Here is a 71,778-nt window from a genome sequence, read left to right as displayed (position 1 = left end):
GTGAGATATCACAACGCTTCATCTAAAAATACAGCAGCACTCATTTCCTAGAAAAGACACTTTCCAAAAGAACCATAATCCTAATATCACATCTAGGAAATTTAGCAATAATTACATTCTTGCTCTTGGCTAGTCAGTTGTGACTCATACCATCTTTACTGTACTAAAGTCTGGTGGTGGCAGGTGGCAGTCAGGGCTGCAAAAGATGGGCCCCTCATCCCTGGGTAATACAGAGGTGAAAGGCTGAGAACAAGAGGGGCCTTGTGGTACAGTCTGGGGTCTGAGCAGAAGTGGGTCTCCTTTGTATACTACCCTCTTCCTGTGATGTGTCCCCAGTAAGGAAGATTGCCCCTTCCACTGGGCTAAAGTTTAGAGACTAAGCTATCAGGCCAGAGGGACACTGAGAGAGTGAGGATAGGAGTCTCAGGGTGGACAAAGTGCTGTGACCTCCATCACTGGACCATCATTTGGACAAAGTGCTATGACCTCCATCATTTGGACCATACTCCAGCCAGAGGAGCAGGATTTAACCTACGCCAGGAGAGCCCCTGTCATACCCTGGTACTCTCAGTGGGGGAAAGGGCTGGGCTGATGTTTAATAGAGCCCCTGTCAGGTCTTCCTCTATGGCCATAAAATACATTTGGGGGAGTGGCCACCCCCATCTTGGGCATGATTTTTCTGTAATCCTAGGCAATGAATGAAGAAGCATCCAAAGTGTGGAGTGGTCAAGTGAAAACAAGTATTAATGACTTATAAATGTTGCTGCAGCAGGTCACAGGTGCACCTGAAAATTGAGTGCATCTTTGAAAATTTATTTAGCTGATTTGTTTTATCTTAGAATCTCTACAAATACCCCACCAAATATGTGATTCATTTTTAAAATACAGTGAGTTTGTTAGATTGTATGCCTTCTGAGTTCATAGACTAACAAAATCTACATCTACTTCTGAAACCTGAACTTACTCATAAATGTATGTTGTACTGTCAGTTATTAGATTTATTAAGTGGGATGAACAACATTGTTAATTGTGTTATAAGCCAAGGTGCAGCCAGATAACTGCAAATGTTAATACTTTTGTTAAAAATTTTTAGGATATGGGCAGCCCCGGTAGCTCAGTGGTTTAGCACCGCCTTCAGTCCAAGGCGTGATACTGGGGACCTGGAATCGAGTCCCACGTCGGGCTCTCTGCATGGAGCCTACTTCTCCCTCTGCCTGTGTCTCTGCCTCTCTCTGTGTGTGTGTCTTTCATGAATAAATTTAAAAAAAATTTTTTAGGATATTATAATAAGTAAACTGGTTCAGCCACTATGAAGAACAGCATGGAGATTCCTCCCAAATTAAAAGTAGAACTACCCGGGCGCCTGGGTGGCTCAGCGGTTTAACGTCTACCTTCAGCTCAAGGCATGATCCCAGGGTTTCAGGATCGAGTCCCACGTCGGGCTCCCTGCGTGGAGCCTCTCTCCCTCTCTCCCTCTGCCTGTGTCTCTGCCTCTCTCCCTCTCTCTCTCGCTGTCTCTTGTGGATAAATAAATAAGATCTTAAAAAATAATAAAAGTAGAACTACCATACAATCTTGTTATCTTACTTCTGGGTATATATCCAAGGGAAATGAAAATACATTATTGAAGAGTCATGTGCACTCCTATGTTTATTGCAGCACTATTCACAATAGTCCAGGTGTGGAAACAACCTAGGTGTCTGTCAAAGGATGAATGGGTAAAGGAGATGTGACATATATATGAATTTATATATATATGTAAATGAATGATGGAATACTATTCAGCCATGAGGAAAGAAATTCTGACATTTGTACTAACATGGGTGAACCTTGAAAACACAGTAGATGAGATTGGTCAGAGGAAGACAAAATACTGTGTGCTATCTCTTTTATGTGGAATCTAAAAAAAATTTTTTTTAGAAGTGAAATGTTTATGAGGGGTTGGTTGAGTAGGGGAATGGTACAGATGTTGTTTAAGGGTACATACCTGCAATGAGTAGATAAGACCTGGAGACCTAATACACAGTACAGTGATTATATACCACAAAACTGTATTATAAACAAAGTTGTTGAGAGACTGGATCTTAACTGTTCTCAGCACTAGAAGAAATGGTAATTATGTGATATGATAGAAATGTTCGGGATCCCTGGGTGGCGCAGCGGTTTGGCGCCTGCCTTTGGCTCGGGGCGCGATCCTGGAGACCCGGGATCGAATCCCACATCGGGCTCCCGGTGCATGAAGCCTGCTTCTCCCTCTGCCTGTGTCTCTGCCTCTCTCTCTCTCCCTCTCTCTCTCTGTGACTCTTGTAAATAAATAAAAAAAAAGAAAAGAAAAGAAAAGAAATGTTCACTAATGCTGCAATGGCAATCATATTGCCATATAAGTGTATCCATATTTTATATACCTTAAACTTATACAGTGTTGTATATCAAATATATTTCAATTAAAAAATTAAGATGTAGTAGAATATATTATGCCAGACACAGGGGCTTATATAACTGTGGACTGATGAGTAGAGCATTTTCCTGTTGGTTAGTGTGTATTCATGAAGGAAGCAAAGTTGAATAAGTGGATATTTGAACTGAGATTATATTTGAAGTAGTATGTAAGCAGAGCCATTGCACAAGATCCTAGGACCTTCATTTTGCCATTTTGTGGGGCCTCTCTGCACTTCTGTCTCTCCATCTGAAAACAAAGTAATAGGTGCACCCCCATAGCCCAGGATCTTTTTAGCTCATAATCCTTTATCAGCCCAAGCACTGGGGCTGCCCTGGGTGTTCACAGGCATCTCAAATATACATCTCAGATTCAGGAGCTAAAGACACTGCTGCAAAAAGTATGAGCATATGCTGATATTGTGAATTACAAAGACACAGATGGCAATTTCCTCCCTTCTTGATTATATCTTTATTCTTTTATATAGCTCCTATTTGGAAGAAGGAATTAAACCTATAGAAAAATTTTATTTTTTAAGATTTTACTCATTTATTTGAGAGAAAGAACAAGCAGTGGGCAGAGAAAGAGAGAAGCAGACTCCCCGCTGAGCAGGAAGCCCAAAGCAGGGCTTGATCCCAGGACCCCAGAGATCATGACTTGAGCAGGAGGCAGATGCTTAACTAACCCAGGTACCCCGGAAAAAAATTTTATTTCTAATATAAAAATACCGAGTGATATGCAAGAAAAATTTGTAAGGTCATGCCATTGAAGTTCTTATCATGAAGGATTTTGCAAAACAGCAGTCCTCCACATTCTCACTGGTAAGTCTGCAAATTCTCCATTATACTTTTTTACTTTAGCTTACTATTTCTTATGCAATTGAAGTATCAGTAAAATGTACTAAACAAACCAAACAAAAAAAAAACCTTTACTAAACTTTTAAAATCTTTGTGTGTTTGTGTGTGTTTTGTGGCTTTAGAAAAGGTTTTACTTTGATAATGTCAGAGAAGAGAGGTGGTGTTTTAAACTGGAAATAACAGTTGTTTTATGGTGCTGGTAGAAACAAGAGTATAGCTTTAGGGAAAAAAAATGTTAAATCAATAATTACCTTTTTTTTAGATTTTTAAAAAACTTTATTAAAGTATAATTCATGTATCATACAATTCACTCACTTAAAGTATATAATGGTTTTAAGAAATTGATAGTGTTGTATCACCATCACCACAACCTAATTTTAGAGAATTTCTCTCCCCACAAAAGGAAACCCCATACCCATTGGCAATTACTCCACATTTCCCTTTATACCACTACACCTCACCCATTTTAGGCAACCCTTAATCTGCTTTGCAGCTCTGTAGATTTCCCAATTCTGAACATTTCATTTAAATGGAATCACATAATAAGTGGTCTTTGTGACGGGCTTCTTTCACTTAGCATGTTTTCAAGATTTAACCATGTTAGGGATGCCTGGGTGGGTCAGTTGGTTGAGCGTCTGCCATTGGCTCAGGTCATGATCCTAGGATTATAGGATCAAGCCCTGCATCGGGCTCCCTGCCCAGCAAGGGGTCTGCTTCTCCCTCTGCCCCTCCCCCACCATGTTTGTGCTCTTTCTCTCAGATAGATAGATAGATAAATAAATAAATAAATAAACAAATAAATAAATAAATGTTTTGAAAAAAGATTTATCCATGTTATACTATGTATAAGTACTTCATTCCTTTCATGACATATTCCTTTAATATTCCATTGTACATATAAATCACCTTTTGTTTACTTATCAGCTAGTGGATGTTTAGGTAGTTTACATTTTGGAACAATTATATATAATGCTGCTATGAACAAGTGTATACCTAGGAGTGGAATTGCTGGATTACATGGTAACTCTATGTATTTAATATTTTGAGGAACTGCTAGTTTGTTTTTCAGAGTGACTTACACCGTTTTATATTCCCAGCAGCAAAATATGAGGATGACTATTTTTCCACATTCTCACCAACATGTGTTATTTTCTTTCCTTTTTATTATAGCCGTCTGAGTGGGTGTAGAGTATCTCATTATAATTTGGATTTGCATTTCCCTAATGACTAATGATCTTGAGCATCCTATCGTGTGCTTATTGGCTTGAACATTTATGGCAAAATTTCAGCAAAAGTGCCAAGGTAATTCAAAGGGAGAAATTATGGCTTTTCCAACAAATGTTGCAGGAACAATTGGATATCTATCATATGCCAAAAAATGAACCTCAACGTTTATCTCACACCATAAATAACATCGTTTATCTCACACCATAAATAACATCATAGAACTAAAAATAAAAAGTAATATAAAATGTAGGAAACATAGAAAAAAATCTTTGTGACCTTGAGTGACAAAGATTGCTTAGGACATAAAAAGCAAAAAAAAAAAAAAAAAAAAAAAAGAAGACATAAAAAGCATGAATCATAAAAGGAAAACATTGACAAGTTGGATCTCATCAAAGTGGTAAAGTGGTTAAGTTCTGTTCTTTAAAAGAAAGAAAGAGGGCTACCTGGGTGACTCAGTCAGTTAAGTATCTGCCTTTGGCTTGGGTCATGATCTTCAGGTCCTGGGATCCAGCCCTGCATCAGGCTCCCTGCTCAGCAGGAAGACTACTTCTCCCTCTCCTTCTTGCCCTCCCTCCCTGTTCATGCTCTCTCAAATAAATAAAATCTTTAAAAAATATATCACAATGTTATATCTAGACACATCTATTAGAATGGCAAAAATTTAAAAGACTGACAATGTTGGTGAAGATGCAGAGCAATTGGAACTCTCATATATTGTTAAGAGTGAAAAATGGAACAGCCATTTAGAAAAAAAGTTTGGCAGTTTTTACAAAGTCAAACATATACTTACTCTATGACCCAGCAATTCCACTCCTGGATATTTACCCAAAAGAAACAAAAACTTATGTCCACACAAAGATCTTTACTCAGGTTTATAGCTACAAATAGCAAGTTGAAGACAAATTAAATATCTATCAACTGGTGACTCTGAACACATTGTGGTATATGCATACAATAGAATACTACAGAGCAGTAAGAGGAACAAACTGATATATATATACAACAACATAGATGAATTTCAAAAACATGATACATGAGGGAAGCTGGACATAAAATATTGTATGCTACTATTTATGAGATATTATAGAAAAGGCAAAGGAGAAAGATCAGAGGTTACCCAGAGGTCAGAGGTAGGGTATAGGATTGATTCCAAAAAAGAGAACTTTTGGCAGTGATAGGGGTGATGTTCTGAGATCTTTATCATGATTGTGGGGTGGTCACATTACTAAATATTTGTGAAAACTCAACAAGCTATACTTCTATAATTACTGAATTTTATTGTATGTAAATCAAATCTCAAAATGGATTTTTTTTTAAAAAGGCTACATGTTATAAAAGTGCATTTTCAAGACAAGTGTCTAGGGCTCTTTCCAAATCTATTACCACCCAATGCCCTTGTGTATAGAAAGTTTAGAGCTCTCACACCGTTAATGTGTGTCTTGCTTTATCGCCTCTAATTTTTCACTTAAAATTAGAGTTTAAAAAATTAGAATTTTTTTCCTTAGGTTTCACAATTTAATGTTTTTTCCATCGTTTTTCCAATTGAAAGTTACGATGTTAGAAATTAATACCAACAAGAGTTTAAACTGGGCATGTGTGGGAATTCCTGGGTGGCTCAGTGGTTTAGCACCTGCCTTCTGCCCAGGGTGTGATCCTGGAGTCCCGGAATCAAATCCCACGTAGGGAGCATGGAGCCTGCTTCTCCTTCTGCCTGTGTCTCTGCCTTTCTCTCTCTGTCTCTCATGAATAAATAAATAACATTTTTTAAAAATTACAATTAATAAAATTAGATTGTCAACATTAATTTGTTCTGATGGTTGATGCTGTTTTGCTGAAACTAAATTACCTCTCACATGAATTTGGCACTAACTGCTTTAGTGGAGGTTCTTTAGCATTTGGCAAGTTGATACTACCTTGGGCAGAGCAATGACTCAATTATAAGACATTTCTTGGGCAGCCCGGGTGGCTTGGTGGTTTAGCACCAAGTTTGGCCCAGGGCCTGATCCTGGAGACCCGGGTTCGAGTCCCACGTCGGGCTCCCTGCAGGGAGCCTGCTTCTCCCTCTGCCCGTGTCTCTGTCTCTCTCTCTCTCTGTGTCTCTCATGAGTAAATAAATAAAATCTTCAAAAAAAAAAAAAAAAGACATTTCTCTAATTGAATTACTTGCACCACTTGGTTCATGCATTCTGTTTATAAATTTTAGATTTAGAGAATTTTGTAAAAAAAAACAAAAAAACAAAAAACTTAAATATTGATACCAGCTTTTAATTTAAAACATTTTATCTATTTGTTTATTTATAAGCAATCTCAAAAAATATATATATATATAAGCAATCTCTGTACCCCACATGGGGCTCGAACTCACAACCCTAAGGTCAAGAGTTGCATGCTCTTCTGACTGAGCTAGCCAGGTACCCCTAAAACATTTTTACATTTTATTAGTTTTTCAAGCCAAAGATTCTCTATGACATGATAAATTCTTCCTGTTAACTTCTGCTACTGCTGTTAGTGGAGAGCTGATAATGCAACATTGGAGAAGAGGTTTATTGACGCTTATGTAGTGACTCTATTGGCTCTGGTTTCTCAATAGCGAATCAAAATGTTTCTGTTGAACACATGTCCGGTTTATTTACTTATTTATTAAATATTTTATTATTACTATCTCCCTGTGAGACTAGGACAAAGTGATGCTCCTGGGAAATGCGGGGAAATAGCAAGGCTGGAACCAACAGTTTGCTGTGGAAGAGGCTATTTTGGAGAAACAGATTGTTCAGAATAAATTCTAAAATAGCCAGATAGAAAAACTAGTCACATTCATCAGTAGGAAGTATTAGAGTCAAGAATGAAGCCCCGGGGATCCCTGGGTGGCTCAGTGGTTTGGCACCTGCCTTTGGCTCAGGGCATAATCCTGGAGTCCTTGCATGGAGCCTGCTTCTCCTCTCTGTGTCTCTGCCCCCCTCTTTCTCTCTCTCTCTCTCTCTCTCTCATAAATAAATAAATAAATAAATAAATAAATAAATAAATAAATAAATAAATAAAATTTTTTTGAAGATGAAGCCCAAGTTTTTGATTTCAAGTGATGGGGTGGATCCTAGGGCCATAGATCCAGACAGGAAGCATAAGAGGCCAGGCAGGTTTGACTACTTAGACCTACCGTATGTGCCCTGACTGGTCCTCACCGTTCTGGTGTCATTACCATCAGCTCTCCAAATGGGACAGAGCTGTTATTAGTCAGGAGTCTGGCTGCACCGGAGAGACAGGGGAGATTTGGAGTCTTACTGGACTAAGCCAGACTGGGGACGAGGCAGTCATTTCTCTTTCTCTTTATTTCCCTTAAACCTCTTACTCTTAGACTTGCTCCTTTCTTAATAATATACTCTAATTTGCTAACTGATGCTATTCATGAGGCATTACTTTTTTTTGTTCTTAGAATTTTCAGTGTTTTCCTGCATTGCTCTGTAGAGGTTCAGCGCCCCCTAGAGACATAATTCACAGCTGTCCTGGTTTTCACAGATTTTTTTTTTTTTTTTTTTAAGATTTTTATGCTTTTTTTTTCATGAGACACACTCACACAGAGAGGCAGAGGCACAGGCAGAGGGAGAAGGGGGCTCCATGCAGGGAGCCCAACGTGGGACTTGATCCTGGGGCTCCAGGATCACGCCCTGGGCCCAAGGCAGATACTCAACCACTCAGCCACCCAGGCATCCCTTTCACAGATTTTGATGGCCTCAAATTAGTCAAATAATGATTAGTCCCTACCTGAAATTTTTTTCTATTTTTTTTCTTTTCTAAGTGAGTTGGACACTTATACATCTTATCAACTAATTTTCTTTTTTTCTTTATTATTAAGGAATTCTTTGTGGCTCTAAGTAACTATTATTTAGATTCCAATATTTAAAATTATTTTTTGGGCTAAGTAGACCTCTTTAATCCATTTTGGAGATGGAGAGAAATTAAAATAAATAAAATTAGTCTTTTAAGTTTTCAAAAGTTTTTTTTTTTTAAGATTTATTTATTTATGATAGACACAGAGAGAGAGAGAGAGGCAGAGACACAGGAGGAGGGAGGGAAGCAGGCTCCATGCTGGGAGCCCTAAACAGGACTCAATCCTGTGACTGCAGGATCGCACCTTGGGCCAAAGGCAGGCGCCAAACCGCTGAGCCACCCAAGGATCCCAAAAGTTTAAAAAATTATTCGCACAAAATATTATTTTCCAGGGTTACAGAATCCTTGTTTGTATTTCTGAAATGTCATTCAGCTCTACTATCCTATCACATATTTTCACTGTCTGTGACATTCCCATTATTTGACATGGCTGTTTCTTCAAAGGAGGACTTTTCCTTCAAAGTTGTTTTCTATGAGACCAAGATGTCTCCATAATCGTAGCTGCAAATCAGATTCACCAATGAAGATTTTAAAAATATCTAGATGCCTGAGTCCTATCCCTCAAAAACCCAACTCAGTACCGATTAGAAGTTCAATATGCTGCAGATAAACTTAACCCTTCAAAAATACTAAATAATGTGGGGTTGCCTGGCTGGCTTCTTCAGTCAGTGGAACATGTGACTCTTGATCTCAGGGTTGTGAATTCAAGTCCCACCTCAGGTTTAGAGATTACTTAAAATCATTTAAAAATACTAAATCAGGGCACCTGAGTAGCTCAGTTAAGTATTTGCCTTTAGCTCAGGTTCTGACCCCGGGGTCCTGGGATGGAGCCTCTGCTCAGCAGGGAACCTCCTTCTCTCCCATCCCCTCACCCCTGCTCAAGTTTTTCTCTCTCTCTCAAATAAAAATCTTAAAAAAAAATTTAGGGCAGCCCCGGTGGCACAGTGGTTTAGCGCCACCTGCAGCCCGGGGTTTGATCCTGGGGACCCTGGATCAAGTCCCACTTCAGGCTCCCTGCAGGGAGCCTGCTTCTCCCTCTGCCTGTGCCTCTGCCCCTCTCTCTCTCTGTGTCTCTATGAATAAATAAATTAAATCTTAAAAAAATTTAAATACTGAATAATATGAATGAAATATTTTTAAATTGATTTGCACACCTATCACAATAGCTAAAATAAAAAATAGTGACAACACCAAATGTTGGTAAAGAATGTGGAAGAAACTAGATCTCTCATCTGTTACTGGTGTGAATGTAAAATGGTATAGTTATTGTAGAAAACGGTTTGGCATTTTCCTACCAAAAAATATGCCAGAACCATATGACCTAGCAATTGCTCTCCTGGGCATTTAAACATGTTCCTGGGCAGCCCGGGTGGCTCAGTGGTTTAGCGCTGCCTTTAGCCCAGGATGTGATCCTGGAGACCCGGGATCGAGTCCCACATTGGACTCCCTGTGTGGAGCCTGCTTCTCCCTCTCTCTGTGTCTCTGCCTCTCTCTCTTTGTGTCTCTCATGAATAAATAAATAAAATCTTAAAAAAAAAGAAAGTTATTTAAAAAAATAAACACGTTCACATAAAAACTTGCATATGAATGTTTATAGCAACTTTATTCATGGATGGCCCCAAACTGGAACTAGCTCAGTTTCCTTAAAGAGGTGAATGGCTGAACAATCTGTGACATATCCATACTGTGGAATACCACTCAGAATATAAAGGAACAAGCTATTGATACACAGACAGCAAACTACATTTTCAAATTATTGTCATGAGTTTTTTATTTATTTTATTTATTTATGCATGAGAGACACACAGAGAGAGAGAGTGAGGCAGAGAGAGAAGCAGGCTCCATGCAGGGACCCGAACATGGGACTTGATCCCTAGTATCCAGGATCAGGCCCTGGGCTGAAGGCAGCACTAAACCGCTGAGCCACCAGGGCTGCCCGAGTTTTTTTTTTTATAATACTCTCTTCTATTAGTCTTGTCAGGAGGGATCCCTGGGTGGCGCAACGGTTTGGCAACTGCCTTTGGCCCAGGGCGCGATCCTGGAGACCTGGGATCAAACCCCACATCGGGCTCCCGGTGCATGGAGCCTGCTTCTCCCTCTGCCTATGTCTCTGCCTCTCTCTCTCTCTCTCTCTCTCTATCATAAATAAATAAAAATTAAAAAAAAAAAAAACACTTTAGTCTTGTCAAGAGGGGTTTTTTGGCTTTTTTTTTCTTTTAAGTAAAAATAAGGCAGCTTATTATAAATTTTAGAAGAAAATGCAAATGGTCTAGGGATGCCTTGGTGGTTCAGGTCTAGCGGCCAGCTCTTATTCTATTCAGGTCATGATCTCAAGGTTCTGGGATCAAGTCCTCTAACAAGCTCCCTGCTGACATCTCCCAAGGGAGCCTGCTTGAGGGTTCTCTCTCTCCCTCTCTCTGCCCCTCCTACTGCTCTCTCTCTCTCAAATAAATAAATGGATATTAAAACAAAAAAAGGAAATGTAAATGGTCTATAATATCCCAGATAAACTTGAAGAGCAAAGTGGAGGACTCATATTATGTAATAGAGTTATTATAAAGCTACAATAACTGGGACAGCGGGATCCCTGGGTGGCGCAGCGGTTTGGCGCCTGCCTTTGGCCCAGGGCGCGATCCTGGAGACCCGGGATCGAATCCCACATCAGGCTCCCGGTGCGTGGAGCCTGCTTCTCCCTCCGCCTGTGTCTCTGCCTCTCTCTCTCTCTCTGTGACTATCATAAATAAATAAATAAATAAATAAAATAACTGGGACACCTGGGTGGCTGAGCGGTTGAGCATCTGCCTTTGGCCCAGGACATGATCCTGGAGTCCCGGGATCAAGTCCCACATGGGGCCCCATGCATGGAGCCTGCTTCTCCCTCTACTTATGTTTCTGCCTCTCTCTCTGTGTCTCTCATGAATAAATAAAGTCTTTTAAAAAAAAAAAGAAAAAAAAAAGGACTGTCTCTGCAATAAATGGGATTTGGTCAGTTGTATATCCATATGGAAAAGAAATGAGTATTGATTCTTTCTTTACACTAATCCAAAAATTATTTCTAGGTGTGCTTTGGATCTATATGTGATATATAAAGTAATAAACCTTCTAAATAAATTTTTAAAAAGAATATTTCGTAACCTTGAGGTAGGAAAGATTTCAAATAGACATCAAAATGAAATTATAGGGCAGCCCCGGTGGCTCAGTGGTTTAGCGCCACCTTCAGCCCAGGGCGTGATCCTGGAGACCCTGGATCAAGTCCCACATCTGGCTCCCTGCATGGAGCCTGTTTCTCCCTCTGCCTGTGTCTCTGCCTCTCTCTTTCTGTGTCTCTCATGAATAAATAAAATCTTAAAAAAAGAATGAAACTAAAAAAAAAGTGAAACTATATGAATGAAATGAAGCTATGTAAATGAAACTGATAAATTGGACTACATTAAAATTAAGAACCTCTGTTCAGGGATCCCTGGGTGGCGCAGCGGTTTGGCGCCTGCCTTTGGCCCAGGGCGCGATCCTGGAGACCCGGGATCGAATTCCACGTCGGGCTCCCGGTGCATGGAGCCTGCTTCTCCCTCTGCCTATGTCTCTGCCTCTCTCTCTCTCTCTGTACGACTATCATAAATAAATAATAAAAAAAAAAAAGAAAAAAAAAACAAAACAAAGATTAAAAAAAAAAAAAAAAAGAACCTCTGTTCATCAAAACACACTGTTAAGAAGGTAAAAAGGCAAGCCACAGAGTGGAATAAGATAGGTGCAGTATGTATAACTGACAAAGGACTGAAATCCAGAATGAAAAAATAACTCAATTGATTAACTGATCAATTAATAAAAGGAAAAAGTCAGACAATGCAATAGAAAAATGGACAAAAATATGAATAGGCCAATAGACCTACAAAAGGGCAATAAGCATATGAAAAAGTGATCGACTGCATTAGAAACCAGAAAGTACAAGCTAAAACACACTCCCCAGAATGGCTAACATATAAAAGTTGGCAATACCAACTGTTGAGGAAGCATGGAGTCACTGGGACTCACATACTGCATGAAAACTGCTATAACTATTTTGCTAAACTAATTGGCAGTATGTGTAAACCCGACTATCTGCATAACCTATCCAGCAGTTCCATTGCTAGATATATACCCAACAGGAATTCATATACCAAAAGACATGTACAAGAATGTTTATAACAGTATTATTTATAATAGCTCTAAAATGGAAACTACTCAAATGTCAACAATAGATTGATTGTATAAATAAATTGTGATATATTCAGTTATAGAATACAATACAGAAATAAAAAGTGAGGGCAGCCCTGGTGGCTCAGCGGTTTAGCGCCTGCCTTCAGCCCAGGGTGTGATCCTGGAGACCTGGGATCGATCCCATGTTGGGCTCCCTGCATGCAGTCTGCTTCTCCCTCTGCCTGTGTCTCTGCCTCTGTGTGTGTGTCTCTCTCTCTCATTAATAAATAAAATTTTAAAAAATAAAAACTTAAAAAAAAATAAAAAGTGAGCTAAATATTTCATTCAATAAGCATGAGGGGTGCCTGGCTGGCTTAGTAAAGCATGTGATTCTTAGTCTTGGGGTTGTGAGTTCAAGACCATGTTGGGGGTAGAGAATTCTTAAAAATAAATTAATTTTAAAAATATGTTTTTGAATTAAAAAAAAAAAGCATGCATCTCACAAACATAATATGGGATAAAAAGGAACCAGTCACAGGATCCCTGGGTGGCGCAGCGGTTTGGCGCCTGCCTTTGGCCCAGGGCACGATCCTGGAGACCCAGGATCGAATCCCACGTCGGTCCCGGTGCATGGAGCCTGCTTCTCCCTCTGCCTATGTCTCTGCCTCTCTCTCTGTGACTATCATAAATAAATAAAAATTTTTTAAAAAAGGAACCAGTCAAAAAATAATACATACATCCAAAATAATAATAATACATCTAGCCATGACAGAGTAACTGGTATCAGACTAAACCTCCCGCCATACACAACTAGATAACTGTACAACAAATGTGAATAGTTATTCAGTCGTTGGACCACAGGCAGCACAGGACAGTAATTATGAGAGAAGGAAGAAAAATATAGTGAGCTCTACAATTTCCCTAGCGTTCTTCCTGGTAACATTTACCAAATATCAGCATAAGAAGGAGGATCCCAGGATATCTGTGTGGCTCAGTCAGTCAAGTGTTGGGCTCTTGGTTTCCACTCAAGTCCTGATCACAGGGTACTGGACTGAAGCCTCACATCAGGGTTGATGCCACACTCAGCATGGAGGCTGCTTGAGATTCTCTCCCTTTCCCTCTGCCTCTCCCTTTCCTTGCTTGTGTGCACTCCCCCCTCAAATCAATAGATAAATCTTAAAAAAAAAAAAAAAAGAGGATCCCAAGTAAGGCATAGCAGACTAGAGCTGAGGAAAAAGAAAAGTCAGAGCCTGTAGAAACTGAAGCAGCTAAAAGTTATAGAGCAGAACACCAGAGAGATGGGAACTACGCAGAGAATGAGATCCAGAAATCTGCATAGGAATTTCCTTGTGTCTTTGGCCAAATACAAAGCAGGGAATGCAGGATGAGACCCCATGAGGCTAAGCAAAGAAAATCTGGAAAACTGTAAGCTGAATAACCATCAGAGAAACCTTGGTGTTAAGAGTTCTTGTGGGGAAACATGTTGAGAGACTTTGTTGACCTGATTAATTCAGTAAGACTAAGTTAGATCTGCTGTAAAGTGTACTCTAGGGCCATCATCACAAAACTTAACGAGCCTGAAAAGGACCACTCTAATTCAGACTAAACAACCTACCAAAATAAAACTCAACATTTTTCCCCTGAATCAGGCGCCTTAGACCACTTAGCTATCCTACTGTTTTTAAAAGAGCTGTTATAAATGTCGTCAAGGGGGTGCCTCGGTGGCTAAGGGGTTGAGCTTCTGCCTTTAGCTCAGGTCATGATCCTGGGGTCCTGGGTCAAGTCTCACATCCAGCTCCCCATGGGGAACCTGCTTCTCCTTCTGCCTATGTCTCTGCTTCTCTCTGTCTCTCTCATAAATAAATAAATCTTTTTAAAAAATAGAAATAAATGTTGTCAAGGATTTAAGGAAAACATGAACAAGTAAGTACAGAAATGAAAACTATTTAAAAAAAACTTGTAATGAATTGAATTGTTCTCCCAACATTCATAAATTCATATGGTGAAGCCTTAACTTGCAATGTGACTGTATGTGGAAGTAGACTTTAAAGACGTAATAAAAATTGAGTGAAATCATAAGGGCGGGGCCCTAATCCAATAGGACTACTGTTCTTTTTTTTTTTTTTTTTTTTAAGATTTATTTATTTATTCATGAGAGACAGAGAGAGAGAGGCAGAGACACAGGCAAAGGGAGAAGCAGGCTCCCTGCAGGAGCCCAATGTGGGACTCAATCCTGGGACTCCAGGATCATGCCCTGGGCCGAAGGCAGATGCTCAATTGCCACCCAGGTGTCCCATGACTTCTGTTCTTATAAGAAGAGACACCAGGGAGGTGCTATACAAGAGAAAAAGCTATGGGAGGACAGAGTGAGAAGGCAGATAGACATCCGCAAGCCATAGAGAGAAAGATTTCAGGAGAAATCAAATCTGGGACACCTTGATCTTGGCCTTCCAGCCACCAAAACTATGAGAAAACGAAATACCACCCAGCCTATGTGTATTTTCTCCAGGTAGCTGATGTGGGAAACAAAGGCAGAAGGAAATGTAGATTTAATTAAATGTCCATATAATCTGCATCCTATTGACAAATACTTGAGATAGGCAAAGTGCAACATTCCTCCAGGAAACTCCCTCTTTGCTGTAGGGAAAAAATAACCTTAGCTTGACAAAGCAAGGCCTCCAGGATCCTGGGAGTCTTCGTTAGCATATGAAAGTCCTTTTGGAACTTCCTTATCTTTGCTTTTCCCAACCCCAAAGTATATAATTCAGTTACCCCTCACAATCCCTGGGGTGGCCGCAGCTCTTTCTGCCCACAGGTCCAGCCCCCATGATTTAATAAAACCCCCTTTTTGCACCCAAGATGTCTCAATAATTATTTCTTGGCTTTGCCTCCAGACCCCAACACTACTCTAAAAATTCACATCAGTAGCCACAGAAGACGAACATATCTGGCTAAACCACATTTTATTTACCTATTCATCAATTGATTGGCAACATTTGGGTTGTTCCCACGTTTTGGTTATTATGTATAATGCTGCTATGAACATTTATTACAAACTTTTATAGTATGTATTTTTGATCAACCATCTTGAGTATAATTTACATAATTAAAAATTTAAGTACATAGCTCAATGAGTTTAACAAATGTTTGCAAACATTTACCTGCGTAACTATCATAGAACTATTCTCTCATGATAGATTAGTTAAGCCTATTCTCAAGCTTCAAGAAAATAGAATCCTTAGCAAAGTATTTTTGAAATTTGTAAATTTTGTTGTATTTATCCATGGTATATTCAATTTTAATGCTGAAGTAATATTCTATTGTATGAATATACCACATTTTGTCAATCGATCCACTTATTGATGAAAACCTAGCTTGCTTCCAGATCAAGCAATTATAAATAAAGCTGCTACAAATATTCATATACAAATATACTTGTGGATATACATTTTCATTTCTCGAGGGACCAATGGCCTATTACTTTCTTAGGACTGCCATAACAAAGTCCCATAAACTGAGTGGCTTAAGGCAGAAAAGAATATGTCTTAAGGATTTTCTGGAGACTACAAGTCTGCAAATAAGGTATCATCAAGATCTGAAGCCTGTAGAGGAAGATCCTTCCTTATATCTTCCTAGTTTGCAATCCTTGGCATTCCATAGTTTACAGCTTTTAGGATTACAATTTGCCTTTGACATCATATGACAGTCTGCCCTTGTATATGTCTGAGTCTCATCTCTTCTCATAAAGACACTTTTAGTCTGAATGTATCCTCCTAAATTTAAATGCTGAAATATAACCCCAAAGGGGACGCCTGGGTGGCTCAGGGGTTGAGCATCTGCCTTTGGCTCAGGGCATGATCCCCAATCCCGATGGAGTCCCAAATCAGGCTCTCTGCATGGAGCCTGCTTCTCCCTCTGCCTCTTCTCTGCCTCTCTCTTTCTGTGTGTCTCTCATGAGTAAATAAATCTTAGAAAAAAACAAACAAACAAACAAACAAACAAAGGTATTAAGAGGTGGATCCTTTGTAATGTGCTGAGGTCAGGAGGGTGGAGACCTTGTGAACGGGATTAGTGCCTTACTAAAGATACTCTAGAGAGATCCCTAGCCTCTTCCACCCTGTGAAGAACTGTAAAAGATAGGAACACCTGGGTGGCTCAGTGGTTGAGCACCTTCCTTTGGCTCAGGTTGTGATCCTGGGGCCCTGGGATCAAGTCCCGCATCCGGCTCCAGCTCCCTGCGTGGAGCCTGCTTCTCCCTCTGCCTGTGTCTCTGCCTTTCTCTCTGTGTCTTTCATGAATAAATAAATAAAAATCTTTAAAAAGAAAAAAAAAACTATGAGAAATAAATTCCTGTGGTTATAAGCTGTCAGGTCTGTGGTATTTTTTTATAGCTGCCTCAAAGGACTAAGATAATACTAGTCATATTGGATTAAGGATCCACCCTACTCCAATCTTATCTTTCTTATTTGCAAATCTCTTTATTTCACCTTCAGTTTTGAAGGATATTTTTGCTCAATAGACATTGGCAGGTTGGTAATTTTTTCCTTTTGCTTTTGTTTTGTTTACTTGTTTTCAAATGACAATACAATTTCCTCTGGCTTGTATTGTTTCTGATAAGGAATGTTTATTTTTGTTTCCCTGTATTTAATACATCTTTTTTTTCTTTGATGCTTTTATGATGTTCTCTTCATCATTATCTTTCAACCATTTGATTTTAATATGTTTTGGTATGCTTCTCTCTTTTTCTTTTAGCTTTATTGACAAATAAAATTATAAGATATTTAAAGTGCACAATGTGATGATTTGATATACACATGCATTGTAAAAGGATTCCACCCATCAAGTTAATTATCACATCCATCACCTTACATATTTATCATATTTATCCTTTTTTTTTCCAGTGAAAACATTTAATTTCTACTCTCTTAGCAAATTTCAACTACACAATACAGCGTTACCAACTACCGCCATCTTTGCCATTGCTTTTTCTTAGGTGCATGCTGCTTGGGCTTCTTTGAACTTCTTGGAATTATATGTGTCATCAAGTTTGGAAACATTTCTTCATCAAATATTTTTTTCTACCTCCTTCTCTTTCTTTCTAGAACTCTAATATATATGTATGTATGTAAGAACTCTTGATATTGTCTCAGTTTGCTGAGGTTCTGTTAATTATTTTTCAGCCTTACTTCGCTGTGCTTCAGTTTAAAGAGTTTTTCTTGCCCTGTGTTCAGATTCATTGATCTTTTTGTTATAGAATTTCTTTTCCTTTAGTGCCTATAGGTTGTGGTCATCTGGTTCTTGACCACACTGCTTTGAAGAATGAAGATATAGACCAGATAGAGTGGCGGGCAACCAAGCAAGGTTTAGTAATCATACAAAGATCTGGAAGAGGGAAGAGACCCAAGAGGGTTGCCATCAGCGTTTCTAAGTATAGGGGCTTTTATGGGCTCATTGGCAGGCTGTTTCAATCTGCTTAGCCCTCCATAAGCCTGTCATCCAATCAGGTTTTTCTCCTCTACTTATCACATGGGAAAGTGTGGAGGGCTCCTTCCAGAGCAGTATAAAATCCTTTTAAGGGTGGTTTCCTCTTAGGGCAGGGGGCTCCTTATCCCTGCCTGCCATTCTTCCAGCGATCCTTCATTATTTTTTTCATCTCTAGCTCCTGATTTATCCAGTGCATTTTTAATTTCAGATGTTCCTTAAATTTCAGCTCTAGAATTTCCATTTGTTCTTAATAGTTTGTTAGGCCTGCCATAACAGAATACCAGAGAGTGGATGGCTTAAAAACCAAAAATACATTTGTCATGTTTCTGGAGGCTGGAAGTCCAATATCAAAGTTTATGTAGGTTTCGTTTCTCCCAAGATCTCAGTCCTTGGCTTGCTAGTGGCCGCCTTCTCATTGTGTCCTCATATGGCCTTTTCTCTTATGCATGTACATCCCTGGTACCTCCTTTTCTTATAAGGATACTAGTCATATTGGACTAGGCCCCCACTCTATGACCTCATAAAACCGTAATTACCTCATTACCTTATTTCCAAGTACAGTCACACTGGGGGTAAAAGTTTTAGCATATGGATTTGGGGGGATACAATTCAGTCCATGGCACCACATAATGGGATATTATTCAGCAATAAAAAGGAATGAAATACAGGTACATGCTCTAATATGGATGAATCTTGGACACGTTATGCTAAGTAAGAGAAGTAGTCACAAAAAACTATATGTTGTACGATTCCATTTATATGAAATGTCCAGAACAAGCAAATCTATAGCGACAAAAAGTAAATAAATGGTTGCTAGTATTGGCACAGGGGGTGGAGGGATTAGGAAGGAATTAAGAGTGACTACTGAAGGGTATAGGGTTTCTTTTTGTGGTGATGTAAATGTTCAACATGAGTTATATGAGGGTTGCACAACTCCATGAGTATGCTAAAACTCTTGAATTGCACATTTAAAATGAGCCTATTGTATGATATACGAATTATATCTCAATAAAGCTATTAAGAACATACTGATGATTCCATTTATAAAAAGGTCAAAGATAGACAAAACTAATATATAATGAGACATAATAATTATCTTTTGGGAAGAGAGGGAGCGCAATTATTGGGAGGGCCATGAGGTCCATGCCAGTTCTGGGACCTTGATTTAGGTTTAAGTTACATGAGGGTATTCACTTTGTGATAAATCATTGAAAGGAAAAACACCATTTCCTCTCTATACTCAATACTTGTGACACCATGTGTGTGGGATTTTCCACACCAAGCAATTCACCAATTCTTGGAAGACTCTGGCTAAGTGTCCTACAATTTAATACAATTCTAAAACTAATTCCTAGAGTTAGCACAGACCCTACAAACTAAGGACTTAGTCCCATAAGACTGTCCCCATTTCAGAAACCAATAAAAATTCCCAAGTTGTCGCATGTACTTCTGACTGACTATAAATCTGAGGTTACTATTAATTACCTCTTCCTCAAACTTGATAATTTGTTAGAATGGTTCATAGAACCCAAGAAACAGTTTAGTTATTATCATTGATTTATTACAAAAGACATTAAAGAATATAAATGAATAGCCAGATGAGAAATACATAGGTGAGGTCCAGAAGGGTCCTGAGCATAGGAGCTTCTGTCCCTGTGGAGTTTGGGGTACACCACTTTCTTGACTTATGAATGTCTTCTTATTAACCAACCCAGAAGCTCTCCAAATCCTTTTGGTCAGGATTTCTTTGGAGGTTTCATTATAGTAGGTTAACTGATTAAATTGTTGGCCATTAGTGATTAACTTAAACTCCAGCCCTCTTCCCTCTCCAGGAGTTAAGGTTCCAACTCTCTTAATCACGTAGTGGTTCCCCTTGCAAGCAGCCCTTATCTTTAGGGGCTTTCTAAAAATTACCTCATTACTAAACTTAGACGTGGTTGAAAGGGGCTTGTTATCAATAAGGCACTCCTTTCACTTTTATCACTCTGGAGCTATTTCAGTAACTAGAGATAAAACCCAAATATTTTAATGAATCTACTTCTTTCGCCTGTTTTAGGAGCTGGGGACAAAAAATAAAATCGTAATAGATGCTCTTATGGTTCTTATCACTTAGGAAGTGACATGAGTTTTTATTAGCTCTGTGAGCAGAACTGGGACAAAGATCAAATATAAATCTCTTATTATATCACATCATAGTCATTAAGCTTATGATATGTGATATGCAGCTTTCTGTGTATATGTTATACTTCAATTTTTAAAGTGTCTTATTAATTGAGTGCTTGGGTGGCTCAGTAGCAACCGTCTCTTGATTTCAGCTCTGGTCATGATCTCAGGGTCATGGTATAGAGTCCACAGACTCCACGCTCAGTGGGGAGTCGGCTTCAGGATTTTCTCTCTGTGTCTGCACCTCCCTTCTCTCTTTCTAGAATAAATAAATAAATCTTTAAAAAATAAGAACAAAATGTCCTATTAATTTTTAAAAATTCAGTGGATTTGAAGTAGGTAAGCCATTTGTATGTTTTTGTTTTTGTTTTTAACATTTCCTTAATGGAAGCTTCCATAAGAACTCCCACTACCTATGACTCTACCTATATGTGTAAAATAAAATTGAAACTAACACAAATTTTGGGATTAATAGCTGACCTATCCGGTAGGGTCTGCTAAGGTTCTCTGAGATTAATACTTGAACAAGAAATGTGACACAGACAGTAAGGGTGTAGTCTTAATTTAGCTTACCCTAGAGCAGGACCTAAGATGAGAATTGCACAAATTTCCAAAATTGTGCAAATGAGAATTGAAGTCATTCCAGGAAGTACATATAGTACAGAAATAGAAAAATGAGACAGAGAAAGGAAGGAACCTGCCAGAGTACCATTAAGCAGTAAGTTCCCTCTGTGTATAACGTAATCTCTGGCACAAACTCCTGGATCTTTTCTCTGAGTTAGAAGCCTCTGGAAATAATATGACTCTATTAGTACCTGTATTTTGAATTCAGCACTCAAAGTATGGTGCTCAAAGTATTCCATTGTTAGTACTTGATTCAGCTCTGTAATAAATGCAAATATCTGCTGCTTTAGATGTTTGTTCCAGCAGAGCAGAGTACCATTTATTTCTTGGCACCGCTGTTCCGCTTTTGAGCACAGCATTCTTTTAAAGATCAATACCCTGCAACAGAAAGCAGGCAGGAATCCAGGCTGCAGCTTTGTTATGAAAGGTTTATGGGAGAAAATATTTGAAAAATCAGTAACAGGGGTGCCTGGATGGCTCAGTCAGTTCAGTGTCTGCCTTCAGCTCAAGTCATGATCCCAGGGTCTTGGAATAGAGCCCCATGTTGGGCTTTCTGCTCAGCGGGGAGTCTGTATCTTCCTCTCCCTCTGCCTGCCACTTTGGCCTACTTGTGTTCTCTCTCTCTCTCACTTATTCTCTGTCAAATAAATAAATAAAATCTTTTTTAAAAACCTGAAAAAGCGGGCAGCCCAGGTGGCTCAGCAGTTTAGCACCTGCCTTCAGCCCAGGGCCTGATCCTGCAGTCCGGGTGGAGTCCTGCAATAGGCTCCCTGTAGGGAGCCTGCTTCTCCCTCTGCCTGTGTCTCTGCCTCTCTCTCTCTCTCTCTCTCTCTCTCTCTCTCTCTGTCTGTCTCTCATTAATAAATAAATAAAATCTTTAAAAAAAAAACCCTGAAAAAGCGACAATAGATAAATATGTAGAGAACCCTTGAAACTCAACAATAAAAAACAAGCTGATTTTAAAAAGGGCAAAACAACAAGAATAAATAAATAAAATAAAAAGGGCAAAACAGCTGGACGGATACTTCACCAAAGAAGATATACAATGGCAAGTAAGCCATGAATTTGTCATTGGGGAAATGCAAATTAAAACAATAAGATAGGGATCCCTGGGTGGCGCAGCGGTTTGGTGCCTGCCTTTGGCCCAGGGCGCGATCCTGGAGGCCCGGGATCGAATCCCACATCGGGCTCCCGGTGCATGGAGCCTGCTTCTCCCTCTGCTTGTGTCTCTGCCTCTCTCTCTCTCTCTCTGTAACTATCATAAATAAATAAATAAATAAAAACCTTAAAAAAAAAAATAAAACAATAAGATAGCGGGATCCCTGGGTGGCGCAGTGGTTTGGCGCCTGCCTTTGGCCCAGGGTGCGATCCTGGAGACCTGGGATCAAGTTCCACATCAGGCTCCCTGCGTGGAGCCTGCTTCTCCCTCTGCCTGTGTCTCTGAGTCTCTCTCTTTCATGAATAAATAAATAAAATATTTTTTAAAAAATAAAACAGTAAGATACAATATACACCTATTTGAATGGCCAAAATCCAAAACAGTGACAACACCAACATGCTGGCAAGGATGCAGAGCAAGAAAAACTATCATTACCTGCTGGTGGAAATGCGAAGTGTTCCAGCCACTTTGGAAGACAGTTGGACAGTTTCTTACAAACATACTCTTACCATGCAATCCAGCAATCATGCTTCTTGTTATTTGCTCAAATAGACCAAAAATTTATGCCCCCACAAAAATGTGCACTCGAATGTTTATAGCAGGTTCATTAATAACTGCCAAAACTTGGAAATATTCAAGATTCCTTCAGTAGGTGAGTGAGTAAAGAAACTGGTACATCTAAACAATGAAATATTATTCAGCCTTAAAAAGAACTGAGCTATCAAACCATGAAAAGACATGGAGGAAGCTGAAATGCATAGTATGAGTGAAAGAAGGCAATCAGAGAAACCTACATACTGTATGGTTCCAGCTATATGACATTCTGGAGAAGGCAAGACTATGGAGGCCGTGAAATGATCAGTGGTTACCAGAGGTTGGGGGTGGGGGGAGGCAGACAGGGGAGATGAATCCACAGAGCATAGAGGATTTTTAGGACAGTGAAACTCTTCTGTGTGATACTACAATGGTGGATACACGTTATTATACATTTGTCAAAGCCCGTAGCATGGACAAAGCCAAGAGTGAACCCTAACGTAAACTGTGCACTTTGGGTGATAATGACAAGACAGTGTAGTTTATCAGAAATATCTAATGTAACCACTATGGTGCAGAATGTCTGTAGCTGGGGAGGTGGGGCCTCTATGAGGGCAGGGATATACCTTCTGTACTTTTACCTAAAACTGCTCTAATAAATAAAGTTCACTATTTAAAAAAAAAAGTTTGGAAGGCAGTATGACAGGGGAGGGTCTGAAAGATGAGCCTGGCAGATGAGATCAGGAAATTACGAGTTTGGACAGAGAAAAGGAAATCAGGCAATCAAAGATGGAGTGATCAACAGGTATTGTTTAGGTCTGCATAGACAAGTGCAAGCGGGGAGAAGGGAACAAAACTGGATCTCCACAGGCAGGCAGCACCTAGAGGAAACAACACTGGCGGGTGGAATTGGTAGGCTCTTTTTTTTTTTTAAGATTTTATTTTTATTTATTTATTCATGAGACACACACACACACAGAGGCAGAGACATAGGAAGAAGGAGAAGCGGGCTCCTTGTCCATGCAAGGAGCCCCATGTGGGACTCCAACCCAGGAACCCGGGATCACGCCCTGAGCCAAAGGTGGACAGACGTTCAACCACTGAGCCACCCGGGGGTCCCAGTTGGTAGGCTCTTACCCCAAGCAGAACTTTTTACGCTTTTCCCTGCTCGCAACATTTTCCTGGGGGCAGGGTCCCCAATGCCTTATTCTGAGATACCAGGTTAAATGAGTGTTCAGCATTCTCTCCTTCCTTCTCTGTTTTGTTTTCTTGTCAAGGTTCTGGCCACTGATCTACCCATAAGAAAACTAATGAAGGGTTTCAGGAGAAATCTCAGCAACGAGGAACCTGATATATAACGTATCCTTCACTGAACTGTTAACTCCTTAAGAGAAGCCCAACTTGGGCAGCCCGGTGGCCCAGCAGTTTAGCACTGCCTTCGGCCCGAGGTGTGATCCTGGAGACCTGGGATCGAGTCCTGCGTCGGGCTCCCTGCGTGGAGCCTGCTTCTCCCTCTGCCTGTGTCTCTGCTTCTCTCTCTCTTTGTCGGTCATGAATAAAAATAAAATCTTAAAAAAAAAAAAAAAAAAAAAGAGAGAGATTGAAGTCCAACTGCAAAAGGCTTAATCAATAAGGCAAAGTTACTCCTTACAATAAGTACACCAGCAATGGAATGATTCTAGGGGAGGTTACTTTGGTGACAAGTTTTTGTTTTGTTTTGAATTTTTTTTTCCTTACCCTTTTGCCAGACTCTCCCTATTTCCCCCACTCACAACCCCTGGCAACCACTTTTCTACTTTTCTGTTTCTGGGTTTGACTTTTTATTTAGATTCCACATACAATAAGTGATACGCTGCAGTATTTGTTTTTCTCTGTTGGGTTCATTTCATTTAGCATAACGCCCTCAAAGTCCATCCATATTGATACAACAGCAGAATTTCCTTCTCTCTGGACAGGCCATTTCCATATCTTGCCTATGGTGAGTAATGCTGTAAGGAGTGCAGATACCACTTCCACATCCTCTTTCCATATTTTTATTTGTTTTTAAAGGTTTTATTTATTTATTCATGAGAGACACACAGAGAGACAGAGACACAGGCAGAGGGAGAAGCCGGCTCCCTGCAGGGAGCCCCATATGGGACTTGATCCGGGGTCTCCAGGATCACACCCTGGGCTGAAGGCGGTGCTAAACCACTGAGCCACCTGGGCTGGCCCAGGAGACTTGTTTTATGTCTGTTTTTATTTTCTTATTTATTTATGTATGTATTTATTTTTAGAGAGAGAGACAGAATCTTTTTTTTTTTTTAATTTTTATTTATGATAGTCAGAGAGAGAGAGAGAGAGAGAGAGGCAAAGACACAGGCAGAGGGAGAAGCAGGCTCCATGCACTGGGAGCCCGACGTGGGATTTGATCCCGGGTCTCCAGGATCGCGCCCTGGGCCAAAGGCAGGTGCCAAACCGCTGCGCCACCCAGGGAATCCGAGAGACAGAATCTTAAGGAGGCCCCACACCCAGCTCTAGGCTCTATCTCACAACTGATCATGACCTGAGCCAAAATCAAGAGTAGGATACCTAATAGCCTGAGCCACCCAGGTGCCCCCCATCTATTACTTTCAATACTTAATCTAATAGCAGAAGCTCTCAATAAATATTTACTAGTTTCTAAGGATGACTAGGTTGAGTAATTTTTTCATCAAATTTAATCCTAGTATATGTATATATTTGTATATCCATATATACATTTATCAGAATACACATAGAGCCATGATTATATCTGATTGTTTTGCTATGTTGATGTACTTACAGTTCACTTTACAAAAGCAAATATTATAGTGCGTTCTAGGACACCTGTGTTCGCATGATCAGTTCTTTGAAACTATATTTGGATGTACAAGCTATTAAAAGCTTCTTGCACTGAGTGACCTTTCAGGCAGAATTTAGATCAAATACTCATACTACTGCTGCCTGTTGCTGAGTGGAAGACAGCAGAAAACCCTGGATTCAAACCTCCCTTAGGTTTTTGTTTTCCTTGTTTTGTTTTCTTTCATTTTGCTTTAAGAAGATGAACAATGAAACCACAACCCTGATATCCTTGAAGAAGGCAATGAAAAGGTTCCTAAGGGCTACAGGGCGGGAACAAGCATAGGTCTGCTTTTTTGGGAAGATGGGTAAGAGAAAAATAAAGAATAAAACTAGGCAAAGAACCACAGCATGCTTATCAGAATTCTGTCTCTATTTAAAGTGGTTTAAGTCTTCCAGGTTAAAAATATATATAAAGTAATAATCTAAAAAAATTACTCCCAGGTGAATTCCATTCAATTAATGCATGTGCTATATTCTAGGTATACAAAATAAGTAAAATATGGTTTCTGTCCTCGAGGAGCTCAAAGCCTTTAGGGATAACAGAAGTATTCAAAAATAGTTAGAATTTAATGTGATTGACATGATGGTGATATTCCTAAAGGGCCATGAGAACATGAAGAGAGGATCAATTAAATTTGCCTGTACACTAGGAAAAGGAACCCTTCCCAGAGAGACAATTAAGCTGGATCTTAAAGTGTGAATAACAGGTTATGAGAAAGAGAAATATGGGAAGGAATTCTAGGCTGAGGAACTGTACATACTATATGGAAGCCACAGAAGCCTGGAATCGTATGCTGTGTTCAGTGCGCTGCTAGATGTCTCTTGTGATTTGTGATTAGGATACGAGATGAAAAAAAAAAAGATACGAGATGAGGGATCCCTGGGTGGCTCAGCGGTTTGGCGTCTGCCTTTGGCCCAGGATGTGATCCTGGAGTTCTAGGATCAAGACCCACATTGGGCTCCCTGCATGGAGCCTGCTTCTCCCTCTGCCTGTGTCTCAGCTTCTCTCTCTCTCTCTTTCATGAATAAATAAATAAAATTTTAAAAAAAGGATACGAGATGAGTGGCAAAAGATGGGAGCAAAGGGCTCAGGGCTTTATGTTTATCTTCCTGAGGATATCTAGTTTGGCTCTAACCATCAGTGGATAACATAGATAATCAGTTGAGTTACATGATCAGAATTGTGTTTTATTTTATTTTTTAAAAATATTTTATTAAAAAAATAAAAAATAGAAAAATAAAAAGATTTTATTTATCCATGAGAGACACACAGAGAGAGGCAGAGACACAGGCAGAGGGAGAAGAAGGCTCCCTGCAAGGAGCCTGATGTGGGACTCGATCCCAGATCCTGGGATCATGCCTTGAGCTGAAGGCAGACGCTCAACCGCTGAGCCACCCGGGCGTCCCAGAATTGTGTTTTAGAAGCATATTTCTAGAGGATGAATTAGAGGTAGGAGAAATTGAAAGCAAGGATTTGTAATCCTAGGTCAAAATGAAAGATAGTTATTACCTGGTTTAGTGGTGATGGAGAGGAAGGGATAGTTTAGAAGCATTAATGAAGACGAAGAAAACAAAGGTCAAAATTATTCTGAGATCTCTAGTTTAAAGCAATTGATGGTGATGTCCACTAACAAACCTGGGGAATTATAGTAGAAAACAGACTTGGATTTGCAGACATGTTGTTTAGGATTTATTTGGAATGGTGTGGGAATGTCTTTTGGTCAGAACCTTCCAAAGAACTGTTAACAATTGTGAACTCATATACTGACTGAGAAACTAGAGCTCCTCTCTAGAGTTCAAGCTAGAGATGACCTATAAGACCTATAATATAGTCTTAAAGATGTCAAAGTTAACACAAGCAGTATGCCAGATGACATTGTTTTGACATGTAAACAGAGATTGCTGGCATGTTAGGTCATGCAGGCTTACACTCCTATGAAACACCACACATTTCATAGTGGGCCTTATCTATAAGTAAACAAAATACCCAAAACAGTGAGTAAATACCACCAGAGTAATTTCTGAAGATGAGAGAGGGGGAGAGATAGTAGGTTCAGTTTAAGACAGGAGAGTTTGACACCTTCATCCAGGTGGAGGTGCACAAAACATAAAGATACAGGTCTAGTGCTTAGGAGAGAGCTGGTACCTGAAGCTAAATTAGCCTTGAGAAAAAGTGAGGAGCAAGAAGAGAAGATGGCCAGAGACAGAACCTGGGCAGCCACAACAGCATTCAGGTCCCTGAGGACATAGAAGCTCAAGGAAGTGGTATGTGTATTTGTATACCACTTTCACGAAAAACAATTCAGGCAAGTGAGTTGTGTTGTTTCAGTTCTTTGTGATTCAGTTTGACATAATTCTGCCGTCACAGTACCATCTGATGATTAACTCTGTTCAGAGCTATCCAAATGCCCATGTTGGGTTACACAGCTTGGCATCTCATTCACATCATAGATGTTGATCATATGAGACATATTTTATTACTTCTAAGACCTTTGCTAGGTATTGGGAGACAGGTATAAGGATGGCCAAGAAATAGTCTCTGATTCCCTCCAACAGTTCACAATTCATTCATGAAACGGTAACCCTAAAAATAAAGCAGAGGGGGCCTGAGTGGCTCACTGGTTAAGCATCTGCCTTTGGCTCAGGTTATAATCCCAGGTTCCTGGGATCGAGCTCCATGTAGGGCTCTCTCAGCAGGAAAGCCTGCTTCTCCCTCTCCCCATTGCTTGCTGCTCCCTCTGCTTTTGCTTTCTCTCTGTCAAGCAAATAAATAAAATCTCTAAAATAATTAAATAAAAATAAAGCAGGAGGTAGGGAGTGACAGGTAGTGGAGGAGGTCCCTCTGAAACTTAAGTAGGCAGGGTGATCTCCAGGCATAAAGTCTAGTAGATTCAAGAGAATAGTGGAAAATGAGCTTATCCTTGAAGGTGGGAGAGGATTCCAGAAGTCAGACCAGAGAAGTGCACCTTATTAAATACTGGTCCCAGCACCTAGCTAGCATGACATTAGGTCTCAATCTTCTGGAGACTCAATTTTTTTTATCTATGAAGTCTATTTTTAAAAATAATCTCAAAAAAAAATAAAAAATAAAAATAAAAATAATCTCGGGGGCAGCCCAGGTGGCTCAGTGGTTTAGCACCATCTTCAGCCCAGGGCATGATCCTGAGTCCTGGGATCGAGCCCCACATTGGGCTCCCTGCATGGAGCCTGCTTCTCCCTCTGCCTGTGCCTCTCTCTCTCTCTCTCTCTCTCCCCCCTCTCTGTGTCTCTCATGAATAAATAAATTTAATAAAAAATTTTTAAAAAATAATCTCTACACCCAATGTAGGGCTTGAACTATTACCTCGAGATCAAAAATCCCATGCTCTTCCGACTGAGCCAACCAGGTGCCCCTCAATTCCTTTACCTGCAACATGATAAAAATGACTGGTTCACTTCTTCTGGTTGTTGTGAGAATCAAAGTAATGCTTGTATTTAAAGTACTTTTTTTTTTTTTTTTAATGTAGGCTCCAAGCCCAATGTGGGGCTTGAACTCAAGACCCTGAGATTGAGAGTTGCATGTTCCACTGACTCAGCCAGCCAGGTGCCCCTAAAATACTATGTAAAGTATAAAGTACAACACAAAATCAAGTCGTGGCAGATAATTCAAGTAATTAGACAATTCAATATAAGGGAATTGGCAATATAAGGAACATAAGAACTAGGATGATGGCTGCAGAGAATGGCAAATAGGAACATCTGCTCATAATCTTAAATTTAAATAGCTACCCAATTTTTTTTTAAGATTTTATTTATTTATCCATGAGAGACACACAGAGAGAGGCAGAGACACAGGCAGAGGGAGAAGCAGGCTCCCTGCAGGGAGCCCGACGTGGGACTTGATTCCCGGACTCCGGGATCACGAGTTGAGCCCAAGGCAGTCGCTCAACCGCTGAGCCACCCAGGGGCCCTCACTACCCAAATTAATAGTGGTTATAAACAATGTATTAGAGTCTTATCTTAGGCAAAACCTTAGCTTTGTCCCTTGTCCTAAAGTACCCCTTGATTCTTTTATCTATAGAGTAGACCACAAACTCCAAGCTTTAGAAGCACAGTTTAAAGAACTGGACTTCATCAAGGATAGTTTGACACAGAAATTTGAACATCATAGCAAGGCTTTGGCAAGCCAGGCAGCCCAAGATGAGCTGTGGACAGCAGTTCTGGCACCCAAGTGAGTATCCAATGAGAAATCAGTGGAATTTTGTGGCTTCATGAGAGCTTGCAGTGGTCATGCTAAACTTGAATTTCAATGGATTGTGAAGAAATCCTATTTCCTTATGTTAATCCATTCAAAAAAGATTAATTTGAGCACCTGTAGCTACCCCAGCACTGCCATATGCATTTCGTCAGTGTCTCCTGTTTGCCAATAGCTTACTAACACAGAGATGGTTGACGTAACTCCTCTGCCGCTGAGAAATGTGTAGTGTGAGTGGCCTGAGAACTAAGCTATCCAGCGTAGTGTAGGCCCTTTCTAAAGTAAGTATTTCCTAAAATACAACAACTGGTTCTTGTAGAGGGTTTGTATCCTGATGGAATTCACTGTATGTTTGTACATAAAGAGTCCTACTGATTGAGCAGCTCTCCACATTTTTTGTAGATTCACTTCAATGGAACTGAATATTTTACACAGCTACGTTATCGATGTACTCGTCTGCTTGCACACCCACGTGGTTGAGAAGCTGCCAGACCTGGTGAGAGGTCTTCCCACCTTGGCCTCTGTCCTAAGACGAAAAGTCAAGAACGGGCGCATTAGAGCTGTGTGGGAGTCTGTCCTGGAGGAGTGCGGGCTGCAGGAAGGAGATATCAGGGCGCTTTGCACCTTCTTTATTGCACATGGTAACAAGACGGAATACTATGTTGCTAAGGTGAGGCACATGTATATCAGAGATGTCAGCGTCCTGATCACTAACATGGTAAAGAACCAGTCTCTGCAGGCCGGTTTGCTGAGGGCTGTTCAGGTCGTTGAGAAGGGGAAAGCAGTGAGTGCTCCCGAAGAGCCGAAGTCCTCCCTGAAAGAGTTGATACCATCTGTCAAAAACTAACTTTGATGACCAAGAGATTCTTTTTCTAGTAGTTTATCTTGTTAACAGGGGAAGACGATGTATGTACAATGTATTACAGGTTCATTTTTATAGCAAAAGTGAGGGGAGCCCAAACAAAATATGATAAATTGATATAGTGGATACTTTCTGTGTAGCAATATAAGAGAATGAAGAGAATGATGTGGAGCTATCACCAAGATGCGTTATTTTAAAATATTTCCGATTTATTGTTAAGTGGAAAAAAAGGGCAAAAATAATTACATACACACACACACACACACACACACACAGCTAATATATCCATAAATTTCATAAGCTGCTTCTGGAGAGATATGTTACAAAGTAAGAACATTGGTTGTCTCAGGGAGAAAAATGAAGAGGCTAGAGGTCAAAGGTAGGAGAAATTCTCACTCTCAATCCCTTTCGTACATTTTGAATTTTGAACAATGTAAATGTACTATAAATTAAAAGGCAAAAAAAAAAAAACCCAATAAAGACACCTAATATATATTGTATGTTGTGCATTTTCACTCTGGTACACTACCACAGTTATTTTACACTGGAAAGGGAACTCTTAGACACTGACTATATATGAAAATATTTATTGGGGCCCCTGGCTGGCTCAGTTGATAGAGCATGTGATTCTTGATCTCAGGGCTGTAGGTTTGAGCCCCACGTTGGGTACAGAGATTACTTAAAAATAAAATCTTAAAAAATTAAGAAGATATATTTATTGAACACCAATGCCAGGTGCTAGGTGCTGAGAATAACAGAAACATTTAAAAATGTGGACCGTCTTCTAGGTAAAGGTTAAGTGCGTGAGTGTTTTATTTGGGAGGTACCAATTCAGATCAACCAAAATGAGGTAACATGAGATACAGCAGCTTGTTTGGCAGATAAGTGTACCCAGTGTTGGAGCACCTGGCTGGCTCACTTGGTAGAGTATTTGACCCTTAACTTGTAGGTTGTAGGTTCGACCCCCATGTTGGGTGTAGAGATTACTTAAAAATAAAATCTGGGATCCCTGGGTGGCGAAGCGGTTTAGCGCCTGCCTTTGGCCCAGGGCACGATCCTGGAGACCCGGGATCGAATCCCACGTCGGGCTCCCAGTGCATGGAGCCTGCTTCTCCCTCTGCCTATGTCTCTGCCTCTCTCTCTCTCTCTCTGTGACTATCATAAATTAAAAAAAATTAAAAAATAAATAAAATAAAATAAAATCTTAAAAAAAAAATGCACTCACTGTCTTGTCGTCTCCAGGCATACTGTTTAGAGAAAACATGCCTTGAAAGGTAGATGGAAAGGGAATTTCTCTGTCATGCTTGCTTCATCTACGGTTTCCAGTGGGCCAAAGTTTGTTCTATGGGGAGTGACCCTCCCACCATACTTCCAAGATGCATCATCTAAGCCCTCCCAGTCAGTGGAAATCCAGTGCCTGCATTGCTCAGCGCAGTGTTTCACTGGAGTCCAGAAGTGATAGGAAGAGCCAGAGATTCTAGAAATGCAATAGGTCAGCCCCAGGCAGAACAGGGACTGTGGGTTCAGAAAGTAAACAACGCCAAGGAAACCTGAGGAAACACATAATATGGATCTACTACACAGACATAAAAACACATAAATACCTGAACACAGAAATCAAAATGCAAGTCTTAGAAGATAAGACTATAATAAAAACCACTATCACTAGGCAATATATGATTGGGTGAGTTCAGAGGAGGGCTATCACTGTGTGGTTAAGAAATATTTCCTGGAGGAAGTACATTGAGTTGATCCTTCAAGTAGGCAAAACAACAAAGTAATTCATTAAAATGAATTAAGATTTCAGACAATGGTCTGAAAGCACAAGATTTGGATGCCAGCAACTAGATCATAGTTCAGTCTTTAAAAGAATAATGGGAGAGGGGCACCTGGGTGGCTCAGTTGGTTGGGTGTCCATCTCTTGGTTTTGGCTCAGGTCATGATCTCAGGGTCATGGGATCCAGCTTTGAAACGGGTTCCACACTGAGCACAGTTGGCTGGAGTTTATCGCACTCTCTGTGCCCCTCCCCCACCGTGCACACAGGCACATGCACCTCTCTCTCTCCCGCCTCTCTCGAATAAATAAATAAATTAAAAAAAAAAAAAATCTTAAAAAAAAAAGGATAATGGGAGATTCCACAGGGAAAAGCAGGTTGGGACCATATTAAGGAGCCTGCAATTTTAGGCTGAGGTGTTGATATCATGGACAAGTGGATGACAACCAAAGATTTCTGAATTCACATTAAAACAAAACAAAAGTTCCCAAAGCTCTCTATCAAGGGCCCACGCCTCCTTGCTTTGGCTTCCTCTGGAAACCATGCAGCCAACCTGAATGGCTTAGCAAACCCAAAACACCTCAAAGATTGTATTCATGCACAGTGATATTTTTCTCTACCTCCACATCTATGCAACATTTCCTCAAGAACTCAAGCCTGACTTTTATTGTTTTTCATTTAGTTTTTGTTGTTTTTCAAAAATTTTTCTTATTGCGGTAAAATATGCATAAAATTTACCATCTTAATCATTTTAAGTGGACAGTTCAGCATATTAGATACATTCATAACACTGTGCAACCATCACTACAGTCAGTCTGAAAATGAACTCTGTAACCATTAAACAGTAACTCTGTCTCTGGGCTTTAATTCCCAAGTGCTAGGGATGAGTCTATTTAATCCCTGTATTTTCTCTAGCCCAAACCTACTTTTTTTAAAATAAAAAAAAATTTTTTTTAAGTAATTTCTACATCCAATGTGGGGCTCAAGCTCAAATGGGATTAAGAGTTGCATGCTTTACCAACTAAGCCAGCCAGGCATCCCCAAAACCTACGTTTTTCATAGAATTCAAAACAGTAGGATCAGTTGTCAGCGCAAGAATTTAGTATCAAAGTGGAAAACTCATTTCAGAGTGCGCAAAATACTAAAATATTTTTTTACTTCTTTCGTAGTTTTGGTTGCTCTAGATTGGAATAGTACAGGAGTACATTACAAATCATGCATATGACAGCTAAGCCCCAGAATCGAGGCAATCCTGTAGTTTGTCTTCCCAAGTCCTATGAAACCGCCATAGAAATGGATGGAACTGAAGACGGACACAGTAATGGTTCATCAAATCTTGACTTTGAACTGAACAAATTTTTCTCTTCCTCATTCTTGAGGCCTCTCCCTCCCTTTCCCTTTTCCAAGAATCTCTTTTCCAAAAATTGGGTACGGACATTGATACTCAGTAACAAGACTTGGATGCAGAAAAAAAAAAAAAAAAAAAAAAAGTCCTGGATGGCCGGTGGCAGCGCTGGTCCTGAGGCTGGAGGCTGGAGACCCAGGGCCTTGCAGGGCAGCTCACACCGGATTCCCGGGGAAACCGCCCTGATCCTGTAATTCCCTATGAAGACCCCCACCCCCCTGCAGGGAGCTGGATGCAGAACTCGATCCCAGGACCCGGGATCACGACCTGAGCCAAGGCAGATGCTCAACTGCTGAGCCACCCAGGGGCCCCGGGAAGCATTTTTAAAAATGACTGTTGAGTCTTTTTTTTTTTTTTCTTTTAAGATTTTATTTATTTATTCATGAGAGACAGAGAGAGAGAGAGAGAGAGAGAGAGAGAGAGAGAGAGGCAGAGACACGGGCAGAGGGAGAAGCAGGCTCCGTGCAGGGAGCTCAAGGTGGGAGTGGATCCTGCGACCCGGGGTCATGCCCTGGGCTGCAGGCGGCGCTAAACCGCTGAGCCACCTGGGCTGCCTCCTGTTGGGTCTTTATTTTTATTTTATTTTTTAAAAGATTTTACTTATTTATTCATGAGAGACACAGAGAGAGAGAGAGAGGCCGAGGGAGAAGCAGGCTCCACGCAGGGAGCCCAAGGTGGGGCTCGATCCCGCGACCCGGGGTCACGCCCTGGGCTGCAGGCGGCGCTAAACGGCCGAGCCACCCGGGCTGCCCCCTGTTGGGTCTCTAACTTGTGTCGAAGTTTCCCTTTCCGTGCCGCAGCCCACGCTCGCGACCCTCCCGGGCTTCCGCAGGACCCGCGAGCAGCAGCCCGAGCCGAGCGACAGCGGCGGCGCCGCAGGACCGAGCCCCGGCGGGCGAAGCTCCGGAAGCCCCCAGGACCCGGAAGTCCCGCCCCGCCGCCGCGCTGCCCGGGGGCGGGCCTGCGGCTGTGACGTCACAGCTCCTGCCGCGTCGCTGCGGCAGCACCGCGGCGACGAGCGTTTGCGGCTGACGAGAGAAAGGGGAGCGCGGTCTGGGAGCCGCTGGAGGCGCGCGGAAGCCCGAACGGGGGTCCGCGGGGCGCGCCTGCGACCACGGTAAGACGGAAGTGCTGCCGCCGCGCTTCCCGCCTGCGCGGCCTGGGGCGCGGCCGCCGCGAGCCAACGGGGCGCCCGGCGGGTGAGGGGGAGGCGGGGCCGTCGGCGCGTCCCGCCCGCCTCGCCGCCGCTGCTGTGGTGACCCCGCAGCCTGGCTCCCCCGGCGGCTCCGTGCGGCTGCGCGCGCGCGGTCGGCCTCGGGCGCGGGTGTGAATCCCGCGGCGCCGGCTGCAGGGCGGCGTCCGGCGCGGTGGGGCCCGCCACGAGCGCCTTTGTCTTGCAGGGGTCGATGGCGGGGGTGGCCCGCTAGCTTCCGGAAATGGCGGCCGCGCGCCGCGCCGTCCCCTCCCTGTCGGAGTGCCAGTGCCGCATCTGCGTGGACATCCTGGTGGAGCCCATCACGCTGCCGTGCGGCCACACGCTGTGCAGTCCGTGCTTCCAGGCGACTGTGGAGAAGGCGAGTCTGTGCTGCCCGTTCTGCCGCCGCCGGCTCTCTTCGTGGACCCGGTACCACACCCGGAGGAATTCCCTGGTCAACGCCGAGCTGTGGGCCGTCATCCAGAAACACTACGCCCGGGAGTGCAAGCGCAGGGCCTCGGGGCAGGAGGCGGAGGACGTCGGTGAGTCTGCGGGGAAGAAAGAAAAAAAAAAAATCCTTTAAAAAGTGAATCCCGGGGGACCCCCCCCCCCCCGGGTGGTGCAGCGGTTAGCGCCGCCTGTGACCCCGGACGGTCTCCGGATCGAGTACCGCGTCGGGCTCCCTGCGTGGAGCCTGCTTCCCCCTCTGCCTGTGTCTGGGCCTCTCTCTCTCTCTGTGTGTCTGTCATGAATGAATAACTTACAGAAATATTCAAAACAAAACAAAAACTGAACAACCGCCAATCCATTTGTGTTCCACACACTAGAAACCGGTTGATACGTGTCTAGATTTTTTTTTCCTCGAGGATTTGGGTTTTATGGATCCCAAAATGTCGAGGTCGACGGTTAAGATTTTGTCCGTTGTTATAATGCCCAGGCTACGTTCAGTTGGGTTAAAAATGAAAAGTTAAGAAACAACCAACGCCCCAAGAATGGCCCACTTAGAGCCTTCCGTCATGTGAAGGTGACATAAATATTCACAGATGAGCAGTAGTCCGCGGAGCAGCAGCAGCACCGGAAATACAGAAACTTACCTGGCTGTACATCTCCATTCATTTAATTCTTAAGCATGCAGTGAACCTAAAAACAGCTTTCAGTGACTGGTTCCATCTAGTTCAGTGATTTTTTTTTTTTTTTTTTGCAGATTTTCTTTAGTTATTCATTAGAGACACCGGGGTGTGTGTGTGTGTGTGTGTGTGTGTGTGTGTGTGTGTGTGTGTGGAGAAACACAGGCAGAGGGAGAAGCAGGCTCCATGCAGGGAGCCGGATGCTGGACTCATCCCAGCACCCCAAGATCCTGACCTGAACTGAACGCAGATGCTCCACCATTGAGCCACCCAAGGGCCCCTAGTTCAGTCATTTTTTTTTAAAGATTTTATTTATTTATTCATGAGAGATAGAGGGAGAAGCAAGGCTCCCTCTGAGGACCCCAATGCAGGACCAGATCCCAGGACCCTGAGCCAAAGGCAGCTGTTCAACCACTGAGCCACCCAGGCGTCCCACGAATGGATACATGTGAAGTTCACAGTTCAGTGGCTTTGGTATTTTACATCATGAGTTTTTTTTTTTTTTTTTTTCAAAATCATGGTGAAATATATAAAGCATAACATTTGCCATTTTAACCATTTTAAGTGTGTTAAAGCATATTCATGGCATTTTTTAGAAAAATATTTATTCATGAGAAAGAGAGGCAGAGAGAGAAGCAGGCTCCATGCAGGGAGCTGGACGTGGGACTGGATCCTAGGTCTTCAGGATCACACCCCGGGCTGAAGGCTGTGCTAAACTGAGCCACCCCGGCTGCCTAATGGCATTAATTATATTCACAGTGTACAACTTTCAGCACTATGTTTCCAAACTTTTTCCTCACCCCAAATTCTTTAGCTATTAGGCAATGGTTCTCCATTCTTCTGTTTTCCCACTCTTTCCTCCTATGTTTCTTTCTTTTCTTTCTTTCTTTTTTTTTTTTTTTAAGATTTTTATATATTTATTCGAGAGAGAGGCAAAGATGCAGGCAGAGAGAAGCAGGCTCCTCACAGGGAGCCCGATGTGGGACTCCATCCCAGGACCCCAGGATCACACCCTGAGCAGAAGGCGTTCTCCCCATGTTTCTGTCTACTTTGTCTCCATGTATTTGCTTGTTCTAGGTATTTCATACAAGTGTATTCCTACAATATGTGATCTGTTGTGTCTGGCTTTCACTTATGTTTCAAGATTATACACAGTTATGTATCAGTACTTCCTTCCTTTGTAGAACTAAATAGTATTTTATGGATTGTATTATTATATTTTATCTTTTCATTTATGGATGAACATTTGAATTGTTTCCATCTTTTGCCTATTTGAGTAGTGCTGATATGAATATTCATATATAAGTATTAGAATGTTTCCAGTTCTTTTGTATATGTACCTGGGACTGGAAGTGCTGGATCATACGGTAGTTCTCTGTTTAGCTTTTTAAGGAACTGCCAAATTTTTCCACAGGGCTTTGCCATTCTGCATTCCCACCTACAACGTGTAATGGTTCCAGTTTCTCCACATCCTCACCATCACTTGTTATTTTCTGTTTTTTTTTGGTGTGTTTGCATTTTTTTTTAAAGATTTTATTTATTTATTCATGGGAGACACAGAGAGCCAGAGGGAGAAGCAGGCTCCATGCAGGGAGCCTGATGTGGGAGGCTCTGAGGTCGATCCCAGGACCCCAGAATCACGCCCTGGGTTGAAGGTGGCCGCTCAACCGCTTAGCTACCCATGCTGCCCGGTGTGTGTGCATATTAAATAGTCATCCTAGTAGATGTGAAGTGGTATCTTAGTATCTGTGTCTTTTTAATTGTGGTCAAGCATGCATAAAAATGTATCATTTCCACCATTTTTGACTATACAGTTCGGTGGCCTTAAGGATAGTCACACTGGTGTGCAACCATCACCACCATCCTCCTGAACTCTTTTATCTTCCAAACTGAAACGCCATACCCATTAAACAATAACTCCCCAGTTCCCTCTCCCTCCAGCCCTTTTAACCATCATGCTACTTCGGGCTTCTATGAATTTGACCACTTTAGGTATCTATATAAGTAGAATCAAAATATTTGTCTTTTTGTATCTGGCATATTTATTTCACTTAGTGTATTCAAGGATCTTCCGTATTGTAGCATATGTTAGAATTTCATTCCTTTCCTGAGTTAAATGTTCGGCTCTGGATCTCAGCTCAGGTCTTGATCTCAGGGTCAGGAGTTCAAGCCCCTCACTGGGCTCCATGGCCAGCATGGAGCCTACTTAAAGAAAAAAAAAGAATTTTATTCCTTTCTATGGCTGAATAATACTCCATTGGAGGTATTTACCACATTTTGTTTGTCAATGGACACTTGAGTCACTTCTGCCTTTTGGCTGTTGTGAATAATGCTGCTATGAACAGTGACAGGCAAATGTGTTTTTGAGTTCCAGCTTTCAACTCCTTTGAGTATGTACCCAGAAAGAAATTGCTGGGTCATACGTTAATTCTGTGGGTGTTTTTTGTTGGTTTGGTTTGGTTTTTTGTTTTTGAGGGATTGCCATACTCTTCCGTAGCAGTTGCACTCTTTTACGTTTCAACTAGCAATGTGCAAGGACTCCCATTTTTCCATATTGTTGTCAGCACTTGTTACTTTCTTACTTTGGGGTATTGGTGTTTTTTTAATAAAGCCATCCTGGGCAGTCCAGGTGGCTCAGCGGTTTAGCGCTGCCTTCATTCCAGGGCATGATGCTGGAGACCTGGGATTGAGTCCCAGGTCGGGCTCCCTGCATGGAGCCTGCTTCTCTCCCTGCCTGTGTCTCTGCTCTCTCTGTTTCTCATGAATAAATAAAGTATTTAAAAATAAATAAAGCCATCTTAATGAGTATGAGATGCTGTCTCATTGTGGTTTTGGTTTGCATTTCCCTAATGACTAATAATTTTGAACATCTTTTCATGTATTTTTTTTTGGCCGTTTGTGTATCTTTGGAGAATTGTTCAAGTCTTTTGCTCGTTCTATTTTTTATTTATTTTTTATTTTTTTATTTTTTAATTTTTATTTATTTATATGATAGTCACACACACACACAGAGTCAGAGACATAGGCAGAGGGAGAAGCAGGCTCCATGCACCAGGAGCCTGAGGTGGGATTCGATCCAGGTCTCCAGGATTGCGCCCTGGGCCAAAGGGAGGCACCAAATCGCTGCCCCACCCAGGGAGGGATCCCCTTTTGCTTGTTTTAAAATCAGATTTTTTTGTTGTTGAGTTGTTGGTGTTTATATATTCTAGATGTTAACTCCTTATCAGATAAGATTTGCAAATATTTTCTCCCATTCCGTTGGTTGCTATTTCATTCTACTGATTATGTCCTTTGATGCACAAAAGTTATTAAGTTTGATATAGTCCTGTTTTATCTATTTTTGCTTTTTGTACTTGTGGTTTTGGTGTCATATCCAAGAAATTATTGCTAAACTTCAATGTCATGAAGCTTTTTCCTGTTTTCTTCTAGGAATTCTATAGTTTTAGGTCTTATTCTTGAGTCTTTCATCCATTTTGACCTAATTTGTTTAGTATGGTGTGGGGTAAGGGTCCAATTTCTTTTCTTTCTTTTTTTTTTTTTTTACATGTGAATATCCAGTTTTGTCAGTGCCCTTTGTTGATGATAAGATGGCTGTTTTAAAGTTTTTAGTAGTAAGTCTGATGTCTGGACTTCCTCAAAAATAGTTTGTTAATTTATTATATTCCTTTGAATTGTCCATGCTTCCTTGTTTCTTTGTATGCCTTGTGACTTTTTTTTTTTTTTTTTGGAAAATTGGGCATTTGAATGTTACAGTGTGGTGACACTGGAAGTCAGATTTCTTCCTTTCCCCAGAGTTTACCATTTTCTTCGATTGTTGAATAATAGTCCGTTTGTTTACTAACTTTACCAAACTATTTTTGCAAAGACTGTATGCCTTGTTGTGTGTGGTCACCTGAGTCTCTGTGCCTTTGCTTGTGTTCAGTTAGCATTTTGACAGATGTCCTTTAATGTCAGGAGCTAAAGAAACAAAACAAGAAAGCACCTTTTTGTCTTAAAACATTGGCTCAGTGTGGAGGCAGTTCTTCAGCACTTAGTCAGGCTGGCTTGCACTGAGCCTAGGGATCAGTGAAAGTTTGGGGTCTTGTGTGTTTTTGGAGCATGTGTCTTGCCCTGGGTATGTTCTACCCCCTCCAGAACCAGGAACCAGTGTTCCATTCTGAGAATGTGGATATCCTTGTTCAAGACTACCACTACACGGAGGAGGACGTGAGGCAAGAGCAAAAGTGCCACAAAACTTTCCTACTGTTTTTAAGTTGCTTTTTTTCCTGATTCACCATTTTCTTGGTTGTTGTAAACCTTTGATCATTTTCTAGAGTTCTAACGTCCCACTACCCAGCTAAATAATAAGGAGCCTCCATTTCAAGTGAGGTGGCCAAGCCAGGACTCCCTGTCCAGCTCCTGGTAAAGGACTGTAGCATCCCTCTGGGAAGAACAAACTGCCAGCATGTCTTATCCCTGCCAGCTCACTGTTGCAGAGGCTGAATTCCAGATGAGTGGACCTGAGAGACTATGGGCTCCCTTCCTCCATCCATTTCATACTCAGAGAAAGGAAGCATTCGTTACCTCAGGCAAAGCAGGTAGAGAATATTAGGGTCCCCTTGCCTTCATCACAGCTCAATCATAGGGCAAAGGTCCTAGGGAAGGAAAGCCAAGAAGACTGTGGAGGCTACTATGCCTGCCTAATGCCCTGTTCATAAGGAAAGAAGTAAGCCATAGTCTTTGCCTTCCAGCTCTAGAGCAGTAACTCAGATTTTGCCCAGGGAAAGAGGCAGACCATAAGAACTGAGAGCTCCAAAGATCTCCTGCAAAGAAAATGGCTTTATTTACAATAGACCGTAGAGAAGTCCAAGCATAAGGGCATTCTTGAAAATAATGCTAATTTTAGTGGTAAGTACTTAAAAGAAGGCTGATAGAGTGCTGTCAGAAAAATGGCAGGCAGCTCCAAGCTGTCAACCCTCCATAGAAACATCAAAAAACAAGTACAAACTATCATAGCCAACATCATTAGTTGGCCACCCCACTTGAAATAGAACCAACTTCTTATTTAGCTTGGGGGGGGGGGGGAGAAGGTTGTGGTTCAAGTGCTACAGATGCTCATTTTTCTTACTGAGATTTAGTAAATTTTTTTGGGAAATATTTCTTCATTTGCTGTATGTTCCTAGGACAATTTACAGGGATATTTGTTTATTTGTTTGTTTGTTTGTTTGTTTGTTTATTTATTGAAGATTTTATTTATTTATTCATGAGAGACACAGAGAGAGAGGGAGAGAGGCAGAGACACACACAGGCAGAGGGAGAAGCAAGCTCCACGCAGGGAGCACGACGTGGGACTCGATCCCAGGTCTCCAGGATCAGGCCCTGGGCCGAAGGCAGGCGCTAAACCGCTGAGCCATCTGGGCTGCCCAAGGGATTTTTATATGACCAGTTATTTATACCTTTCTTCAGTTGTGGTGGTTTTGTTGAAGAACTGGTCTACAGATCTCCTCACTTTCTGTTCTGGAAGTTGATTCACCTTGCTTTGTTTTCCATGTAAATTCTATTGAAATATAACATACATGCAAAAGTGTACAAATCAGTGGCTCTTGGGTGGCTCGGTCAGTTAAGCATCTGACTTGTGATTTCATTCGACTCAGCACAACCTCAGGGTCGTGAGATGCAGCGTGGGGTGTAGAGCCTGCTTTGGATCCTCTCTCCCGCTCCTCTCTCCCGCCTTCTCCTGCCCAAGTGTTCATGCATGCACTCGCTTGCGCTTAAAAAGTGTACAAATCATAAATCTGCAGGTCAGTGAATTTTTGAAGTGAAAATGTCCGTATAACCAGGATTCAGGTCAAGATCCAGAACTTCACCAGAACTCCTGATTTCTTGTGGCCCAGTCTGTAGTCACTTGCCATCCCTGTTACTACATACAGTTCTGACATGTAACACCATAGATTGCTATTACCTGTTCTGAACCTTTTTTTTTTTTTTTTTAAGATTTTATTTACTTATGAGAGACACAGGCAGAGACACAGGCAGAGGGAAAAGCAGGCTCCATGCAGGGAGCTCAATGTGGGACTGGATCCTGGGACCCCAGGATCATGCCCTGGGGCATGAAGGCAGGCTCTCAACCGCTAAGCCACCCACGTGTCCCTGTTCTGACCCATTTAAATGGAATCTTGTATCTTGTATCTGGCTTCTTTAGCTCACCATTATATTGAGATATTGATCCGTGATATGCACGATTGCAGTTTATCTTCATTACTGTATAGTACTGTATTATGTGAATATTAAATAGTGAAAGCAATGAAAAATTTTATGTCCATTGATATTGGGCATTTTGGGCTATTATAAATAGTGCTGTAATATTTTTATACTTGTATTTTGGTAAACATATCTGCATTTCTGTTGGATATATTCATATATCTAAGAGTGGAATTTGGGAGTCACAGTGTGGATAAAAAAGTTAAATCCTTTCCTGTGCTAGATGAGAATCATTTAATCATTTGATTAAATCTCTAGTTTTATTTCCCCCAAAACCTGAGGGTAAGAATGTTAATGATGTAACGAGGCAACGTTGCTTATGGGAAAAGTGATCCTCAACTGGACAAATTGCCACTCTGTTGGAAGGAATTATATATACTGATTGGGATATTGTGCTCTCTGCTCCTCTGAGCATAGTGACCATTGTAACTGAGCATATTCCTTGTGGGAAGCTGTGCCTATGATGTTGATGTAAGAAATGTTGGTTTCTGTGGAGCAAGGATTATCTGGCTTCCTTGCTCTCATGCTGTTAAATTGATGCCAAATGTGGTCCTGTGGTCATTTTCTGAGTTTAAATATTCAGTATACCCTAAGACCACCCCATGGTGGGTGTTACAGGTTGGGTAGGTCTTAGGAGATATTACCAGTTTTCCAAAGTGGTTTTACCAATTTATACTCATGCCAGTAGCGTATAAGAGTTGTAGGTTGAACCACATTCTTGCCAACACTTGTTTTTTTTCCTTTTTTTTAAAAGAATTTTTGGTATACTTATTTATTTTTAAAGATTTTATTTATTTATTCATGAGAGACACAGAGAGAGGCAGAGACATAGGCAGAGGGAGAAGCAGGCTCCATGCAGGGAGCCTGATGCAGGACTTGATCCGAGGACCCCAGGATCACCACCTGAGCTGAAGACAGATGCTCAACTGCTAAGCCACCCAGGCGTCTTTGAAAAATGTTAAACATAGAGAAAAGTTGAAAGAACTTTATAGAGAACTCTTATATACCCATAATCGGATGTAACGTATTTTATACTGGCTGTGTCATAGATCTTTCATCTATCCGTCTGTCAGTCTTATTTATTTCACTTTCCCTTAAATATGTAAGTGTACATATTTATGAGGGATCAATGTTAGCTTATAACTCTTCTTTTAATGTAAATTTACATATAGTGAAATGCACAAATCTAAATTATATCTTCATTGAGTGTTCACATACATACAGCCCTTTGTAACATGAACCCTTATAAAGATACAGAATATTACCATCACCCTTGCTTTCCAGTTAATCTCTACCCATACCCTCCATGAGTCAACCAGTGTTTTTATTTTTTCCCACCATAGATGAATTTTGCCTTTTCCAGAACTTCATATACATGAAATTCTTTTTTTTTCTTTTTTTTTCTTTTTTTTTCTTTTTAAGATTTTATTTCTTTATTCACCAGCAACGCACAGGGAGAGGCAGAGACACAGGCAGGAGAAGTAGGCTCCTTGAAGGGAGCCTGATGTGGGACTCTATCCTCGATCCCGGGATCACGACCTGAGCCTAAGGCAGATGCTTATCCACCGAGTCACCCAGGCGCCCCATATACATGAAATTCTACAAGTTTACTAGGGTTGACATAACAGAGTACCACAAACTAGGTGGCTTAACAGAAATTTATTTTCCCACAATTCTGGATTCTGGAAGCTCCAGATAATGCTGTCAGCAGGGATGTGTTCTCTTAAAAGTTCCAGAGGAGAATCTGTTCCATGCCTTTTTTTTTTTTTTTTTTTTTTATGATAGTCACAGAGAGAGAGAGAGAGGCAGAGACACAGGCAGAGGAAGAAGCAGGCTCCATGCACCGGGAGCCTGATGTGGGATTCGATCCCGGGTCTCCAGGATCGCGCCCTGGGCCAAAGGCAGGCCAAAGGCAGGCGCCAAACCGCTGCGCCACCCAGGGATCCCTCTTTTTCTTTTTCTTTTTCTTTTTCTTTTTCTTTTTCTTTTTTTCTTTTTCTTTTTCTTTTTCTTTTTCTTTTTCTTTTTCTTTTTCTTTTTTCTTTTTTCTTTTTTCTTCTTCTTTCTTCTTTCTTCTTTCTTCTTTCTTCTTTCTTCTTTCTTCTTCTTCTTTCTTCTTCTTTTCTCATGCCTTTCTTAGCTTCTGGGTGTTGCTAATACCCCATGGTATTCCTTGACTTGCAGCCACATAGCTCCAGTTTGCTTCCATAATCACATGGCATTCTCCCTCTGTGTCTATCTTTACATAACTGTTTCCATCCACTCTTTGTCTCCTGTTTTATGAGGACAGCAGTGATACTGTATTAAGTGCCCACCCTACTCCAGTTTGAACTCAATCATGTCCACAACAGTCATTTCCCAGTAAGGTCTCATTCTTAGTACAGGTATTAGGACTTCAACATACCTTTTTGGGAGACACAATTCAAAATACAATAGTAATCGTGCAGTGTATATTCTTTAGCATAAGATTCTTAGTATAATGTTGGAGATGTATGTTTTGGATATTAGTAGTTTCTTTTTATTTTTCTGTATCATCTTACTGTTTGACTATGTTATATTTTGATGGCAGTTCTCCAGTTCATGGTGTCAGCTGTTCCAGGTTTGGGCGATTAGGAATAAAGTTACTGTAAAGATTCTTGTAATAGGGTTCTTTGTTTTGTTTTGTTTTGTTTTAATTTTTATTTATTTATGATAGTCACAGAGAGAGAGAGAGAGAGAGAGAGAGAGAGAGGCAGAGACATAGGCAGAGGGAGAAGTAGGCTCCATGCACCGGGAGCCTGATGTGGAATTCGATCCTGGGTCTCCAGGATCGTGCCCTGGGCTAAAGGCAGGCACCAAACCGCTGCGCCACCCAGGGATCCCCGTTTATTTTGTTTTGTAGTCATATGTATTCATTTTTTCTTGCATAAATGCTTAGGAGTGGAACTGTTCAGAGTAGGTATGCTTGGTTGTATAAAAAACTGTGTACTATCATTTTCCAAAATGGTTGTATTTTCTAATCCCAGCGACAAATGTTTGCAGATTGTGGTTTCTGCACATTTGTCTTAGTTTGGGCTGCTGTAACAAAATATATAGACTTGGTGACTTATACATAAAAATTTATTTTTTTATATAGTTCTGGAGGCTGGGAAGTCTAAGATCAAGGTGCTATCTGACTTAATTCTTTGTGGGAGCCCTCTTCCTGGAAAAGTCTTTACCTGGTTGAAAGCTAATCCCAAACAGGAGTCAGGAGTGCCCTACCCTTCTGACCTAATTACCTCCCAAAAGCTCCACCTCCAAATACTCTTGGGTTGGGTTTGGGTTTCAGTATAGAATTGAGAGTGGGGAAGGCACGTTCAATTCACTTAAAACATGTTCACTAATATTGGGTGTTATTTGGTGTTACCTATCTATTTAATTTTAACTATTCTGATAGATTGGTAGTCATATCTCATTGTAGTTTTAATTTACATTTTCCTGGTGACTTATGGTGTTGAATCTCTTATCATTTATTGACCATTTATGTACTTTACGTTGTGAGTCTGAATCTTTTGCTTCTTGAGTTGTTTTTCTTTGTATTATTTTTTAAAAATATTTGATTGATTGGGATCCCTGGGTGGCGCAGCGGTTTGGCGCCTGCCTTTGGCCCAGGGCACGATCCTAGAGACCCGGTATTGAGTCCCACATCGGGCTCCCAGTGCACGGAGCCTGCTTCTCCCCTCTGCCTATGTCTCTGCCTCTCTCTTTCTCTCTCTCTCTCTCTCTCTCTCCCTCCTCCCCCCCCCCCCCCCCCCCCCCCCCCGTGACTATCATAAAAAAAAAAAGATTTGATTGATTGATTGATTTAGAGCACATGCAAGCAGAGAGAAGGGTAGGAGGAGAGGGAGAAAGAACTCAAGCAGACTCCATATGGAGCATGGAGCCCAATGGAGTCTCAGTCTCACCACCCTAAGATCATGACCCTAGCTAAAATCAAGAGTTGGTCACTTAATTGACTAAGCCACTCAGGCACCCCATCTTTGTATTATTGAGTTGTAGGAGTTATTTATTTATTTTTAAAGATTTCATTTATTTATTCATAAAGACAGAGAGAGAGAGAGAGAGAGAGAGAGAGGGACAGAGATACAGGCAGAGGGAGAAGCAGGCTCCATGCAGGGAGCCCGACATGGGACTGGATCCTGGGTCTCCAGGATACACCCTGGGCTGCAGGCGGCGCTAAACCACTGCCCCACAGGGCTGCCCGAGTTGTAGGAGTTCTTGGATGCCCTTACTTTGCAAGATATGTTTTATGATTATTTTTTACAGTCCGTGGCTTGCATATTCATTTTCTTAATGGTATCTTGACTAGCTGCAAAAGTTTTTCAAGATTTTATTTTAACTAATCTCTGCACCAGCCTGGGACTTGAATTCATAGCCTCAAGATCAAGAGTCACATTCTCCACTGCCTATGCCAACCAGGCAATCTGTTGAGCTGAAGTGTTTAATTTTCATAAAGTCTAACTAATAAACTTTTCCTTTTATGGTTATTACCTTGTGTGTCCTGAAAAACTCTTTATCCTCTGTAGTAATATAAAAATATTTATGGGGCACCTGCTCAGTCAGTTAAGTACCAAACTCTTGGTTTTGGCTCGGGTCATGATCTCATGGGTTGTGGGATTGGGCCCCACATTGGGCTCTGTGCTCAATGGAGAGTCTGTTTGGGATTCTTTCTCTCCTTCCATCCCTCTCCGTGTGCCAGCACACACTTTCTCAAATAAATAAATCTTTGAAAAAAGTATTTCTTTGTTTTTTCTAAAAGCTTTATGGTTTAAGCTTTTATGTTTAAGTCTGGTCCATTTCAAATTTTGTGAATATTGTGTGAGATAAGGGTTAAGGTTAATTTTTTCCTGTATGGATATCACTCATTCCTCTACCTTTGTTGAAAAGACTTTTCTTAAATGTTGGAGGTCTATTCCATTGATTTGTTTATTTTATTTTATTTTTTAATATTTTATTTATTTATTCATGAGAATACACAGAGAGGAAGAGAGAGAGAGGCAGAGACACAGGCAGAGGGAGAAGCAGGCTCCATGCAGGGAGCCTGATGCAGGACTCGATCCCCGGTCTCCAGGATCACGTCCTGGGCTGAGGGCGGCGCCAAACCGCTGAGCCACCCGGGCTGCCTGATTTGTTGATTTTATTTTATTTTTTTTTAAGATTTTATTTATTTATTCATGAGAATACACAAAGAGGAGAGAGAGAGAGAGGCAGAGACACAGGCAGAGGGAGAAGCAGGCTCCATGCAGGGAGCCTAATTGCGGGACTCGATCCCAGGTCTCCAGGATCACGCCCTGAGCTGTAGGCGGCGCTAAACCGCTGAGCCACCGGGGCTGCCCGATTTGTTGATTTTAATGTTAAAATCATACTGTTGATTCCTGTGGCTTTACAGAAAACCTTGAAGTCACATAGTAATAGATCTCCAATTTTATTATTATTCATGTTTGCTCTGGGTATTCTAGGTCCTTTCTATTTTCATGTAGATTTTTTTTTTTTTTTTTTTTAGATTTTATTTATTCATGAGAGACACATACACACAGGCAGAGACACAGGCAGAGGGAGAAGCAGGCTCCATGCAGGGAGCCCGATGTGGGACTCGATCCTGGTCTCCAGGAACATGCCCTGGGCCGGAGGCAGTGCTATACCGCTGAGCCACCAAGGCTTTCCCTTATGTAGATTATTTTATTTTATTTTATTTTATTTTATTTTATTTTATTTTATTTTATTTTATTATTTTATTTTATTTATTTTATTTTATTTTATTTTATTTTATTTTATTTTTTATTTTATTTTATTTTATTTTATTTTATTTATTATTTTATTTTATTCATGAGAGACACACAGAGAGAGATAGAGACACAGGCAGAGGGAGAAGCAGGCTCCATGCAGGAAACCTGATGTGGGACTGGATCCCGAGAACCTGGGATCATGCCCTGAGCCAAAGGCAGACGCTCAACCGCTGAGCCACCCAAGCGTCCCCCTCATGTAGATTTTTAAATCAACCTGTCACTTTCTACCAAAATTGTAGTAGGAGTTGATTTGGGTTGTGTTGGATCTTTGGATCAATTTGGGGAGAATTGATATGTTAACACCATAGAGCCCTTGTACCTGTGAAAACAGTCTTTCTCTCCATTGATTTAAATCTTCAATTTCCCTCAGTAATGTTTTATAGTTTTTCAGTGAAGACCAATTACACGTTGTTATATGTTGAATTGTGTCTCCTTCGAAAAGAAATGTTTAACTCCTAACCTCTAATACTTCATACTTTATTTGGAAATAAGATATTTTTTTTGGAAATAAGATCTTTACAGAGGTAGTCAAGTTTAGGTCGTTAGTGTTGTGTGTCCTTATCCATTATGACTGGTGTCCTCATAAATGGAAAATTTGAACAGAGACAGACATGCAGAAGGAGAATGATATGAAAACCCGTAGTGGGAACACTATGTGAAGACAAGAGGGTTAGAGTAATGCACCTACAAACCAGTGAACACCAAAGATTGCTGGTAAACCACCAGAAACTGGAAGAATCAAGGAACCTTTTTCAGGCTTCAGAGGAAGGTTGGATGAACAAATTTTTTTTTTTTTCATTATTGGATGAGCAGATTTAATGGGAAGAAGAAAACTATTTCTGGCATGCTACAAGCAGAATCAAATTGAGTGATGAAAGTAATGTAATTTTATGAATGACTTAATTGCTCAAGTTAGGTTTATTGTGATCTTTTATTTTGGTCCAGTATTGGACATTCAATTCTTTGATTAACTTGGAAGGAAAAGGAGAAGCTGACTCCTTGATGAGCAGGGACCCCCCCATGTAGACCTCGATCATGGGACCCTGAGATCATGACCTGAGCCAAAGGCAGATGGCACTTAACCAACTGAGCCACCCAGATGCCCCTAAAGGTAGTTTAGATATTAAATCTTGGTTTACTAATGGGGAGCCTTAAGTGTCTCCATTTTAGCCCTGTGGTTTTCTTTTTTCTTTTCTTTTAATGTTTATTCCAAAGCCATTTTATTTTTTTTATTTAAAGATTTTATTTATTCATGAGAGAGAGAGAGAGAGAGAGAGAGAGGCAGAGACACAGACACAGGCAGAGGGAGAAGCAGGCTCAGTGCCAGGAGACCGACGTGGGACTCAATCCCGGGACTTCAGGATTGCGCCCTGGGCCAAAGGCAGGCGCCAAACCGCTGAGCCACCCAGGGATCCCTCCAAAGCCATTTTAAATTGTCAAATGAAAATCCAGTGTTGCCACCCAAGGCATTAACCATGGGTGATGATCCACGGTGGCTTTTTTTCTACAAAATGACCACAAAGAGGGCAGCCCGGGTGGCGCAGCGGTGGTGCAGCGGTTTGGCGCCGCCTGCAGCCTGGGGTGTGATCCTGGGGATCCAGGATCGAGTCCCACATCGGGCTCCCTGCATGGAGCCTGCTTCTCTCTTTGCCTCTGTCTCTGCCTCTTTCTCTCTGTGTCTGTGAATAAATAAGTAAAATCTTAAAAAAAAAAAAAAAAAGACCACAAAGAGTATGCTACTCTCTAAGGGGAAGGAAACAAGCCATCCTCCTGTAGTTTTCTTTTTAACAGAAGTTTTGATTTTTGTTGTTTTTTATGGTGGCAAAGTACATTTAACAGAAAATTTGCCATTCTAATATTTTTTAAGATTTTGTTTATTTATTTTAGAGAGAATGACTTGGAATAGGAGCCAGAGGGAGAGAGAAAGAGAGAGATCTCAAGCCGATTGTCCTCTGAGTGTGGAGCTTCAAGCAGGGCTCCATCTTGCAACACTGAGATCATGACCTGAGCTGAAATCGGAGTTGGACGCTTAACCAACTGAGCCACCCAGCTGTCCCCATTTTAATTGTTTCTAAGTATACAGTTCAGTGGCATGGAGTGCAGTCACATTGATGTGCAGCCATCACCACCATCCATCTCCAGAACTTTTCATTCTCCACAATTAAAACTATAGCCATTACACAATAACTCCCCAATTCCTCCTTCCCGTAACCCCTAGCAACCACCATTCTACTTTCTATCAAATTTGACTGCTATAGGTACCTTCATATAAGTAGAATCATAATAGGTATTAGTTCTTTTGTGTCTGACTTTTTTCCCTTAGCATAATATCTTCAAGGGTCATTCTTGTTATATAGTATGTCAGAATTTCATGGGGTACCTAGTTGGCTCAGTTGGTTAAGCGTCTGCCTTTGACTCAGGTCATGATCCTGGGGTCCTGAGATTGAGCCCTTCATTGGGGTGCTTTGCCCTCTACCCTTCCCAACATGTTTTCACTCTCTCAAATAAATTAATTTTTAAAAATCTTTTAGAAAAAAAACAAGAATTTCATTCAATTTTATTTATCTATTTATTTTCATCCCGTTTTATAACTGAATAATATTCCGCTGTATTTACCACATTTTATTCATTTATCTGCTGATAAACACTTGGATTATTTCCACCTTTTGGCTGTTGTGAATAATGCTCCCTATAAACATTGGTGTATAAGTATCTGTTTGAGTCCCTGCTTTCAACTCTTTTGAATATGTACCCAGAAGGGAATTGCTGGTTCATATGGTAATTTTAATTATTTGTCCAACCACTGTATTGTTTTCCATAGCTGCTGCACCATTTTACACTTTTATCAACAGTGCATAAGGATTTCAGTTTCTCCATCTCCTTGTCAACACTTAAGTTTTGTTTTATAATAACCATCTTAATGGTTATGAAGTGGTATCTCTTTGTTGTTTTGATTTGCATTTCCCTAATGACTAGTGATATTAGCATCTTTTTATGTGCTTGTTGGCCACTTATGTCTCTTTTTGAAAAGTATGTTTGAATCCTTTACCCATTTTTTATTTTTTATTATTATTATTTTTTTGCCTTTTTTTTTTTTAAGATTTTTAAAATTTATTTATTCATGAAAGACACAGAAAGAGAGAGAGAGAGGCAGAGACACAGGCAGAGGGAGAAGCAGGCTCTATGCCGGGAGCCTGATGTGGGACTCGATCCCTGGACTCCAGGGTCACACCCCGGGCCAAAGGCAGGCACCAAACCACTGAGCCACCCAGGGATCCCCAATTTTTATTTTTATTTTTTTAAGATTTTATTTATTTACTCATGAGGGACAGAAAGAGAAGCAGGCTCCATGCATGGAGCCCGACGTGGGACTTGATCCCAGGTCTCCAGGATCAGGCCCTGGGCTGAAAGCGGGCACTAAACTGCTGAGCCACCCAGGCTGCCCCTTTACCCATTTTTTTTAATTGGGTTTGTTTTTTGTTCTTGAGTTGTTGGAGTTCTTTATATGTTCTTGATATTAATGCCTTATCAGATAAATTATTTGCAAGTATTTATTAAGATTTTATTTGTTTATTCATGAGAGACGCAGGAAGAGAGGCAGAGACACAGGCTGAGGGATAAGCAGGCTCCCTGCGGGGAGCTTGATGTGGCACTTGATCCCAAGACCCCAGGGTCACACCCTGGGCCAAAGGCAGATACTCAACTGCTGAGTCACTCAGGTCTCCCCAAATTTGTTTCTTGTTTACCGATTGACCCTTCCCCTAATCTCTTTGCTGTTGTAAGATGACTGTTTAAAATTTCCTTTACTGTTATTTTAATAGATTGTAGAACATGAGTTAAGTATATGTATTCATGTACCATTTTGAACCAGAAAACCTCTGGACTTTCTATTTTTCTTTCATTCTTTTTTTAAGTTTTTTTATTAAACTTAACCCAACATGGGGCTCAAACTCATGACCCCAACATCCAAGAGTCACATGCTTTACTGACCGAGCAAGGCAAGCACCCCTGAACTTTCTTTTAAAATGGAATTCCAGGGGATTCCTGGGTGGCACAGCAGTTTGGCGCCTGCCTGGAGACCCGGGATCGAATCCCACGTCGGGCTCCCGGTGCATGGAGCCTGCTTCTCCCTCTGCCTGTGTCTCTGCCTCTCTCTCTCTCTCTCTCTGTGACTATCATAAATAAATAAAAATTTAAAAAAAAAATAAAAAAAATAAAATGGAATTCCAGGATACCTGGGGCCTCATTTGATTAAGCAGCTGCCTTTGGCTCAGGTCATGATCCGTGGCCTGGGATCAAGCCCCACATTGGGCTCCCTGCTCAGTGGGAGGCCTGCTTCTCCCTTTCTCCCTAGTTTGTGCTCTCTCTCTTTCTCAAATAAAATCTAAATAAATAAATGAATGGAATTCCAGGGCACCTGGGTGGCTCAGTCATTGCTTGGGTTCAGGTCATGATCTTGGCCTGGGGTTCTGGGATTGAGCCCTGAGTTGAGTGGAGTCTAGTCTTCTCCCACTGCCTCTGCCCCTCCCCCTGCTCATGCTTTCTCTCTCAAGTTAAAAATAAATCTTTAAAAAATAAAATGGAATTCCATAGGCAGGCGCATGGCTGGCCATAGTAGAAAGTGTGACTGTTGATTTTTGGGTTGAAAGTTCAAGCCCTATGTTGAATGTAGAGATTACTTATTTTTTTTTTAAAGATTTTATTTATTCATGAGAGACACAGAAAGAGAGAAAGGCAGAGACAGGGGCAGAGGGAGAAGCAGGCTCCATGCAGGGAGCCCAATGTGGGACTCGATCCTGTCAATCTGGGTCAGGCCAATGTAGGCTTATTTATTTATTTTTTTATACCTTATTTTTTTAAAAGACTTTATTTATTTATTCATAGAGATACAGAGAGAGGGAGGCAGAGACACAGGCAGAGGGAGAAGCAGGCACCATGCAGAGAGCCTCACGTGGGACTTGATCCAGGGTCTCCAGGATCACGTCCTGGGCTGCAGGCTACACTAAACCGCTGCGCCACTGGGGCTGCCCCAATATATAGGTTTAATGAAAGACCAAAGCCAGCCATAAAATTCTGTATTATCTGTAATATTTTCTTTCTTGATCTGAAACAGTTGATGACTATCAGCCAGTTCGCTTATTAAGTAAACCTGGGGAATTGAGAAGAGAATATGAAGAGGAGATAAGCAAGGTAGGTATTAAATAGTTATTCTTTTTTGGGAACATTCTTCTGTTTTCAATTTCAGATTTTGCTTACAGTTTTGTGGGGTTTTTAAAAATATTTATTTATTTTTAGAGATAGTATGCATGTGCCAGGGGGGTGGGATGAGATGCAGAGGGAGAGAGACTCTTAAGCAGGCTCCATACTCAGCATTCAGCATGGTGCTTCACGAGGGGCTTGATCCCACAACCCCAAAACTAAGGGGTTGTGGGATCTGAGCCAAGATTAAGAGGTCGGAGGTTTATCTGCCTGAGCCACCAAGATGCCATATTTATGCTTGTATAAATAATATATATTGAAATATAAATTAAAAGTGTACTTTACAAAGGCTCTATTTTTTTTATGTGTTCACAATAGTTACAAACTAGCTTTAATTTATTTATATATAATTGGTGCCCTTATGTAATAGTGATTTGTTTTTTGATTTTCCCATCCCATCTTTATGGATTTCTTTGTATATTTTTGAATGTGTAGGATTTTAATATGCATCCAAAAGTAAAAATTATATAAAAAGTTATTATCAGAGAGGATACTCCCTCCGGTATCTTACCTACCCTGTGCCCACCACATTGTAGATAACCAGTTTTATCTCTGTGTAGTTTATCCTTCCTTTTGTGTTTTTTTGTAAAGATAAACAGATACATAACTATTCTTGTATATTAAATATTACATATTATATACTCTTTTGAACCTTCCTTTTTTTCCTTGGTAGTATTTCCTGGAAATCACTCCATATCTCTCAAGAGAAAGAAAAATAGTTTCCACTGTTTTCTAACTACAAATAATACTGTGCATATATATTTTAATATTATTAGAAGTATACCTTCTGAGTAAATTGTTAGACGTGATATTGCCAGGTTGAAGTGTAAATGATATTGTAGATTTGTTAGAACTGCCAAATTCTCCTTCGTAGGGATACCATTTTGCATTTCTGTTGAGAATGCCTATTTCAAAACACCCTTGCCAACAGAGTACTCGCAGACTTTTGCATTATTGCTAATCTGATGGTTGAAAAATGGTATTGGCATAGTTTTTCTTTAAAAGAGAAAGCTTTGTTGAGGTGGAATTTATCTATGGTAAGGTTCAATATAGGAAAATTCACTGATCTTAGCTATAAATTTTGATAACTTTGCTTAACCCAAAAGTCACAAAAAGTCTAGAATTTGTTTTAGTTATGTTTAGATTGATAATCCATTCAGTTAGTTTTTGACTATGACATGAGGTAGGGGTTGAGGTTGATTTTTTTTTTTTTTAATTTCATACAAATATTCCCTTATTTTATCCCCATGTATTGTAATGAGCGCCTTTTCCCCAGTAAATTGTCTGTAAACCTTTTATTCATTCATTCATTCATTCATTCATTCATTCATTCATTTATTAAAGATTTTATTTATTCATGAGAGAGGCAGAGACACACAGGCAGAGGGAGACTCAAGCTCTCCACAGGGAGCCCGATATGGTATTGGATCCCAGGGCCCCAGGATCACTTCCTGAGCTGAAGGCAGAGGATCAACCGCTGAGCCACCCAGGCATCCCTGCCTGCGAACCTTAGAATATCAAGGGACCGGAAGTGTGTGTTAGCTTCCACAGGTGTTAGGTTATGTTAGCTCCAGGCTTAAAGCCAGGAGGAGCAGTTGGTCTGATAATGTTCACTCTAACTCCTTTGGTAGTTGCTTATTGTATAATGTCCAGGTTTTAAACTTGTTTTCTGTTGGAAGATGTCTTCCACCAGTGTTTTACTCTATCATTATTAGTGGCTGGAAGTCCTATCTCTGTGTAGTTTTACTTGGCATTTCTCTTATTATGAGAAAGATTGTATTTCATATAACTAAGGGACATTTTTATAATTTGGGGGGTGATGAACTTTCTGTGTCTTCTGCCAATTTTTCTATCATTTTTGTCTTCTCATCTGTTAAAACTTCTAACTGGTTATTATTTCTGTATATGGATGCAATTGAGTTTTGCATATTAATTTTATATCTTGCGAGCTTGTGAATTGTTCGTTGAATTAGTTTTTGTGATAGCAATTATTAAGCATTTTATTGTGAAAGGTTTCTTTTTTCATTTCCCTGAAGCTTTGAGTTTAAAGCATGGACAAAGGGTCGTAGATTATGGGTATCTTCTTCCATTGGGGCTGCCATAACAAAAATACTGTAAACTGGGTGGGTAAACAAAAAGCATTTATTTCTCATAATTCTGGGTCTGGGAAGTCAAAGACTGAGACACAGGCAGATCTGTTGGATGAGGACTTGGTATCCTGGCTTGACAACTGCCTATTCCTTGTGTCCTCGCATGGCAGAGGAAGAGATTATTTCCCTCATATTTCTTCTTTTTTTAAAAAAAGATTTTAGTTATTCATGAGAAACAGAGGCAGAGACACAGGCAGAGGGAGAAGCAGGCTCCCTGCAGGGAGCCGGAGGCAGGACTCGATCCCAGGACTCCCGGATCACATCCTGAACACCCTGAGCCGAAGGCAGATGCTCAACCACGGAGCCACCCAGGTGCCCCAGGAAGTACAGTTTAAATTACCACAAACATGGCCTCGAGTCTTAGAATTTGGGGTGGAGTCTCTACTCTGCCATGAGCTTAGAAAGTTATTTGCAGGCAGCCCTGGTGGCCCAGCGGTTTAGCCTTCAGCCCAGGGTGTAATCCTGGAGATCAGGGATCGAGTCCCACATTGGGCTCCCTGCATGGAGCCTGCTTCTTCTGCCTGTGTCTCTGCCTCTCTCTGTGTCTGTCATGAATAAATAAAAATCTTTTTTAAAAGAACCTTTAAAAAAAAAAGTTACTTGCTTTTCTGTCTGCTCATCTGTAAATCACATAATCACCCTTGTGGTTGCTTCTTCAGCAACCTCTCCAGTCCCACCCACTGTGCCTGGGGGCTTCCTCCTAACTTCAGGATAACAGTGTAGTTGAAGGTGTGGTAGGTGAAGAGGAGTGGGGGTTTGATGAAGATTTCTTTGTGCTGACTGGGGAAGGCTTCCTGTTTTGTAGGAATTTGCTTTCATATTTGTACATCATTTGAAACATTGTAATTCCTGCCAATTTTTTCCTTTTTTATTACTTTTGCTGTTCTTCTCAAGAAATGTTGCAAGTATAGGAGCGCCTGAGTGGCTTATTTGGTTAAGCATCCGACTCTTGATCTCTGCTCAGGTCTTGATCTCAGGGTCATGAGTTCAAGCCCTGTGTTGGGCTCCATACTGGATGTGGAGCCTACTTTAAAAAAAAGTTAAATATATTAAATATTTAAAAGTTCAGAGAATTGTTCTTTATTGATCATTTTTAAGGTGGAGGCAGAGCGACGAGCAAGTGAAGAAGAAGAAAACAAAGCCAGTGAAGAATACATACAGAGATTATTAGCAGAGGAGGAAGAGGAGGAAAAACGACAGGCAGAAAAAAGGCGAAGAGAGATGGAAGAGCAACTGAAAAGTGATGAGGAACTAGCAAGAAAGCTAAGCGTTAATATCGTAAGTTTTAGGAGAGAACTGTGAAGTATTGATGTTCCTATTGCTTTGACTGCATGGTTTTTTGCTTTTTTTCTTTCTTTCTTTCTGTTTTTTTTTTTTTTTTTTAAGGATTTACTTATTTATTTTAGATAGAAAGAGAGCACAAGCAGGAGGGGCAGAGGGAGAGAGACTCCAGCAGACTCCACACTGAGGGTGGAGCCCAACCTGGGGCTCGATCTCACAACTGTGAAACTACGTGGGTTTCAAAGATCTGAGGAAGTTCACCATGAGTAGAAGTGATTTTTAAAGATTTATTTATTTATTTATTTATTTATGATAGACGGAGAGAGAGAGAGAAGAGGCAGAGACACAGGAGGAGGGAGAAGCAGGATTCACGCCGGGAGCCCGACATGGGACTCGATCCTGGGACCCCAGGATTACGCCCTGGGCCAAAGGCAGGCGCCAAACCACTGAGCCACCCAGGAATCCCCTACTAGAAGTGATTTTTGACATATATGTTCTAATTAAAACAATTTTTTTTGCGTATTACATTTTTTGCATGTTATGTATTTGTTATGTACATGTGAATGTACATATTCACATGTTATGTACATGTGAAAAAATACTTCTAAATATTTTAGTAAATTCAGAGTCTGTAGGAAAGTTATTCACAGTGAAAGCTTCCTCTGTCCCCTCCCACCTCCATATTCTTATTCCTTTTCCATTACCTCAGTCTCCCCACAGTTTAGCACTAAACAGTTCCTTAATTTTTCTTATTCACCTAAAAAGAATGTATCAGTCACACTCCGTTTTTTTCTTGCTTGTTTTCACTTGGTATATCTTAGAGATTGTTCCTGTAGCTACACAGTCTTATCTAAATCTTAAGCGTGGCAAAAACATTAAATTATATGGATGCAAATCACTTTTTGAAAGTGAAGCACATTAAATAAAATCTTAAAAAGAAATGGAAGTAAAGCACATTAAATTTTTAAGGAATATGCTAGACCTGGATTTTATTATTTTGCTGTGTGGTTAAATTACTGCCTTGGGAAAGATGAATAGAAGGATGATAAAACCATACTTTTGAGTCCTGAGAGTACAGTGGGATCCTGACAGAATCACCAAAGGTTCTTTTTTTTTTTTTTTTTTTTTCCCTAAAGGTTCTTTTAAAATACAAATTCCCATACTTTTTCTATTTTTTTAAAATTTAATTTTATTTATGTAATCCCAAGAGACAGAGGCTGAGACGCAGGCAGAGGGAGAAGCAGGCTCCCTGCAGGGAGCTGATGTGGGACTGGATCCCGGGGTCACACCCTGAGCACCTGACCACCTAGGTGCCCCCCATACCTGTTCTAAGTCTATTGTATCAGATTCTCTGGGGGTGGGATTCTCGGAATACCTTTCCCAGAGGCATCTAGGGAAGCCTGGTGTGCATTCAAGTTTGAGAGCATCTAAAAACAATTCCTGTTTATAAACAATAAATATCTTAAAATATACTTAACAAAACAAAATATATCCAGAATTGGGATTTTTTTTTTTTTTTTTTTGGAGAGGCCTACTATTCATAATGTACCCAAATTTTAGATTATATTTCCCTCCCTTTTTTTTTCAAGAAGGGAAAGTGGGTCAGAGAGGGGAGAGAGAATCTTAAGCTTCACACCCAGCACACAACTCAGAGATCATGACCTTTGTGAAGTAAAGAGTCAGAAACTTAACCAAGTGATCCATCCAGGCACCCCTGCCCTTTTTTAAAAAAAAATATTTTTTTTGTTTATTTATTTGAGAGAGCACAAGTCAGAGGGAGAGGCAGAAGGAGAAGCAGACTCCCCTCTGAGCAGGGAGCCCAACATGGGGCTCAATCCTAGGACCCCTCAGCCAAGGGCAGATGTTTAACCAGTTGTGCCCCACCCCTGCCCTTTTTAATATATTTCTTTTTTTTTTTTTTTTTTATTTATTTATGATAGGCACACAGTGAGAGAGAGAGGCAGAGACACAGGCAGAGGGAGAAGCAGGCTCCATGCACCGGGAGCCCGACGTGGGATTCGATCCCGGGTCTCCAGGATCGCGCCCTGGGCCAAAGGCAGGCGCCAAACTGCTGCGCCACCCAGGGATCCCTAATATATTTCTTCTTTTTAAAATTTTAGGGGAATAGTTTTGAAAAGGTACACAGTCAGGAAATTTAAGACATTGATCAATAGAATAACAAATGGCATAGGTAAAAAAATACACCAGAGAGGAGAATCTGGGGTCATCTCTACCTGTAAAGAGTCTTGTTCTAATCCTTTTTGTTTTTAATAGGGATTAAAAGAGTAGATCTGTTGATATTTTAGAATACTTGGTTTACTTGAGAAAGTTAGGCAGTCCAAGGCCAAATGTCTGCTACCACCAAGTATATTAATTCTTCTGGTAGTATAGTGAGAAACTTATGAGACTGGTACAGCAAGTAAATATTTATGATACTGGTATTCTCTTTAATCTGTAGGTTAAATTATTTCTACCCAAAATACCCTTTTTTTTTTCCAAAATTACCTTTTATTCCAGATATATCCACAACTCTTTTGAATTTTTCCTTGTAGATTAAGGTAGTTAAAATTACATGAAGCCATTCATTAACAAAATGATTGTTAGTATCATTGTGCCCTTTGATTTATAACATAGACTAAAAATGTCATTAATGTAGACCAACTTGGGGATCCCTGGGTGGCGCAGCGGTTTGGCGCCTGCCTTTGGCCCAGGGCGCGATCCTGGAGACCCGGGATCGAATCCCACATCGGGCTCCCGGTGCATGGAGCCTGCTTCTCCCTCTGCCTGTGTCTCTGCCTCTTTCTCTCTCTCTATGTGACTATTATAAATAAATAAAAATTAAAAAAAAATAATAATGTAGACCAACTTGGATGGACTTAATCCTACTTATAATAATTTTTGCAGAGTCAGTATTATTCAAAGGATGTATAGAATTTATATGTGAGTATAAGACCTGAAAAATTCTGTTGTGGATTCTGAATTAGTCAAAATAATAGCTTATTTTATTATAATTGTTTTTAATAATGTCTGTTATGCTTTTTCTGTTATTGAAGAACAATTCCTGTGATGGAAATGTCTTGGCTTCTCCCTTGAATTCCAGAAAATCTGATACAGTCACAACCAAGTCACAAAAGAAAAGTAAGAACAAACAAACAAACACTGGAGATATTCATAAGTAAGTGGACATGTTTATTGATTGATTGGTTGATTGATTGAGAGGAAGAGACAGAATGTGTGTACACAGACCAGGTTGGGATAGCGGTGGCTTTGGGGAGGGCCAGAGAGGAAGAGAAAGAGAGAGAATCTTAAGCAGGCTCCATGCCCAGAACAGAGCCTGATGGAAGGCTCAGTCTCACAACCCTGAGATCATGACCTGATCCAAAATCAAGAGTCAGATGCTTAACCAACTGAACCACCCAGGCGCCTCTATCAATTATTTATTGATTACTTACTGGATGCTGGTGTTTTTGCTCATATGGTCCACTGATTGTCAAAATTTGGTCCAAGGACTTTGCATGAAAAGTCTCCAGATGGTCTGAGATGGTCTGAGCTGGGTGTAAAGTGAAAATAAGGATGCTACTCACATGGCTTAGATGTCTGGTTATCATGAAGAGAGATTCCAAAGTCTTGTTTAGTTTTAAGAGAGATGGAGAGAGAAAGTGGGGAAGGGGTGGGCAGAGGGAAAGGGGAGAAGAGAATCCCAAGCAGGCTCCATGCTAAGTAGGGTACAGGGCTCAATCTCATAACCTTGAGGTTGTAACCTAAGCCAAAATCAAGAGTCAGATGCTTAACCAATTGAGTCACCTAGGTGTCCCTGAAGTCTTTTTATCTTGATGCCTCAGGATTTTCATGTTCCCGTTTTCTCAGAATTAGCCAATTGGATTCCCTTTTTCTTGGTTTAGATTCAAATGAGAAAAGCTAGTCCCATTGAGAGTCATCCTATAAAGGAGCTTATAACTTGGCATCTAGGTCATTCCCTCACCTTTTTTTTCTCAGTTTATATTTCTTCTCTGCTATACAAAAAGCACATGTCAGGGGATCCCTGGGTGGCGCAGCGGTTCGGCGCGTGCCTTTGGCCCAGGGCGCGATCCTGGAGACCCGGGATCGAATCCCACGTCGGGCTCCCAGTGCATGGAGCCTGCTTCTCCCTCTACCTGTGTCTCTGCCTCTCTCTCTCTTTCTCTCTGTGTTACTATCATAAATAAATAAAACTTAAAAAATATATATAAAAGTGGACAGATGAATTTAAAAATAGAAATTGAGAAACTAGTAGATTAAAGTGAAAGGAAAGTTAAAAACAGTGAACGTCTAATCTCTGGAATATATGAAGAATTCTTATATAACTTAAAAGGTGAACAATCCAATTTCAAAATGAGCAAAGGACATGAACAGACATTTCTCCACTGATGTACATATGAAAAGATGCCCAATTTCATTAGTCATTAAGGAAATGAAAATCAAAACCACAAGGAGATACCATTTTACATCTAGGATGTCTTTAATCCAAAAAAAGGAAAATAACGAGTGTTGGCAAATATTGGAGAAACTGGAATCTTGCATTGATTACTAGTGGGAATATAAAATAGTGCAATTTGGTAGTTCCTCAGAATGTTAAACAGAATTCCATGTGACCCAGCAATTCCACTCCTACCCATCTACTCAAAATTTGAAAACGGGAATTCAGAAAAAATACTTGTACACAGATGTTTGTGTCAGCACTTCAGACAGCCAAAGGATGGATAAGCACAAATGTTCGTTGAAGGATGAATGGATAAACAAAATGTGGTGTGATCCATACAACAGAATATTAGCCCTAAAAAGGAGTGACATACTGATAAATGCTGTAACGTAAATGAACCTCAGAAACATGCCAACTGAAAGAAGCCAGACAAAAAGAGTTGTCAAGTATACGATTTATTTGTGAATTAAATTTATTATGAAATAGCTAAAGTAGTTAAATCTATAAAGACAGGAAGCAGATTAGTAGTTGCTCCTGGCTGGGGAAAGGTGGGAATGGGGGAGTTACTCCTTAACATATGCCTGGTTTCCTTCAGGGATGATGAAAATGTTTTGGAACTAAATAGAGGTGATGATTGTACAACTTTTTTTTTTTTTTTTTGATTGTACAACTTTAAGAACATACTAAAGTGCCACTGAATTGTCCATTTTAGAATGATTAATTTTATGTATATGGTTTTCATCTCAAATTTAAAATGATTAACAAAAAGACTACTCAAGTGCTTGAAAATTAAGAAAAACTCTTAAGTAACATTGGTTAAGGAATAAATCTTGATGGAAATAATAGAACTAAAAGTATTACACATTAAAACTTTGGGAGGTGGCTAAAGTGCCATATCAGAAAATGCCAAATCTGGGCAACCCTGGTGGCTCAGTGGTTTAGCGCCACCTTCAGCCCAGGGAGTGATCCTGGAGACCCGGGATTGAGTCCCACGTCGGGCTTCCTGCATGGAGCCTGCTTCTCCCCCTGCTATGTCTCCCCACCCCCATCCCCACCCCAGGGCCTCTCATGAATAAATAAATAAAATCTTTAAAAAAAAGAAAGAAAATGCCAAATCAGAAAAAAGGGAGAAAGTCTGAAAATTAATGAATTAATTAATGGTTTACATGTCTTTTTTAAAAAAGGTTTTATTACTTATTTTAGAGAGAGGGAGAGGGACAGTAAAGAATCCCAAGCAGATTCCTCACTCAGCACAAAGCCCCATGCCTGGCCCTATCTCAGGGCACTGAGATCATGACTTGAGCCAAAAGCAAGAGTCTGGCACTTAACCGATTGAGCCACGTAGGTGCCCTACGAATATTATTTAAAATGACAATTCCCGGAATAGATTGCTAGCTTACTATTAGAAGATGATTTAATGTTAAACCTATTAACTTTAAAAAATTTTTTTTTTTTTTAAGATTTTACTTATTTATTCATTCATGATAGACATAGAGACAAAGGCAGAGACACAGGCAGAGGGAGAAACAGGCTCCATGCAGGGAGCCCAGTGCCGGGACTCGATCCCGGGTCTCCAGAATCAGGCCCTGGGCTGACGGCAGCATTAAACCACTGAGCCACCCCTGCTGCCCCTCACCTCAGCTCAGGTTTTGATCTCATGACTGAGTTCAGGCCCAAGCTGGGTTCTATGCTGGGTGTGGACCCTACTTAAAAAAAGAAGCTGATAGTATAACTTGTTTAACTGAAGAAAGGTAATGTAATATTAAAGAAATACCCACTGCTGAGTACGAAAATGACTAGTAGAAAAATAGGTAAAAAATTTTGACTCTATATAAAATGAAACCTGAAAGTTAATATATATATATTTTTTTTTTTTTTTGAAAGTTAATATATTTTTGAAAGGATATTGAACCTTATTAGTGGTTAAGGAAACACCAAATCACAGTGAGGTAGACTTTCATACTCATCCTGTTGGAAAAATTAAGCTATCTAGAAGTATTCAATGTTGTAGATGATAAAGGAGCATTTACGTGTTCGGCGGGAATGTAAAAGGTTGATATTCTAGGACTCTACACCTACTTTAGCTGTAGATGGCAGAGAAACCCCAGAAGATATGTACAGGCATGTTCCCAACAGTGCTATTCATAATAGTAAAGAGTGGAAGCGACCAGCTGTCCAAAAGTAGAACCAAATTACTATCCCAGCCGTCCAAATGAATCTAGCTGAGGACAGCATGCATGAATCATGAAAATGGGTGAAGAAAAAGTGTTGTAGAATACATGTAGTATGGGATCCCTGGGTGGCGCAGCGGTTTGGCGCCTGCCTTTGGCCCAGGGCGCGATCCTGGAGACCCGGGATCGAATCCCACATCAGGCTCCCGGTGCATGGAGCCTGCTTCTCCCTCCGCCTGTGTCTCTGCCTCTCTCTCTCTCTCTCTCTGTGACTATCATAAATAAATAAAAAATTAAAAAAAAAAAAAAGGAATACATGTAGTATGATTCTGTATATGTAAAAGTCAAAATCATGCAGTTGAAGCAACACATGTTTAGGTATACAAACGTATGGTAAAACTTTTTAAAGTAAGAAATAGAAAACTCAGGATAGTGATTGTCTGAGCTGGGTGACAAAGAGGAAGCCCCCCCCCCCCCCAAAAAAAAAAGAGGAAGCCCCATAAGGGATTTTAAAATCAATGATCCTTCCCCCACCTTTAAACCAGGTGGTAAGTATACGTGGGTGGTAGTTTTTTATTTTTATATTTTTGAAGATTTTTTTTATTTATACTTGAGAGACACAGAGAGAAAGGCAGAGGGAGAGCAGACTCCATGCACGGGGCCCGATGTGGGACTCGATCCTAGGTCTCCAGGATCACGCCCTGGGCCAAAGGCAGGTGCCCAGCTGCTGAGCCACCCAGGCATCCCTGAGCATCCAAGTCTTAATTTGACTCAGATCATGATCTCAGGGTTGTGGGATCGAGCCACATGTCCTACACTTTGGGCTCTGTGCTGGGCATGGAACTTGCTTGCGTTCTGTCTCTCCCTCTGCCCTTCTCACCTACACGGATGTGTGCATAGGTTCTCTCTATGTGTATTTGGATTTTTTACAGTTTGTTAAATATATTCTCTCATTACCAGTCCTTTCATTCCATTTATTTATTTATTTATTTATTTATTTATTTATTTATTTATTTATTTATTTATATTTCACACAGAGAAGCAGAGACACACAGGCAGAGGGGGAAGCAGGCTCTCCACAGGGAGCCTGATGTGGGACCCCGGGGTCACGACCTGAGCCTAAAGCAGCTGCTCAACTACTGAGCTACCCAGGCATCCCTCCCATTTTCTTATAGCATTTTTCACCATATTACAAGTTTCGTGTTTTCAGTGGCATATAGCTTATTAATGGTGCTTAGAAGTTTAGAGATAGGCTCTTATGCTGATGTCTTGATATATCTCTATTTCTCCAGGCAGACAGTTGGTACAAAATGTGTATCTAACAAAATCTCTATACCATAGTGGTAAAGAATCTAATCGTGAACTCTTTCCCAATGGTAGATATTAAAAATATAGTAAACAGCCAGATCTGACATTAAAAAGAAACTAACAACAACAACAAATTAAAATAAACTAACATCTTCTCTTGATTTAAAATGTCATTTCCATGACTTTTGGAAAGACTTTATAATCTTGTTTTGATGCTTATCTACCTTTTGAATTTTTTTTTTTAGAATTAAGAAACTTTTTTTTTTTTTTAGAATTAAATGTTTAGATTTGACTTTTCCTTTTCTTTTGTTTTCCATAAAATTTCAAAATTCAACCTTTTAAGTTTTGCTCTGGAATTAGGCCAAATTTCCTGAGACCGAGAGTTGAAATACACTCTTTCTGATCAATCATCGAAGCAGCAGACCAGGCAACCTTCATGTAAATAGCTAATCTGGTTTAATATATTGGTTACATGCTACTTGTCTGTCAAAGCATTCAAACTTTGGTAAACTTTTTTTTTTTTTTTGTAAGGTATTTGTCACCTAAACCTCAGTTTGGGTCAGCATCACAGTCTGAAGTTGTACAAGAAAGCAGGGAAAACTCCGTGTCTAAGGTATGTGGGTGCTAAATATGTTCTTAGTTTTTACTAATTTTTACTAGATTTACTAATGCTAGAGATTGAATACTTGTCATTTCGTAACTTTTGGGGTTTTTTTTGTTTTTGTTTTTGTTTTTTTTAGTAATATATGGAATACCCTTTCTGAGTCATATTTGGCTCACCTAGACTAGGAATCAACAAACTTCTTCTCTTTGTGGCCATATGGTCTCTGTCACAACCGTTACGCTGTTTTCCTGTGAAAGGATTCGTAGACAAATGGGCTTCTCTTTGATCAAGTAAAACTATGAAAGGAAGCAGGCTGAATTTGGTTCATGGGTCATGGTTTTGTGGATCCCTGCCCTAGGCGTTCAAACTCGCAAAATCAAATAGGCTACCCCTGGTACCAGCTTCACTTTATGTGAAAATTACAGGATGAGAAACAAAGCATGCTAGTAGGGTAGCATCAGGCATATCAGTGCAGCAAGAGTCTTCACAGTAGAGCTCCTGAGTCAGTCACCGCCTAGAAATGAAACAATGTGGAGTGTGGTAACCATTCTGGCTTAGAGGCCCTATGCCGCATAAGAGTTATTGTAACAAGCCATGGGTGTACCTTCCAGGGGTCCTGGTAAGGAACACATCAAGTCAAAAGAGTTATAAGTCACAGAAGTCCCTAGATTTGGTTTCCCATTGGGTGCTTATAGATCACTCATTCATGGTTCTGCTAGTATAGATGTAATTCACCAATAAGGTCATTTTTACCATAAGCTATGTGGCCTAGTAACACAGGTGACATTTCATCTTTATCAAGTTTCCAGGAAAATAGAACTAGGAAATGTGAGCTGACACCAAGGTTGATTTCTTACAGAGAAGTTTTATTAACCCTTTACTAAGAGGTTCCTAGATTTTTAAAAACTCTGCTAGGTAGTTTAAAACCTATCATTTAATTGACATTTACCATATGCCAGATAATGTATGTATTATTTCCTTCAATCTCACAAGCACCAATTCTAAGGCACATGCAGATAAGAGACTTGCACACAGTCCCTTAAAAAGAGATGATGGAAGATTCAAATCCAGATGGTCTGGCTCATACTAGAACTGAGAATGAACAAGGCATTGTAGGGTGGGGTATTTGTCCTACTGTGGTGTTCATATTCACAGCAAAGCTAGGTGGGCAAACTGGAATTTATCCAGTCCAAACTGGACTGACTCACAAGAAATGCTATAAGGAAAGAAAAAAAAAAAAAAGAAAGAAATGCTATAAGGAAGGAATGATAAATGCAAGGAAATGGGAATAACATATTTAAGGTCTCTAACAACAAGGAGTAATTTTTGTTCTGAGGCAAATTTTCACCAAAGCCTTTCTTAACTTTCTTAAGGCTTTTCTAGGATGAAAACTAATAATAGGTCTTTACTTAACCTAAGACCTATTAAGTGAAAAGAAAAATACACAGGCCAGAGCCAGGGTTTTTTTTTTTTCTTAGCTTTTTTTTTTTTTTTTTTTAATTTTTTTAAAGCAAGGATTCTTAACCTAAGGTCTAGATCTGTGGTTAGAATCCAGAGAGTACATATGAACTTAAATGGAGGAAGAGGTTTATTTTTACTTTCACCTAACCTCTCCTTTAATTATGAATGTATGTATCATTCTTGTACAGGGGCCATGCTTATCTTCTCTGTATCGCTCTAGTTTTAGTGTATGTGCTGCCAAAGCAAGCACGAATGTAGGTATCAAATCATAATACTGTTAAATAAAGCTGTGCCTTTGATCATCAGTGGAAAGCAGTTGTTTTGTTTTGTTTTGTTTTGTTTTGTTTTGTTTTTAAGATTTTTTATTTATTAATGAGAGGCACACAGAGAGAGGCCGAGACACAGGGAGAGGGAGAAGCAGACTCCCTGTGGGAAGCCTGGTACAGGACTTGATCCTAGGACTCCGGGATCACAACCTGAGCCAAAGGCAGACACTTAACCGCTGAGCCACCCAGGCATTGGGAATCACAGATTTTTATCACATTAGTTTGTGGCAGGTCTCTTCAAATATCGTTGGTACTCCTCCCTACTTCAGTATTAAAAGTTATTAGACTTGTCCCACTATATCTTATTATTCAATGTATTAATAGATGCATATTACAACATAAATAACATTTTATTTTTTAAAGATTTTATTTATTTATTTATTCATGAGAGACTCAGGTAGAGGGAGAAGCAGGCTCCATGCAGGAAGCCCAGTGTGCGACCCGATCCTGGGACTCCAGGATCACACCCTGGGCCGAAGGCAGGCGCTAAACCACTGAGCCACCCAGGCATCCCCAGAAATAACATATTAATAAATTATTCCCGGGGATCCCTGAGTGGCTCAGTGGTTTAGCACCTGCCTTCAGGGCCAGGGCATGACCTGGAGTCCCAGGATGGAATCCCACATCAGGCTCCCTGCGTGGAGCCTGATTGTGTGCGTGTATGCGCACGCGCTTGCGTGTGTGTATCTGTCTCATGAATAAAATCTTTAAAAAAAATAAAAAATTATTCCCTTTGTAATCCTACATATTTATTTTTATATCTTAAAATATTCAGAAGAGGTCTGTAAGTTTCACCAAAATGCTGAAAAGTGGAGAGTGCATGGCACAAAAAGGAGTTTAAAAACCTCTGGGCTGGGAAATCCCTGGGTGGCTCAGAGGTGTAGTGCCTGCCTTTAGCCCAGGGTGTAATCCCCGCATCCCGGGATCGAGTCCCACATGGGGCTCCCTGTGTGGAGCCTGCTTCTCCCTCTGCCCGTGTCTCTGTGCCTCTCTCTCTCTCTCTCTCTCTCTCTCTCTCTCTCTCTCTCTGTGTGTGTGTGTCTCATGAATAAATAATAAAATCTTTAAAAAAAAAAAAAAACTCTGGGCTAGGGGAAGTTTATAAGGTGAAAGAGAGAGGTCAGGTCCTGGTGCCAGCTTCGTTGCCATACATAGAATCCAGTTTGTGGGCTTTAACCTATAGGTTTCCGTGGGAGTGAAAAGGAAGGAATTCCTTAATCTAAGTTGGCGCACAGAATAAAAATACTATTAAGAATTAATATTAGTTATTAGTAGTGATGCTGACTATAGTGAAAAGTCAGCTAGAGTATCACTGTAATTTGACTTCTGTATTATGACTTGCTGTTTTTCCCATGGTTCATGCAGTTTCTTTGTTTTCTATAGGAAACTGATAGTAGTGTTGTAAAGAGCCCTACACAGCAAGATACAGAAATTGAGGAAGATATGCCAACACTTTCTCCACAAATACGCGTTGAAATGCAAGAACAGGGTGAAAAGTCTTTAGAGTCACCTATGCCTCAGTTACGTGCCAATGGTAGAGAATGGTGCCTTGAAGGAAAAGTCCAAATGAGTACAACCAATCATGATAAAGAGTTACATGTCCTAAATCATGAGGGACCTGAAGCCAGAGTTCCTTGCTCTGGAGAAGCTGCAGTTAAGCCTTATGGCAAAACAGAGAGTGGGTGCACTATATCAGGTATGAAACAAATAATTGGAAGTAATACAGTTGAGACAGAAAATGAAGAGTCTTGCCTACCGATCAGTAAAGATATTTCCAAAAGAAAAAAACAGGAATCTTTATCTGAAGCAGCCAGGGATCCATGCGTTTCTGCAAAAAGAAGAAAAAAGTTCCCCAAAGCTTCTTCAGACCAAGAGGAAACAGAAATCAACTTTACCCAAAAACTGATCGATTTGGAACGCTTACTTTTTGAGAGACATAAACAAGAAGAACAGGACAGGTTATTAGCGTTACAGCTTCAGAAAGAAGTAGATAAAGAACAAATGAAGCCAAACCGGCAAAAAGGATCCCCAGATGAGTATCAGTTACGTCCTACATCTTCACCTCCAGCCAAATTGCTAAATGGACAGAGGAAGAATTCCAAAACTAGGAACTTCAAAAGACAGACTGATATAGAGCATTCAAAATCTCAGAGAGGCTCCAAAAATGAAAATTGGCAGGCATCTTTCAAGATCCAGTTGAAACATTCAGTTAATGGAAGAAAGATGCCAAATTCTTCTAGAGATAATTGTAATGTATCTAAAAGTGCTCATTCCCTACAGCCTAGTAAGTCACAGAAGAGTATTTTTCAGATGTTCCAGAGGTATACAAAGTAATTCATGGGGAAGAGGGAGTATTTTATAATCTAGTAAAGCTGGATTATGAAGCTCTCTTCTTTATCATAGAATCTTTATAATTGTTAAACTCATTGTCTATAAAGGACTGTGTGATTACAAGGGAGGAATATAAATATATTTCTGCCAAACTCAGTAGTAAGCAGGAGTCCCAATCCTTTCCTTTTTTAATAACTGTGATGTACTAAGTTTGACAATCCTTACGGATATAAAAATGCCTTGGTGAACTCCCAAGAAATCTTCAAGTGCCATTCTGTTTCCAAAAAATGCATGTTTTATGACCTTTGCTTCCCTTTTGTCCTAACTAGTAGTAATCAAAGCAAGATCATAGTGTACCGAGTAGTTAAGAATCCAGGCAGGGTAATTTTTCTTGCTACTTTCTCATATATTTGCAGAGCACTTGAAATGCATCCTGCATGACACTAAAATAATCTAGTTTTCATCTCTACTTTAATTATTATAGTTGTTATAGCATTTTCTTTTATATAAAGTGGTTTATGATCAGTGTGAAATCAGAAAATTCAGAGTTTCCTGGAAAATTAGGAATTAGTTGACAGGAAACTAGGCTCTTGATGCGAAAGGAGTTAGGAGTTGAGGTGCACCAAATTGACAATTTGGAAGCATTGGAACTGACTGCATGATAAGAAACTGGGTCCAGGACAGGGGAGCAGGTAAAGTTTGGTAGAGGGTTCTCCATCCTCCTTTCTTTGCTAAATGACATGGAAAACGTTTGGGTTTTAAAGCTTTTCACACCATAGTAACTGGTGTCAAAATCAAAATCAATTGCTAAATTGCATGAAATTTGGGGATTTGACATTTCTGTTAATCTGCTATTCCAGGAAAAAAAAAATGTGACTTTACTGTAGGAGAGTTAAATACATCTTTTGTTGTAGGACCTGAAATATAACCATGTGTTTATTTCCTTATATTATCATTTGTATAGATACTTTTATATGTGTTTATGTACAGAAAAACAAAGTCTGATGCTTGGGTTTTGCCGTCTTACCCCTGAAAGTTAAATCAGAAGGCAGTGATTTCATTTAGTGAAATGTAACTTAGAGACTATTAATCTTTTTTTCATTAATATGAACAACTTTAGGCAAATAGCGGTTTTAACAGCATTTCTGCTGATCTCTAGTTATCCATCCTTTTAAGGTAAAAATAAAATGTCCTAGAGCTAATTCTAGCTTAAATTTGTCAATATTTCTGTACATTATTAAGATTTTTTTCCCTCCAAATTTTGTAACTGAAATTCTGTTAGTGTTTGCGTACTTAATGGCATCTATTTCGATATTGATTTGGTAATTATGGGTAGAATTCTAATGCTAATTTAAAGTTTAATTTGCCCTTTCTCAAAAAAAAGGTGTTTGCCCTTTGAATAATGATTGAAATCTAGTCAGAAACTAACCAAATTTGTCCAAAATACAATAAAATCTGTCGTCTCATCAAACCAGTATTATTCTCAGAGCGATTTCACTTTACATTTTAGAGTAGACGCTGTTGGAACTCCTCAACAATTGTATAATTACAATTTCCTGGAATAGTCCTTGACCAAAAAGGAGGAAAAAGATAGTGTGACTTATAGAATTTCCACATTTAACCACTTAACTTGTCTGTGAAGAAATTTTCCTGACCTTAAGATAAATTTTAATTTCCCTATTAGTTTTTCTGATAGTCTTAGCTTATATGCTTTATTGTTAGAAACTAATAAATGCTTTGTGTCAATCGTTAGTGTATTGCTACTTTTTCCTCTCATTTTTGTGGAGAGAGATGAGAATGTTTAACTTCTCAGGGAGCACTGGAACTGAGCAGAGGTTGAGAATCTGAAAATTAAAATAATAAAAATTAAAATGGCCTACTACATGTATTTTACCACAATTAAAAAATAAAAATTAACTACATGAAAATAAAAAGTTCTGTATAACAAGAACTACTACCATAATGGAAAATTGGGAGACATGACACATGGCAAATGAAGAGTGGGGCGTGGAGATGTAGATGCAATTAATCACAAAGAGCTTGTTTCCTTTAAAGTATCTGCTGATACATTATGAAAATGACTAATAATTCAAAAGGAAAATTAGAAATGTTCTCAAGAAACATAGTTCCCAGGAAAGGAAAAATATGTGAAAAGATGCATAATTATGCGTCAGTTTTACTAATGTTTATAAATTTTTCTCTCCTTCAAATTAAAGTAAGCCCCTTTTTTGTTTTGTTTTTGTCTATGTAGGTATGTTTTAATCCTGGCAAGAGTGTGGGGAAACATGGACTGTTGCTTGGTATCAATAGAAAATTTAAAATCCCAATTCCCAATTTGGCAGTTCTATCTCTAGGAATTTCCTAAAACTGTCTTTACATGT

General features: G+C 40.3%; 2 protein-coding genes and 1 non-coding gene across 4 annotated transcripts; 2 read left to right on the top strand and 1 right to left on the bottom strand.

The window, feature by feature from the left end:
• Nucleotides 1-25,486: 25,486 nt before the first annotated feature.
• SMCO1 (single-pass membrane protein with coiled-coil domains 1) lies at nt 25,487-30,994 on the top strand. The gene is made up of 3 exons (XM_025990273.2): nt 25,487-25,654; nt 29,466-29,615; nt 30,042-30,994. The coding sequence occupies exons 1-3, from the start codon at nt 25,605-25,607 to the stop codon at nt 30,484-30,486; spliced, it is 645 nt and encodes a 214-aa protein (XP_025846058.2). The 5' UTR covers nt 25,487-25,604; the 3' UTR covers nt 30,487-30,994.
• A 3,629-nt stretch (nt 30,995-34,623) lies between these two features.
• On the top strand, nt 34,624-71,310 carry RNF168 (ring finger protein 168). Of its 2 annotated transcripts, XM_025990269.2 has the most exons (7): nt 34,624-34,798; nt 35,082-35,418; nt 53,161-53,237; nt 56,555-56,734; nt 59,791-59,912; nt 65,207-65,288; nt 68,450-71,310. In XM_025990269.2, exons 2-7 carry the CDS (start codon nt 35,118-35,120, stop codon nt 69,398-69,400), a joined length of 1,713 nt encoding a protein of 570 aa, XP_025846054.2. In that variant the 5' UTR covers nt 34,624-34,798; nt 35,082-35,117; the 3' UTR covers nt 69,401-71,310. The 2 variants fall into 2 exon arrangements, with proteins under 2 accessions (XP_025846054.2, XP_072585836.1); XM_072729735.1 differs by lacking the exon at nt 34,624-34,798 and having other exon boundaries at nt 34,994-35,418.
• LOC112913823 (U6 spliceosomal RNA) lies at nt 66,884-66,990 on the bottom strand. The gene has a single exon (XR_003233740.1). It is a non-coding gene; the product is annotated as a U6 spliceosomal RNA (small nuclear RNA).
• Nucleotides 71,311-71,778: the final 468 nt, after the last annotated feature.

Source organism: Vulpes vulpes, chromosome 1, assembly GCF_048418805.1.
Source record: "Vulpes vulpes isolate BD-2025 chromosome 1, VulVul3, whole genome shotgun sequence".
Classification (NCBI taxonomy): Eukaryota; Metazoa; Chordata; class Mammalia; order Carnivora; family Canidae; genus Vulpes; species Vulpes vulpes.
Note: the sequence above shows the minus strand (reverse complement) of the source record. Positions and strands in the feature narration are given on the sequence as shown.

Coding starts and splice junctions, on each gene's coding strand:
- RNF168 (XM_025990269.2), top strand. CDS start 35,118: ATGGCGGCCGCGCGCCGCGCCGTCCCCTCCCTGTCGGAGTGCCAGTGC. Junction 53,238..56,554: donor ATGAAGAGGAGATAAGCAAG/GTAGGTATTAAA, acceptor ATCATTTTTAAG/GTGGAGGCAGAGCGACGAGC. Junction 56,735..59,790: donor GAAAGCTAAGCGTTAATATC/GTAAGTTTTAGG, acceptor CTGTTATTGAAG/AACAATTCCTGTGATGGAAA.
- SMCO1 (XM_025990273.2), top strand. CDS start 25,605: ATGAACAATGAAACCACAACCCTGATATCCTTGAAGAAGGCAATGAAA. Junction 25,655..29,465: donor TTGAAGAAGGCAATGAAAAG/GTTCCTAAGGGC, acceptor TTTTATCTATAG/AGTAGACCACAAACTCCAAG. Junction 29,616..30,041: donor ACAGCAGTTCTGGCACCCAA/GTGAGTATCCAA, acceptor CATTTTTTGTAG/ATTCACTTCAATGGAACTGA.